The sequence below is a fragment of the Sturnira hondurensis genome, unplaced genomic scaffold, assembly GCF_014824575.4.
Source record: "Sturnira hondurensis isolate 20B ecotype Veracruz unplaced genomic scaffold, ASM1482457v3 Scaffold0008640, whole genome shotgun sequence".
Lineage (NCBI taxonomy): Eukaryota > Metazoa > Chordata > Mammalia > Chiroptera > Phyllostomidae > Sturnira > Sturnira hondurensis.
This window is the reverse complement of record NW_028081271.1, coordinates 3,065,882-3,137,970: the sequence shown is the minus strand read 5'-3', so window position 1 is coordinate 3,137,970 and position 72,089 is coordinate 3,065,882. Positions and strand designations below refer to the sequence as shown.

Genomic DNA, 72,089 nt, shown 5'->3' with positions numbered 1-72,089 from the left:
GGTACTTGGAAAAGTAATGGAACTGCTGTCAGAAACACCCAGGATGACGATGAAACTCGACTACATAGTAGGTGTTCTGGAGATGAGAGTAGGAGCTAATGTTTTTACTGTAAATGTCCCCCTCTTATTAGTGTTGAATGTGCAGTCATCATTGACACCCAGTTTCAAGTGTTAAAAAAGTACAACTGGTCTAATGGAGCCACCGACATTGAGAGGAAGGTGTAATCACTTAATAAGGCTTGTTCATAGCATGCTGGAAAATACATTTACTCCCTCATTCAAATATATTTATTGACTCCCTACTCAAGGAAATAGTATTACTTATTAAGAAAGATAAAACAAAGTATAGAGCACTATTTTCACTCAGAAACAGCTTTTGGTTAAGTTGAAGGATCTAGAGATATTCAGAGGAATATATATGCTTAATGTCTTGTTTCATACCACACGTCTGCTGAAACCTCAGTTTTTGGAATGCTCATTGAAGGCTTCTTGGAAGAGGTGCCATTTGAACTAGACCATGAGAGATATGCTATAATTCCAGCCATAGCATTCCAGATAGAATTGCATAAAATCAAGAACTTCAAAATGTTCTCAGAAGAAGAAATTTTCGGTTCTATTGGACTCTTGTGCAGAGTTGTCACAGAACAGAAGGACAGAAGTTAGGGTGATGACAAGGCAGAGAGGGACAAGGGAAGGATAAGAAATTTTGGTCACATTCAGTAAGTAACTACAAACCCCAAAAAGGCATGCGCTCAAAGAAGATTTTAGAAAGACAAGTCACAGGGTGAATGAGGCATTTCTGGTCTCAAGATTGTGAATTTGAAATACTTCTCTCTCATTTGGTCACATCCTAATCATTCCCTAATCTTGTGTAGACACATCTACGGTCTCTCTCTCTTCCCCAGTCCTGCATAAAGCACGTTGTTGCTTTGGAAAGGAGTCTATTATTACATGAGAGTTTGACATGCACCATTTTGAGCAAAATTTAAAAAGTTCTACCTTTTCATTCAAAGCTGACAGGACCAAGCATGGCACATTCACAGGCTTCCCAGAGGCCTCTGGGGGGTCCACAGCCAGTGCTCTGCCTCAGAGGGACCAGATGCATAACTTGTATTGTCTGTCCTAGTGGTTGCAACAGAAGATTTACAGATAATGGGCATCAGAGAGCAGAGAAGCCGAGGAGAGAGAAGAGGGCTCAGGAGATGTTAGGAAGAGGCAGAATATCTACACAAACAGAAATCACGAGATATAGAGAAAGAGAAGAGAGGAGAGACAGGAGGAGGAGGAGCAGAGTGTGTAGATGAGCGTTATGCAGTGGGCCTGACTACTGTCCTTTGCAAGAAAAGTCTGCTTAGAAGCCCAGCCCTCGGCTGGCCTCCGGAAACTGGGATACACAGATGAGTCCCACCACCCAAATTTATGAGTAGCTTTCTGTGCCTAAACTGTCCGTTCAAACAATATAGTTCGTGCTGAACACCTGCCTTCCTTCCGGAACTTTGGAATCCTGGGACATGCAGGCAGTGGCAGCTTCGGTGGGCAACTGCCAATAAAAACCATGCTCTTAGGTGTCTAGGGACTTCTCCAGCAGACATGGTTTCACATGTGTTGTTGTAACTCGTCGCTCAGAGAAGCACACAGGTCCTGTGTGATGCCACTGGGGTGGGGGACGCCTGGAAGCTTGTGTCTGGTTTCCTTCAGACTTCACCCCAGGTTCCCTTTCCTTGGCTGATTTTGCTTTTGGTCTTTTTTGCTGTAGTAAATTCAGCATGTGACTATAGGCCTAGTCCTGTGAGTCCCCGTGAAACACTGAACTTGGAGATGGTCTGGGGGACCTTGATTCACAGAGCTGTTATAAGAAGTTATAAGTCAGTATAGATGCCTTTTAATTTCCATAAGTCTGTAGCTGAGGGGGAAAAAGCATAAAAAATAGACTTGGATGTCAAGGATTGGGGCTGCATGCTAGGTGGTGCCAAAATATTGCTTGTTATTTGTGATAGCCTGAATATTTCTGAATGCCTTTCTGTTTTACTGTGTTCTTCAGGACGACTCACTGTGTGGGGATTCAACTGCCCTGTTCCTTTGTCCCCTGTTCATTGTAACAATATACCCTGTTCCTTCAGGTACGTCAAGCATGGCTTTAATTCTTTCCTAAAAGAGCCTAACTAACCATTGCCAAAGGTAAAGTGATTCTGCACCAGCACGGTTTCCAAACTCAACAGAGCCTGCAGTGGTGCCTGGAGATGTTCCCTTCCTCACTCAGCAGCCTTTCCCTTCATCGTGGTGTCTTCTGGCTTCAAGCTTCAACCCCATTCTTTCAGTTCTTTGCAAAGGGCCTTGATCTCTTGAAAGAAAATCAGATCCATTTGAGGAATGTCTCTCACCTCCAAACCTACCTGTAGGGACATTGTTCTAACTGTCACATGCCCAATGCCAGAGAAAAAAAATGTCCCTCTGTTTCTCTACATGGAATTGAGGACTTGGTTTCTACATTGAATTCTCTTGTTTTCTCTTGTCCAAGTCCTGATTTCCTCCATTAGCAGCTCCTCTTCCCTATTCTCTGTCGTTCACCTCTCTCCTCTACAGTGTGTTTCTTCTACGAACACAAAATGATGAAGATTCTTTCGCCGTAAAAGAACAAAACCATACGAACAAAAAGAAAACTCTGCGTTTGGCACAAGCTATCATTCTGCAGACATTTTGGGAACTTGTCCATGCTCAGTCTTCATGTACTTAAATCTTACTCATTTCTTGGCTTGCACCCCGCACCTTTATTCAGAGCCCCATTAACTGCCAAAGTTAATGGCTGGTTTCAGTCCTAGTCAAGCCTGTGATGATTCCAAGGGATTCTTAACTCATGAAATGTTCTGCTCCCAGTCTCCCTGATTCCCTGCGTTTTCTCTGCCTTCTCCCCTGTCCTCAGCAGCTTCCCCTGCCTCTTCCTCCTCCCCTTCCGGGCAGTCACTGAGGTCCCTGTGGGTCCTCCTCTCTGCTAACATGAGACATCTTCCTGTGTGCTCCCCATGTCCCCCCAGAGCTCCTTCCTCCACCTCCCATGACCCTCCAGACTGTGCCTCCCAGCTCCCCCCACCTCTCGTCCTCCACAGCCAGCCTCCCATCCACTCCCCGAATATGTCTACAGGGATGAAAATGTCCAGATAGCATGTCTTCAGTGAGAGCCAACATTTTGCTTCTTAGATATGTTTCTATGCTTATATTTTCTCAGATTTTATTTACTTGTTTGTTTATTTATCATCTATTTATTTATTTATTTATAGGGGAAGGAAAGAAGACAGGGAGAGGAACATCCATGTGTGGCTGCCTCTCAAACACCCCCTACCCGGGACCTGGTCCGAAACCCAGGCCTGTGCCCTGATGGGGGATCAAATCAGCGACCCTTTGGTTCACAGGCCAGCACTCGATCTACTAAGCCACAGCAGCCAGGGCTCTACACTTATATTTTTTGACCGGGTTAATCCTATAACATCTACATTCTTTTAAGACAAAGGAATATCACACATTTTCTCAATGCCTTTCTCTCCCACACAGCCACACAGCTCTCTCAGCAGCACTGCCCGGTGACGAAAGGCTCTCAGACCGGCCACTCTTCTCCATCACTGAGTATGTGTTCACATGCTTACCGTGTGTCCAAACTCTCTTCACCTGGCAAATTGTGAGATCTCGTTTCCCATTCTTCTTTCCACTCCCCACTATAACACACCCTCTAAGAAAGCATCAGAACTATCATTGTAAAAAAAAAAAAAAAGATCACAGGCTTGTTCTTTTGAACCAGATTGCTAAGGTTCGAATCATGACTCTGCTACGGTCTTGCTAGGTAGCTGTGGGCAGGTGACCTACCTACTTTGTGCCTGTCTTCACCGGTGGAGTAGAACACTAATAGCTATGAATGTTAAAAGAGTTAACATATGTAGAGAGCTTACAACTCTGTCTGACATTTAGTATGTGAAAAATAAATACTATATTGTAATCATATCGTATTGTCTTTCTTTATCTGAAACACTGTGACATCTCTTCTAATTCCAAACAAACATGCAACATCTGAGTGAAGCTTAGTGCTTATCCCTGACAGAATAATTGCTTCCCCAGTCTGGAGGAATACATGATTTCATAGGATTAAAATACATGATTTCACATTGTTTACATAGGATATTCTACACCATACAGAACAGCACAGATCTTCTCCAGGAGAATATGAGTTCTGGATCATATTTCTATCCGTATTCCCAGAATGAATAACTGACTGACTGAATAAGTGAATGAATAAATAAACAAATGTGTGAATGCTTTCATACAGGGCATTTTATCATAGTCCAAATGTGGTATCACATTGCTTATAAGAATTTGTGATAGACAAAAATACCAAAAGACAACATAGTGTTAAACAAACAAATATCAAATCAGAATTTAGAATCAACCGATGACTATTTAGAAAGAATACACAGACCTTTCCCTAAATCTTTCAGAATGTATACTGTTAAGTACATAAAATTCCAAATATTGTAAGAGCAACAACAGAAATACTAAAGTAATAAATATTTATTGGGCACCAACTGTGTGAAAGGTGAGGCATTCCGTTTTTCACACAGTACTGAAAATATAATTGGACTAAAAACAAGGAATAAACAAACCCAAACAAAAGACCAACAGTCAGTGATACAATAAATGTCTTAAAAATGTTCTTAGTCTAAGGAAAAGAATGGAAGGGCATGTTAATAATAAGAAGGGACATTGAGTTGCAATTCTTCGAAGAGCCTGATAATTGGCTGAAGGCTTAAAGGATGCGTATGGTTGGAAAGAGGCAGAAGGCAGAGGAATGGTGTGCCAGACAGAGGGAACCATGTGTGATAGATAGGTTAGCATGTTTACATGTGTGGCCTGGTGAGGTAGGACAGAGGGCTTCTGGGAACAGGCACGAAAGAGTGTAGAGGAAACGACGACGCTACGGTCAGATCGACGTGAGAAACAGTAGCAGGCCCCACACCTGGAGGATTACATAGGGCTCATTTCAGAGCCACCATAATTGGTGACTGGAAGAAAATCATGGAATGCAACCTTCAGTGACACTCCTTACATTTGGAGTCAAGAAGCAGATTGGCTAAGAAAAAAACAGCTGGGCTCTTTTTTGGGTTGTACCATAAAGTGCAAGATTGACAAGAGGCTATCTTATTCAAGGTGGATCGGGCCAAGATATTTAGCCGAAGCATTCAAAATAACCCCCCACTGACTGAGGAAAGCCAGGCATGGAAAGCACAAGCTTATTGCAGGAAATGCTCACAGGGACAGTTAGCATCACCCTCCACGGGCGCAGCTTCACTCACTTGGTCTCGAAAATTTACTGTCCGTGCTTCCAAGCAGTAAATTCATTAAAACCAGGAAATTGCTTAATGAGTTTAAAGTGACAAACACTTCTAAAAATAAATGTTTGAACCACAGGGATTCCAAACAAATTTATCACAATCAGAACTGTTATAGAATGCCTATCGTGACCGCAAAATTAATTCGCGGTAGTTAAGATGTTAAATCTCATGTTTCTTTTTCCCTTTTTCTTAAAAAGAATTTCCTTGATTTAAAGGCTGTGGAATTTCCACCTGTCCTTCCTTCCAATGGCTGCATCACATTGAGAGCAAGCTGACTAATCTCCAACCTACTTTGTCTTCTTCTTTATTGCCCCCAAATGTCTATCCGTGTGATTATGGGTCATTATGCAATAAGGATGCTCTTGTGTACCCTAGGAGCCTAATACAGAGTCGAGTCCAATTGAAATGTACTAACATTATGTCAGCTCAACATTTTAAACAATCTACACATTTACGCTTTACTCTGGGTTATTTTGCAAGAAAAAAATGATCCTCTATTAATATACTAAATAGAGGAGAGTTGTGTTATTCCAATGGAAACTTATTTTAGAAAATCAAAAGGCACACCAGTACTGAAATAGCTAAATGTCATTGCCACAGAGGATCCCCACTAAGGGCCTCTGATCTCTCTCCACACCTTTCAGAAGGGTGTGCCCCCCCCCCCCCCCGGAACTTTTCCAGTGACTCTGACATTACAAATACAGCGAGTGAGGTGCAGCTTCAAGCTGCTCCTGGCACACAAGTAGGGAATAAGGGAAATCTAGAGTAGGGGGGACTGGACTATTCCGCACGCCAAGAACAACAGAGCCTTGCACCCATACAACTAGTAGATTCAATGTAGTCATTCCCTTCTAGTTAAGAAAAAACAAGATCTCATAGTAGATTCCTTGGTTTTCTAGAATTTGAGATACCGTTTTTTACCTCCTTCCAGGATCATCACCGGGAGGGGAGGCGGGGATGGCCGCAGCACAGGGTGGGAAGCCATGACCTCAGAACAACCTGTTTCTCTTCCCATCCGCAGAAAGGTTTCCTGGGGAGGACACTAGGCCAGTCCCCTGCCCCCCGCCCCCCTTTGGGCCTCTGCACGGGCAGCACCACACAGTAGCCTCGCCAGAGCTTCCCACAACATAAATCCTGGATCGATGATCCCCCGCACCACGTGAATGCCTGGCCTTCGATTTTCAACCCTGACTCTGTCTAAGATTTCAAGTATTGAGATTTAATTGAGGAACATATTGAATGAACAGCAATTTTAATGATTCATTTCAACATAGCATATTTTTTGTTTAAAAAATATTGTTCTAATTGGGTTCTAAATAGTTATTTTAAAATGTACATTAGTTATCCTGGATTATAATAGTGTTCCTAAAAGGACATCTATTATCCCTATAAATGTCAAAGAAATTCCTTATGACCAGTATAATTTCAGTGAACACCAAGTGAATTAATGGCAATTGGCATGCAGATAAAAGAAGAAAATGTGCTTGCTATTTGAAGTTTCCAACTGGAAATCACTTAGTATTTAATTAGCTGTAATGGCATTCATAGGAATTATATTCTAACTGAAATATTTTTAGGAGCTTGGTTTTCACACCACTTTTACTTTTACAGGGTCACTTTCTTGACACACATATTCAAAGAGCACATGCATAAACCCATTTATAAAATTGCCAAGAAAGTCTCAGCAAATACAAATGATTGCTCAGAATAAAACAGTCCTCTTAGAATGATTTTTATGCCATGTGTATAAAAGTAAAAATAAACAAATGGAACATTTCAGCAGCTCTCACTTTTAGGAAAAAGTTATGTATTTACTTACAAGGAATCTAGAAGTCAACGGAATGAAAACCCATCACCAGCCTGCAAATTAACAACAACAAAACCAAAGACAGTATTATTTTACTCAGGCCACTTAATTGAACAAGACAGATAACACATGATTATATGATGTATGACTCAATAATATTCATTTATAGCATCGATGGTAGTAAATAATAATGGTGACAATAATCATGTTATAATCTTTTTTTCCAACATTAACCTGGGGCAACCTGTAACTCTACCCTTTTTAAAAGACACTATTCTTTCATATGTTAAGCATTTCAAACCATTCATTTGTTTACATGTGTGTTAACGAAGACAACCATAAAACAGTGGAGTTGCATTCTGAGCTAGCATCAACGTATACTCAGAAATTTAATTAAAATCACAGGGAAAATGCTTTACTACGTCATTGTGGTTTTCCTAGAAGTTTTTACACGTCATATCTGGATGCCCCCAAGAGCACCTACAGCCTTTAGACGAACACTGAGGCAGCATTTGTGTTCGGGCTGTGGTGTGGGCCACCGGGTGCCTCTTGATGTCCACGTGCTGCTCCGACACTCATCCCAGACGCTTCAGGGAATACAGAGCTGAATCTGAACGCCTCAAAACATGAGCAGAAGGAGTTTTGGTTCAGGCAAGTTGGGAGTTGCCATGAAGCAGCATCCTCAGCACTGAGTTGCGATCCTGGGACCGGCCAGTGTGAAAACCGCCTGGTGTCTTTACTGGACATTCACGTGGCTGAGGCCGATACGGACCGCACCCCACGGATTCAGAGGTTTCTCTCTCCCAAGCCCTCACCATCCTTCCCTTCCCATACTGTAATGTCTCGGTGCAGAATAATTTTATGATAAAAAATACATATTCTATGGAAGACTCCATATTTTCATAGCACACAATCTTTTATCGGGATGTCCGATAGGCACTTATTTGTGACTGTGTCCATGCCTACGCAGGTACAATGTTGACATCTTTATGCTGACCTACGTAGATTATCAGAAGATTTAACATGGAGTTTTGTTCAATTTTTTGTCTGCTTTTAACTCATGGGACTTAGGAGGAACACGAGGATACACAAAACCGCAGCTCCTTAGTGTCGGAGGAGCCTGCAGCAAGAAGATGCATTTTTAAGAGAGCAGCCATTGTGCGAGCTGCATGTCAAGATATCTGACAGAGTGAAGTACTACAACTGTAAAGTTAAATAGCAGGAGGGAGAGGAGTTAAGAGGTAAAGAAAAGACAGAAAATTCGTGTTTTCAGATGAGATCTGTGAGGGGGAGGAGCGTAATCTGTGCAGGGAGACATAAGAACCCTCCACAGTTAACAGAAGCTGAAGAGAAATTGATTTGGAAAGAATAGGGAATAATCATGGTGTAGAACAGTGCATCCCATAATGAGTCTGGTTCTTGGAAATGCTGATCCGAAGGCGGAGCCCATAACTCCCAGACTGACACATGCCATCATTTTCTCCGAAACAGAGCTACTCCTTACCCTGATGCAAATAGTCCATGAGGCAGTTTCAGCTCAGGTGAATCGAGGCAAGAGTTGAATTTAGAAGTCTGAGGGGTACACGAGAGTGAGGAAGTGGTGAGAGGCCCTGAAGGTGAGGGAAATATGCCACAGCTCAGCATCAGTAGCGTGCTAGAACGAGAGGGTAATAGGACCGGCCATCTTTGGTGGAAGGCAGCTTGATGTAAAAGCTCTCGGTTTTGCAAAGCCTTGAGACGGGGAAGACAAGTAAAAGAACTGGAAAGCGGAGACAACTTGAAACTCTTACAGACATAAGGAGATGGTGATGATTTAGGGATGGCATACATGCTGCCGAACATCAAGTGGAGAGTTAGTGAGTTTCAGTGCAATCACTTTGGGTACAAAAGGCTTTGCTTTCACAGTCTAACACGACAGGGATCTCAAATAGCAACGCAGCATAGGACACAGGTGACTGGTGCGGGGCTATGCGTGCCTGGCAGGAGGTGGGACAGCTGTGAACAGCCACAGGACTTCCCACTTCTCGTGCTGGAACACACCCTCATACCCCCTGCGATTCACGGAGAGTCTCCTGTTCTCACAAAGTGTACTCCTGACTTATGACCCGGCCTGCCAGTTCCTCTCCTTTTTCTGGCTCCTCTGTTCCATGCCTTCTCTACAGGTTCCTACAGGCCTGTCTATATGATTGGGCCCACCAGCCTCTTCAGGAAAAAAAAATTTAGCTCTATTCAGTGTATTCTATGCTTTTGTATGCCACAAACAGATAAATGCAGTTTTTTGACTCAGTTCATTCTTGCAGCTTTTCGCTGATTCAAATCCTCTAACCAACCCTCTCTACTACTCAGCTACACATGCACAGACCGCTTCTCTGGCCAGTTCACTGCACTGAAGGGCAGGGAAGAGGTGGACGAGGCTGTGTGTGGTGACTGGATGTAATTAAACCATTCTCAGCTGATACTGAAACAATGTGAGTCTAAAATACTCCAGGATTGCACTTTAAATTGTATCATTCCAGAATGAGGCCCTTGGAAATTGGCCTATTTAAGTTTATATTTCATTCCAGAATTGTAATGCCTAACCTTTTGGCATATGAGAATTAATTTCATGGGAACAGTAGTGACATAGAGAAAAGAACACATCTATATGGGGTCTGTTATTCGTCTCAACTGCTTAGGTTGTTTCCATTTTTTAAAAATTAGCAGAATGGTGTCTAGCATCTGCCAAATATAGCTCTGACGAACGAGAGGCTTGACTGAAGGAGCTGGCGTGTGGACCAAACACTGAACCCATGAGGGGAACTAGGTTCCATGTAGATTCCATGGAGGTGGCAGACTGTTCTTCTTTGCTTGACTCCCCATTTTAGGTGACAACAACTCCTATATCCTAATATCTGATTTTAAATTTTCCTTCTTAGATTTGTCTCCTATGCTACCCCTTCACCCTACTAGCCTCCACAATCCATCATTCATCAGTCTCACTGTCCCAACTGGTGCATTTCCCATTCATTCATTTACTCATTCATTTACTTATCCATTCACATGTGGGTGCCCCTCTGAACTAGGCAAGGGGAGAGTGTTGATAAGAAGACATCTTCAGTCTTACCTTTGATAAAATGAGTTTATAATCAAATGGGGAAACCTGAGATATTTTCTCATGAAAGGTTACAAAGGGGCAGACTATAATTAAATTTTAAATGAATCATATAGAGATAGAGAAGTTAGGAGAAAGAAGAGATCATTGAAATTTAGAGTCATTCATTCATTCATTCAATACAAGCTGTATCTGGCACAGGTCTAGAGGCTGGAAATACTGAAATAGTGAAAATATATATATAGCTTTCAGTTGGAGGGATACACACATAATGTTAGATAGCAATGGATGCAGGAAAAAATAATGCAAGTGAGGGTAATAAAAATAGTGGAGGAGAAGGTTCAGTTTTAGATGAACTGGCTGGTTGAGTCTTCCTCGAGAGTAGATTTGGATAAAGACCTGCATAAAATGAGAGAGTGGGTCATGTACACACTTGAGGTGGGAGCCCATACTGGCCTTAAGATTATTTTAAAAAGAAACCTAGAAACTTCATGAGTGAACAGGGGGCACAAGTAGAAGATAAGGTGGGATGGTGTAGGGACCAAGATCAAGAGGGGGCTTACAGGTCATAATAAGAATGTTGGCCTTTATTCAAAACCAGGTGTCTTTGGTGCTTTTTGAAGTAAAAAAAGTGACAGGATAGGATTATTCTGATGGCATGTTGATAATAATCTGACATGGGGGTGGGGGGGGTGGGCATTATCAGGAAGATGCCTGAGAGGCCATCTTGCTTGAGTCTAGGAAGGAGGAGGTGACGGCTTAGAGTGGGGTGGCAGTCATGAAGGGTTGGGCTGCTTTCAGATTTTGGAAGTATTGGGAAAATATAACCTAAATGTTTTGCTGACCAAGTGAATACTGAATGAGAGGAAACGTAGTATAAGGGACAAAGCCAAACTTTTTGGCCGAAGTAGTTAGACATCTCCTAGGGAGATGGAGACATATCTTGAGATGGAGAATGCTGGCCGCCCTCAGCAGGACCTGTAGATCATGCCAGCAATAACGTGGATGCACTGCCTCCCAGACAATCTGTGCTACTGACACACAATACACAGTTAGTCTCTCGTGAGTCTGAAAGGCGTAGTCTTGTTGAACTGTGCCTTTTATATACTTCCTCGATTCTTCCTCCTCTACGAGCGGGAAGAACACTGTTTTCAGTGACCAGATAGCTGGGCAGCCAGCAGGAAGGGCTTTACGTGTCGTGAGCCTCACTATTCTGACCTGAAAGTTGATGGTACTAGAATGTATTTTAATTGCTTTAGCAGTTCATGTTGAGAGAAATAATTGAACACGTATGGAAAAAAGTCATGGTGTTGTGTTGGTGGGTTCTGCCACTATACTCCACTGGAGCGACAGTGTAAAATCTAGTTTGATGTCGAGTGGACCACTTGGTCTTCATGCATTTTTTTTTTATTAACTGTCTGCAAATTAGCTTTATACATACAACCTGAGAGGGATTTTGTGAAGTTGATCAAAGTAATATTTATAAACTTCCCTGAAATCCCTAGCTGAAAAAGAAAATGTCATATAATATCACTTGTCTAAAAAACGAGACCTTTTGTAAGCTTTCATTATAATTTTAAATTTCCTTACATTAAGGAACATGAATCAATCAAATATAATGAGCAATGACTATTTGCACATTACAAGTTCTTCAGGGCCAAAAACTGACTCACTCGCTTTGTTTTCTTTTTCTACAGCATAGAGTTCTCAAAATTGTCAATGATGATGGTAGTAATATCAGCAGCACTAGTAATAGTAACACTACTACTACGATCACCTAGACCATGACCTACAGCACTCCTCCTTGTGGGAATTATTAAGTAGGGGGATGTCACTTATGGTTTGCCAATAGAGTTCATGGCACAGTTCAACATAAAAAAAAGCATTAAACTTGGCTATATTCAAAGACACCAGGATCCTAAGTGGGAACACAGAGCGTAGGGCAGAAATTCATTTATATCTATAGATTATTACATTTTTTATCAATAGGAGGTGCAGTGGATCTAGCTCGATGATCCTGCACTTTAGGTGTAATATCCATGAGGTTTATGTTTCCTGTCCATTTAATAAAGTATGTCCGATATAAAGTATAAGCTGATTATTCAACAGAATCCCCTTATTTGTTTAAGATCCAGTGATTCGTAGTTGTACATAGAGTTACATGCCCTGGTGTGACTGAAGTGTTCCGGGGAAATGTTCTGAAGTCATCGGGACATGACTCACGTTCTATGGACTGATGCCTGAATGTCCAGTGCCTAGAACAGTGTGTGGTGTGCGCAACATGCATCCGTGAGTCCTCCCCTACCACCTTTGTCTTCCTCTGGGGGGCCCAGGCCATGCAGAGAAGGATGTGTTTCCTCCCGTGCCTTCTTAGATTAACTTCTCCAGGTTTTCCCCACTTCGCTTAATAAATAATTAAAGCAACTGCGTTTAGTTTTTATATTTCCCCAGCTTTGTCAAGATTTGAATGACACATACCATTGCATAATTTACTGTGTACAACGTGTTGATTTGATACACATACATGTTGCAGAATGATGACCACAATCAGGTTAGTTAACACATACATCCTTCACCTTACATGATTATAATGTGTGTGTTTGTGTGTGAACACAAACTTTCAAGTGCATAAGCAACTTGAAAAGCAACTTTCAAGTGCATAACACAGGATTGTAGCTACAGTCACGATGCTGTACATTACATCCCAGAACTTACTCATCTCCCACGAGTAACTGGAAGTTGGTACCCTCTGACCAGCATCTTCCATCTGCTGCTCCCCTTCGCCCTTGGCAACCACTATTCTCTTCTCTGTCTCTGTGAGTCTGATGGTCTTAGAAGTTTTAAGAGTCCACAGATAAGTGAGACCAAAGGGCATTTGCATTTCTCTCTCTCTCTCTGACTTATTTCACTTAGCATAATGCCCTCAAGGTCCAACAGTGTTGTAACAAATGCCAGGATTTCCTTCCTTTTATGCCTAAATACTATAGCTGAATAATACTCAGAATAGTTTAATGGGATAATATTTTGGTTATATTCAGAACAGTATTACACACAGAATATTTTTTTAAAGAATTTGTTTATTTTTATTTATTTTATTTTATTTTTTCACACACAGAATATTATTCTAAATACACATCACCTTTTCTTTATCCATTCATCTCACACTGGACACTTAGATGGTTTCCATGTCTCGGATGTTGGGAATGATGTCACTATGTCCAAGGGGCACAGAAATCTCTTGGAGACGGTGATTTCCCTTCCTTCAGATGTATACCCAGAAGTGGGCTTGCTAGATCACACGGTTGTCCAATTTACAGCTTTGGAGGAGCATCCTTCCTGTTTTCCATAGTGTCTGCAGCAATATACATTCCCACCAAGAGTCCACGAGGGTTTCCTTTTCTCCAAATCCTGGCTAACACCCCGTCTGTGTGATAAAAGCCAGTCTAACAGAATCGAGGTCATATCTCATTGTAGTCTTGATTTGCATCTCCTTCATGGTTAATGATGTCGAGTAACTGTTCGTGTACCTGTTTTCTCTTTATATATCTGTTTTGGAAAAAACAATGCTTTTTCAGGCTGTTTGTCCATTTTTAAACTGATTTATTTTTTGCTTAAAGTTACTTTTATAATTTGGATATTAGCCAGTAACTGATTTAGGATTTTCAAATATGTTCTTCTATTCCGTAGGTCCCCTCTTTGTTTTGTTGATTATCTTCTTTGCTGTGTAGAAATGCCCAATATGTAGACTGTATTTAGAATGAGTATATCATGTACTGTCCAAATCAACAGACTTTTAAGAGGTCAAAGGCTGTCAGCTGTGCCAGGCAACAAGCATCCCTTCTTGGGACCCGGAATGATGATGGTTGTCCCAATGATACGCCCTACGCAGGGGACAGGGTGCCTTTTGTTAGTCTCCCCCAGTGTTTAACGAAACTACATTTACTTGTGTTCTGAGTAATTCATTGCAAGTGGATTTTATAATAATTGAATCACAATTTAACTGCACTAAAGAATCTTGCTGTCTAAAGAATTGTATGGTGATTCCAACTGTAAATTGGATAATGGTAATTCTCCCAATCCCGTATTTCTCTTTTGTAAGCATTGCTATAGGTTGAAATTGCTTAGTTCCCAGCACATCTGTACAATAATTAGTGCCTAATAGCTCTGTAAAGGATATGTATTAACTAATTTCCTGACAATATGTTTGGAGCCTTCCTGTACTCTGTCCTTTCCCCCAAACTGTATCTCCAATCCAACAGCAAATTCAGCTGGGTACTCCTTTAAGATGTATCCTGAATCTGCTACTGCTGAACACCCAAGGCCAAGGGACCACTGCGTCTCACCTGTGGACTCCCGTCACCTATTTCTGCCTTGTCTGCAGGCTATTCAACAGAGATTATTTTTATCACAGATCACATGGACATTCCTACTTGAAACTATTACATTCAGAGTAAAAGAAAAGGTCATTACGATTGTCTACAAAATTTTGTCTGTCCTGACCCTGATACCCTCCTCCCAAATGTCACTGCCTCGTCCTCCACTCTAGTCAAGCCGGGGTGACTCAGGCACACACAGCACATGGGAGTCTTGGTCCTGCACTTGATCATCCACCAAATATTCACACAGCTCATACCTTTGGCATTACTTTTTTCTCTGGTCAAATATCAGTTTTTGAGAGAGACTACCTTAGATCATTCTTTCTGAAAATTAAGCCTTTTACTTCCTCCCCTGCCTTATTTTTCTTCATAGCACTTATTCATTTCTGATGTTATATCATATGGATTTATTTTCTGTTTTTCTAAATAGGTCACAAACTCCATCAAGGTAAGGGCTTCTTCTATTATACCTGAAGCATTTAAATAAGTGCTGGTACATGGTAGGCATCCAATTCATGTTTTTAGAGGAATACACAAATAAATTTGTATCAGGGTACACAGATTAGGTCAACTCTCAGGTTGCAAACTTCAAAAACAAAAATCTTGCTTTAAGATCTCTTTCTTATTAAATCACTCACCCTCTCAATGAGAGGAGAGCCGGTTGGGGTAGGGGGCAGTAAAAGGTTACTCTCAAGCACCGAAGCATTAGAGCAGTCAGCCAGTGAATGCTGAAGACTTGACTAAGCAAGGAGAGCCTGTACTGTGGGTATTATTTTAATGTAGAGTGTTACGGAATCTGAGATAGTTCTCATTGGATACATCCTTCTTTTCAAGGAGTAGAAATGCCTGCTTCTTAACTCTGATTCAAAGACAGGCTTTCCACCATCTTTGAAGATCGCCAGAGTAGGTCTTCGCTAGCTGGTGGAAGGCGGGGTGGTCTGCACATGAGGGTCCTTCTAAGAAGATTCCCTGCCTCTGGTCCCCTGTGGGTGGAACTTGGGAAACACGAGCAGAGCAACAGCCGCCAGCAGATCTCAATCGCCCTGAAGTTGCCCAGGGAGGGAGGATGATCACTAGGCGGTGGAGACCCAGCCATTTAGGGCTTTATGGACCATAGACGATTGCACTCAGAAGCCAGTGGGCAGATGGTACTGACTGTGAAGCCCCATTGGGCTGTTCTCCCTGCAGCTCAGTCCACACAGTAGCGGACAGTGCTCTGTTCTGCCCTCGATCTGGTTTCTGGACACCTTCCAAGGGACAGAGGTGCTTAACCCGAAGGACGGTTCTGAAGTTGCACAATGCCTAGTGCCACCTTCTGAACTGGAAGTATATTTGGTTCAGAATCAGTCTTTTAATGGGAATCACAAAGTTTTATACTGTTTAAAGACTATTTGTAATCTGGATGCATTTCTGCCCAATGGTCAAGTTATTAATAATGCCATAAACCGTCGATATTTATTTTGACAAGTTTTTCTTTTGAAAAAGCAGGAAAAAGAAACCAGAAATGTGAGTGCCAATGTCTGAACTAAGCTTTCAAAGACCTTCACAGTTTTTACTAAGAACCCAGATGAAGTTTCTTTTTCAAAATTTCCACAAGTGTATCATTGTTTGCTAACTAATATGAACATTCTTATAGTATGCTTATATTTTTATCTTTATTATTTTGTACATGAATGGATACCACTCAGTGAGGTATAAGCCGATCATAACAGTTCACTAAAATACAACCACTTTTTCTTCCATCTTGGGAAAGTTCGAAAATGTGTAGATGAGAAGGACCTGCTATGAGCCAGGTCCTCGTGATCTGTGGCTCATGTTCAGAAATATTAGACTCTAAAGGTAGTAATGATGTCTTCCCCACGTTTTCTGTGTTCTGTTTATAAGCTGTTTCTGCATGCATTATCATACTTGATCTTCAGAAATACCCTTGGAAATCTTATCCTCAGGTTCGCAAAGGAGGATATTGAGACTTAAGTTTAAATAACTTGGCCACAGATACTAAATTAGTGAGAGAGCTGAGGCTGGATTGCAAATCGTCTGACTAGACTTCTCCCCGCTCCGTGTGGCCACCCTTCACTGGGGCTCTGCGTCAGCTTCCCCTAGTGCTGCTCTACGGTGCGTTGCCCCCTGTGTTTGTCGAAATTTCTGCACCTAGAGAAATAACCTAAGGACATGTGAATTAGTCACTGATTCTAGTTTTGGTTATGAAGTCGGTAAAAAAATCAATTTTTAAATTTAAATTAAAAAAAGGCATACCCAGAAGAGGTGTCACTGATAATCTGGCTTGTTTCAGTGAGAACATGTGCTGAAAACGTATGTCAAAGAGAACACCAGGCACACAGTCCATAAAAATGGTTTGTTTCTAAGTCTGGAATCAGAATGGTAGAGGGGAAGCTATGGGTTTTTTCGACTCTGAAATACTTGTCTAACTTAGAGGAAACACCAAAATAATGAAGTTTCTGGTTGCGTGTCTTCATCATCATATATTAACTCAAATAATACACCATTACCACCATCTTCTATTTAATTACTTTATGTATGTACCATTAAGTCCCGTTTTCATGACTTCTGGGGTGTAAAGAGGACAGACTGAGGGTGTTAGAGCGTGACTGTCACCCCATTCACAAAACTCAGAAGACCCTGTTCTTGGTGGAAGAGACAAGTGACAGTCCTTGATATTCTTTTAAAAAAATTCATTGAATTGATTGGTGTGACATTGGTTAATAAAACTGCCTGGGTTTCAGGTGTACAATTATACAGCGCATCATCTGTGTGTTGTATTGTGTACTCACCACCGCCAGTCAAGTCTCCTTCCATCACTGTTTGTTTCCCCTCTACCCTCTTCTGTCCGCCTCACTCGCTTTCCCTCTGGTAATCACCACACTGTTGACTGTGTTTATAAGTTTTTTTGTTTGTTTTTTTCTTTTGCTTAATCCCTTTACCTTTTTCACCTAGCCAACCCCCCCAACCCTCTTACCATCCAACAGCTGTCAGTCTGTTGTCTGTATTTATGAGTCTGATTCTATTTTATTTGTTCATTGAATTCTACATATGAGTGAAATCATATAGTGATTGTCTTTCTCTAACTGGCTTATTTCACTCAGTGTAATATTCCCCAGGTCCATCCATGCTTCTGCAAAAGGTAAGATTTCTTTCTTTTTTAGGGCTAAGTAGTATTCCATTGTGCAAATATACCACTACCTTGTTCTCTGTTCATGGACTGATGGGTGCTTGGGCTGCTTCCACATCTTAGCGATTGTGAATAATGGTGCAATGAATATAGGGGAGCTTGATTAGTAAGAAAGCTGCTTTAATGCCTTTTCATATTCTGCTACAATCCCTCGGTAGTCACAAAGACTCTCTCTGCAATATAGGCAAACCCAGGGGGGATTTCATGGCTACACCACTCATGTAAACTTGTAGTTGCTTGTTGCCATTGAATTTGCCCCCAGGGGTCCCAATTTAGGACACGGTGCTATTAGAAATGCAAAAACACTGTTGTTTATAATGACAGTAACTTTGCGCCAGTGGAAAACATTGCTAAATAGAGTAAGCAAACCAACTTCCAATGAAATACTGCATTTAATAGTAGATAAGTCCTAACCAGAAAAGGTCCAGTACTAAGTCAGCAAGTACTAAGTCTTCAGGATATGTGGAGTACTTAACACTCCACATATAGCACTATCTCATCCCTACAGGTTCCAAGCCAGGACAATTTGTACTTCTTTCTCTCTTTGCTTTCCTATAATTATTTGCATACTTGTTCTATTCTTTCTTCCTTTTTTCTTTCAGTTACTGACATAAAAACCACCTTAGAAATTCCTTAATTCCACAAATTCAAGAACATGAAAACAACAATTATATAATTACTCTACATTTAATGATTTGTACTTTATCTTGTTATTAAGCATTAATCATTGGCCATAATTATTGATTAGGGTAGAGTTCTATGTGCTTCTTCTTATGTTTTGCCATAAATCACAACAAAATATATGATTCATAAGATTTTATTACATTAATATTTGGGGAACTTTTTAAGCCCACACTCACCAAAATAATGTAAAATGCCCCTGTCTGGTTTTGTTCTAGTGGCCAATTCATGACATATTCCCTGAAGTTAGCTTGAAGATCAATTAATGAGATGTAATATGTAGATATTAAAAAATATATGGCTTTTGCTCCCTTAAACTAAGGTAGATTTAAATGTGTTTATTAATATAACAAAGGAATTGCCCAAATTAAGATAGTAGGATGCTAAGAAATGCTATTTGATACTTTTTACCTGTGCATTTTAAAAAGATCTTCCCAATTAGGTTGACGGTTTGGGGATGGACCAATGCTCTTTCTTATCCCTTCCTGCCCAGCGTCTGTGCCCTGAGCATCGTCTGTGATAGTGACGCATTTCCCGATTTCTATAGCACCAGTCATTTCCTGTCAATGTTACTTTTAAGCCACTTGGAAATACAAGCAGAAAAATCACAAAATTCTACTTTTTAAAGAATAGCAGATAGGTAGTCAGCAATAAATATTATTAAGGGGCCTCTAGAAGGTTTTGATTCTGTTCCGCTGCAGATGAAGAGAACACAGGGATTTTCAGACAGATCACGGCCTGAGACGTGACTCAAGCTCATCACGTGGTCCTGAGAGTCTTTGACAAGGAAGCAGCATGTCAGTAATCCTAACAAGGTTACCGAAGTACAGGAACACTCTCAGGGCTGGGGCACTGGGCCTCGGCTGGTCCTTTGGATACCCCAAATTTCCAGGGTATCAAGGACAGACTTTAAAAAGAAATCTCAAAATCAACTTCAGGGTGGATGATACAAGTCCTAGCCTGATGATGCCCTGGAACTTAGACAGAATGTAGCTTCTGACATTAAAGAAGACATAAGATACAGGCCCTATATAAAAGGGGGAGAAAGTAAGGGCCAAGTGACATTCATTTGGGTGATTCTGTCTACACTCACCAGATGGGAAGAAAACAAATCCTTAGATATAGGACGAAATCTCAAGCAAGCAAAGAGCTGGAGAAAGAGTTAAGTGTCATAGTTAAGCTTGGAGTTATATAATGTAAATAGCAAAGAAAAACAATTCACCAACAGCATTTATATACAAAACCCAGCGGGCTTTTCAACAAGCCATTCAAGAGGAGCAAATGTACGACAATATGTTTCTGTCGGCGAATGCTTGTTAAATCCCCTAAAGCAAGTTTTTGCTTTACCCCCCGCTTCCAGGGTACTCAGCTCAATCCTATAAATTGGTTGAGGCCGGGAAAAAAATAGTTCCTGAGGTCCTTGAAAACATTTCACTTTTATTTTTAGAAAAAAACCCGTATTTTTCAAGAACTGCAGGTGTGAGGAAACTGATACTGAAAGTCTCCCGTGAGCAGCTGCCTCGCGCCTCACTCCATCCGAGTGCCCTTGGACCAAAACAAACGGAATGAAATCCACAGACCTTGTAGCTTCAGACTCTCGGAAGCTCATTACAGCTGAAAACGAGTAAAAGATGACATCCACCAGGCCTCTTACAATACAGAACAGATCTACCTCGTGTTCAGGTGGAAAAGGAACCCATTAGAGCCGCCAGAGGCAAGCACGTTTCTGCCCCAGGCTCCATCGTGGGCTCCCTTTCACCCACCTACTAAAGTACAGATGGCCCCCATTTCGAAATTAAATTACTATGTAGAAGAGAACAATGGGAATGTTTACTTGTGAGAAAAAGATCTTAAAATAGAAGAGAAATTAATTTCATCTAGTAGTTCCCTCCATACATATGGATCATTGTCTCTTCCATACGCTGGTGAATTTTAGTTTAGACGTTCAACACCACCCCTCACCCTCAGCTCCCTTGAAGCGGGTACTGAGAACTGCTCTCAGTTTACCAGTAGAGTACAATACGGGACTATGCAGGGTTTGTATGGAGAAGTCGGGTGCCAACAATATTTTTTTTCAGATTATCTAAAGGGTAAAATGAAGTGGCATCTACATGCAAACATGAACTTGGGTATTTGGGACAGGCAAGGCTTCCAGCAAACTATAAGCTTAGCGTCCTATTTTGAGCTTGGGTCGAGAAGTCATCTCTGATCCACAAGGAGAGGTTCTGGGTTACAGGAGGCAATATCGCCCTTTGACATATTTCTTACACGCACATACCCACAGATCCACACACACAGTAAGTCTGCCAAATAAGCATACGAAGGATGATAAAAAGAGATCAGATCATTTGCTGTTCCGGATTACCAGGCCTCCTCCTGGTAGATGATATAAGAAAAATAAAAGCAGCAAAGAACCACGCTCAAGATCAGACCTTAAAAGGAAGGCCAAGGCTAGTCCCTAACTTTACTCTTGCTTTTTCATATTCACGAGCACCCTCCTCACCGAGTCCTCATGAAATTTAAGTGTGTGTTTTAATCTAGTCTAAAAAAATTCTCATAACAAAGCAAGATTGATTTTTAAGCCTCCTTTATAACGCTTATTTTCGAATAATCTTGTTTTTAGAGGATTCATTTTCTGGGCACTTTCAAGGTTTTTAGATCATTTTTGCACACGAACGTAAACTCAGTCCTTGGACAAATATGAACCATAGTGGAATGAATTCTCCTAACTGTGGCACGCTACCTCCCACATGTTACTAAAGATCAAAGAATGCTGGAATGGGGAGTAAATCCTAAATATGCCATGGTGAGAAGAGGAAACTGGGGTTTAAAGAGGCTAAATGATGTTCTTAAAGTTCTCAACGTAACTGAGAAGACCATACTATAGGAGTATTTTTGAATTACTACACAATAATTCTTCTGCAGTGTTGTACCCTCATTCATGGTAACATTTCACATAAATGCAGTATATATATTAATATTATATATATATATACACATTATATATATATATGATTAATACTGGGTAATCTGTTGATGAAATCATATTTTCATTAAGCAGATGGTCTTCCCACATGCCAGGGTAAATGTTACATGCCCCTAAGCCGCTCCTCTGGTAGATCTGAATGTGACCAAGGAGAAAGTAAATGTGTACCTTTAGCACACCTGGAAAGTCAGAAAGAAGATATTATAATCATTGTGCATAATTTCTTACCAATTTTAGTATATTGACATCCTCTACTAACTTCCTTAGCACTATATCTCACTCGCATCTTTGACAATGGTGTTAAGAGCCAAATCCTGAGAAAACCCTGGAGTTTTACCTCCTGTTGTTGTCTGACAAGGAAATGAGAACTTTTTGACCCCTTTGGCTATTTACCCATCACCTAATAAATCATTTGTATAATCTAATACATTTCCCTACTTATTTAACAAAGATTTGCTTAGGACCAATATTTACTTGTATTAAGTTCCTGATTTGCTTCCAGGAATCCGAGAAGAGGGGTAACCGGGAGGGTGGTAGGAGCTCTCAGTACTGACAAGAATCTCAGGGGGATGGCCAAGGCTTGGAAAAGCGGGACAGTGCCCTTTCAGGTCACAGCCCGAGATCTGTGTCACCCCTCTCATAAAGGCAAGGAAGGCTCCTCATGCAACAGGGATACTGACTGAGGAGCCAGGGGAAGACTGGCTTGTCATTCAACAGAGGGATAGCTGAGCAAACGCTTTAACAAATGACCCTGTGGGCAGCCTTTTTCCTATTCCTGGGGCGGTTGGAGGAACATTGGTTCCATTTGAAGGCTCAGCATGAGCCACTAGAGAGACAACCACGAATAAGACACTGACCACTGTTTAGTGGCCAAGGGAAGAATACGTGGGGGACAAGCCGCAGATAAATAACGCGAAACACGGAGGGAAGTGCTAGGTGTAGGTGCAATCGTATGGACGCACAGGAGTGAAAAACTGTGCCAAGAGGTCTGTATCGGTTCCCTTCTGCTTCTGTAACAAATTACCACAGTTTCATAGGCTTAAAACGATACCATTTTATTATCTTACAATTCTGGGGATTAGACCACAGAAATAGGGCTCACGGTACCAAAATCAAGAGGTAATCCATCTCCATTTCCATGCCTTTTCCATCTTCTAGAAGCTGGTTCAGGGCCCTTGGTCTGTGCCCCCACCCCATCCTCCAAGCCCAGGATGGCTGTGTGAGTCTCTCATATCTTATCACCTGGACTGAGATGCTCCTGCCTCCGTCATTCACCTACGGGGACCCCTCTGATTGCACTGGGCCCAAGCAGGTAATCCAGGATGATTGCCCCACCTCAAGATTCCTAACTTAACCACACCTGCAAGGTCCCTTGGACACATGGCACACCACAGGTACAAGTTCTAAAAATTAGGATGTGGACCTCTTTGGGATAGGAGCACTTGTCTGCCCCTGTGGTGCCAGAGAAAATTGGGGCGATGAGAAGGTTCCACATGAGATGAGGTTGGTGGAGTCTCCCAGGGAGTAGATTTCCAAAGAGGGAGTGAGCACGCGGGGGAAGGAGGGAAGATGGGCCCAGGCAGGGAGCCCTGTCAAAGAATGGAGTCAAAAGCCGTTCATTCACTGCTTCCCTGTCAAATACACCACTTGCCATGTAAGCAAACTGCTCTGACATTCCTGATCATTGTGCTCACACCAGCATCTGTTCCTCTCCTGGAGATTTGTACAGATTAGTATCGCATTTCTATAATTACCTAAAATAATAAGGTTAAGCTAGCCAATCCAGTCAAAAGGTCCATTCTTTTCTCCCTCTTTGAAAACGGATACAACGCTTTCTTTTGTTTAGAGTTCAAACTTCTTTTCAGCGGTGAAGAGGACTGAAACCTGTAATTACAAATAGCACTGAAACCCAATCTGCCTCCTCCTTAAGTCAACAAGGGTTTCCATCATCTGCTCCTGCTGATTTACATACACTATTTACAAAGTAATCACCTCCTTCAATGTGCCCTGAATTCTAAAGCTTCTATTGTGTTTGCTTTTCACCCAAAGGGTCAACATTCTTCAGTCTGGGTGAGGAGTATGTGAAAGTGATTCAAATGCAGGATTAAATCTAGGAGAAGTAGGAAGCAAGACTTCAAATGTCCATGATTATCCTTCCAGATGGTCAGCAAGGAACTGTCGATGAACAGCTTCCTCTGGAACCACAGCCCAGATGCGGGGACATTCCAGCCACCCCACACACCAGCACCAGGAACCCGGCGCCAAGGACCATCCTGAAGTGGAGACAGCTTGGGGCTGGGGAATGCAATCAAACTGCTCTCACCCAAAATCCACTTGAGATGTCTAGATGGTCCCAGGTTGGGTGGGTCTAATTTTTCTAGTCATGTTCAACAGGCTGTGTATGCCAGAGAGCTACACAGAGGTTTCTTACCCTTTAGAGGTCTCAGATCAAGCTAGATAATTGCATGCTCCCCTAAGGGAGATGCTGTTTCAGACATCAAGCTTTCTATTCTTAAATATCCCTCAGGTATGAACAAGCCACACATCTAACCAAACCTCCAAGACAAAGAGACAAAACTTAAGGGAGGAGTGATGGCAGGAGGAGGTTGGGGGTGGTAGCCAAATCCTTCCTCTTCGACACTGGTCCGTGCAGACTGCCCTTTTATTGTTGCAGAAAAGAAAATTACTGACATAGATTCATTAAGAAGTTTTTGCATCGCCTTTCTATAATAACATTTCCCTTTCTTCTGTTTTGTCCCTCTAAACATGTCCCTACATTCTTGTACTATTTCTTCGGATCTTTCCTCGGTGACCTAGCCTAATTTCCAAGGATAGTTGCATTCCCAGTTGCTTTTCAGATTTCTTATTGCCCTGATTTTTGCAAAGTTTGTATTTTCTATTGTTTTAGTCTTTCCTATGCGTTGGGGATTTTGGCTATAGAGGTTTCCCTGAAAAAGCAATAAGGCCTTGAGGATTTATTTAACAATTCACCCGAAAAGATCATAAAATATACCCTAGAAATGAGTGCATCTCACCATTCAGGGTACCGTCCATGGGTGTTTGGCAAACCTTAGACATCTAAGCAATGGCTAATATTTAAATAGTGCCTGTCCCACGCCAAAAACTGTGCTGAGAGCCAGGGCTGTAAGTGTGAGAGGAGGGTAAGGAATTTAGGTAGCAGTAAGTGATGGTCCCTGCCACAAAAAAAAAAAAAAAAAAAACAGTCCGGAAGGACACAGATATGCAAATAGTCATGCTGCAACGTGATAAGTGCTTCTGCAAATGTATGAAGTAACTCCCTTGGGACCACAGATAAAGGAGCAATTAATTCAGCTTGAAGGAATTCAGGGAAGCTTCGGATAAAAGGTCACATTTCAGTTGGGCCTTGAAAGAAGAGTAGGACTTCACCAGGGACTCTGGGTGGCGAAGCGAGAGAAGGGAACAAGTAAAAGTCTATGACGAGTAGAAGCAGCAGCATGAACAGAGGTTCATGGAATTTCCCGGCTGAGGCCCTGGCCCGGGTTCAGCTCCAATGAATATTTTTGAGTGAATGAGCGTAAGAATGAATACATGCTTGAAGAATTGGCTACCACCTCAGCACCCTCTGCTGTCTCAAAATCTGGGTCTTCGGGGGTAAGTGGAGGTCAGGCCTGGGTGGACTGCATGCTATTCCCGAAAGGAATAACGGGAATAAAGGGAATAACGGGAAAGATGCCATTCCTCTGCCCTAGATGCTGTGCTTGTGTGTGCAAATGGAGGCCCTCCAATAATCTCTCTCTTTTGCTTTTTTGTTCTTTGTTTATTTTTGACAAGTAACGAGCAGAGGCAAGGCAATGCACAGGAATCGCCACCTTAGGATTCCTTCACTGAGCAAAGCAACCTCTTTACTAACAGGCTGCTCGGGTGTAGTGATGTAAGCAGGCGCTGGACCTAGAGCCTCAAAGTTGATAAGCAGCTAGAGAGAAAGGAGGTGCCTGGCAGGCCAGGGGGCCAGGACAGCAAGTAAAAAGTCCTCTGAGAAAGGGAACTTGTGACATGGTCAGCGTCGCTGGACTCCTATAATGGGGCACAACACAGCCACAGGGGGCCGAACAAGATAGGTGAAGGCCAGACTTTGAAAGACCCTGCAGGACAAGTTGAGAACACAGGTCTAAGAGGGATGAGAAAATCCGATGTGGTTTAGGTAGTCGTTCCATGTAAGATGGTTTGCGTTTCAAAAGAAAGATAACTCTGCCTCAGGAAGGTCTGTGGATTGGGAACATCTGTGCAGTTTGGTACTTGGGCGACGTGAAAGCAGGAGCCTGGGGCACTTGTTCCAGCAAGATGTGGTAGCTTGGAGTGGGGAGCGGTGCTGGAGTTGAAGAGAAATGGACGGGTTTGAGAGGTAATTAGAAGATAAAATAGAAATTGTGAAATACCTGTTACAAAGTTAAATATTTAAAGAACACTTGTAGAAATATTTAAATCCTTCCAGTTAGGGTATTCATGGATTCCTTTGCCTTTCGACAAATATTACTGAGTATGAATTATGAGTCAAGAAAATTTGTCCAAGGCACCAAGGACACAGCTAAAGCCAGACATATGAGATCTCAGCTCAAATGGGACTTGTATTTTGGTGGGGAGACAGACAATCAAATAACTGAATGGAAAAACATCATTTCATATAGTGCTCTGACGTGAGTGGCAGGACCCTGCTTTCGATAGTGCGGTTGGGACAGGTGGATTGCAGGAGAAGACATCTGAGGTCACTTGAATCTGAGAAGCCCACCATCTGAGAATGGGCCTTACATATTCTTCTCTTTGAGTTAGGTTCCCTCTCGTCTCTTTATCTCTTTATCACTTTGCTGAGCTCTCCTTTTCTTCCCCATTTTATAGATTCAAAAGTTTCCTTTTGCACATTTGCCTATGTTCTCAAGAGTCTTTGTCTATGTGAAACCCTTTGGTAACATAGTGGTGAAACCACCAGGGTTAGAAATCACTCATAGAGGATTTTGCTACCTTCTGCCTCATGGAGAGAAGGGACTCCTGCTAGTCTTACAAACAAACAAACAAACAAACAAACAAACCATGAACTACATAATTTACCATCACACCACACAAATGCCTCCCAAAATTAAAAAAAAAAGATTCATGTTTTAAAAATTGTTTGTTTCATTAACTATTTCCTTTTTTTGAAAAAGATTGAATAGTCCAGCATACATTTCCTTGGTGACTAATATAGTGATTTGAACACTTGAAATTAATAATACTAGAGTTGTTATTTATGAAAATACCAGATGCCTGAAGAAGTTGATCTCTAAGGAATATAGCTTTTATAGCTGTCACTTTTTAGTAATTTGTTTTTAGTTATTCATTTATTTGTTATTCTACATTGAAATCTTGAGGACATGTTGCATGTTCAGGGTTAATAATAATTAGAATTTTATAAGTTTGAAATCTGCAAAATATGGACGCAGAAGCCTTTCTATATACCTATATCTGCATAGAAATATCTTTATATTTAAGTAAGACATTCGTATTTAGTGATACTACATACAGTATCTGAGAATGCAATTACATTGCTGGAGCTACTTCTATTACAGTATCTGTGATGTTCATTCTAATTTTCCATGTTCTTGTAGAGAAAGAATCTGAAACCTTGAGGGAAAAAGAAAACATACAAATGCTATTACAGTTCACATTTTCGAGCAGCAGGAAGCCAGGAGTAAGTGTCAGAGATTGATCAGGGTAGTGTGCTATATATAAACAATCGCCATCAGGTGAGCCCAGTACGAGGCCATCCGTGCACCCAAGCAGTAATTCTGGCACTATAGAATTTCAGGCAGCCTGGAGAGGGAATAAATTATTGAAAAGTTTAACTTCAAGTGCAAAATGTATCTTTATGGCAGATTTCTCAGAGAAACAGATTCTGTCCTTTCATATTAAATTAGAGTTGTTTGTTGAATCAAAAATGGTTAATAATTCATTTAGAAACACACACACAAATATGTTGGCACACTGTTGGTTTTGCAGAAGGGCGAGGCAACCCAAACATGGAAAATAGAAATACATGCATATTTGACGTTTTCAACCTATGAATGTCCACAAAATAAAAAAGGAAAGCTTTATTACTAAGGAGAGGTTGATCTTTACCCAAATGTTGCTGTTAGTTTTTACTTTAAAAAAACCCCGAAGGTAATAAATAGAGAGAGAGAGGTACTGACTAAAAATATGGGGACTGAACTCATTTCTACACTGCTTCTCTAAATCATACTTACTCTATTATTTAAAAATTAGTTAAGAATTCATCCTAGAGTCCAGAATTTCAGACAGATTCTATGTGCATTTCCAAACTCCCCGTGAAAATGTGGGGCACGCAGTGAAGTTGTGGTTACTAGGACATGTGTACAAGTTATGTGCGCCACTCAAAGGCTGGGTCCCACTGGCTGGGATGCAGAGGCTGTGTCCAGAGCTATGGCAACCATCTTGAAACAAGGAGCCACAAGCCTTGTGTTCCTATTGGCCCTTTGCTGTTACATGAAAAATTCATGTACACAATCTTGTTTAAAAACTTTATTTTGGGATAACCTAGAACATATCTCCATGTACTCATCCATGTAATTCTTGCTGGTGTTCCCCCACTTCACAAACCCCACTATTTTGTAACTTATGACACGATCATTCGGATAAGAAATTAATTTTGAAGCACTTATATGAATTATTAAATTTGTTATATTTTAGAGGCTCATGCACCTCAAATGCCAATGAATGCTCTATTGATTTAAAATTCCAATGCACTCTCTCTCGGTAAAGTTTTGGGTGAATGAAATTTAGCTTTTGAAGACAGTGTTTTTGACATTTTGTTTGCCAGTCTCTCATAAGCTAGTTACAAAACTACAAGACCTCCCAGAGGACTCTGCTGGTAACTAGACAGCCATGACTGAAAGTTAGAGCTAATCAGGGAAGAAGCAAGAGTGAGCAAAAAAGGTGTAATCATGATCCAAAAGTAAAGGCAAATAATCCACATGGAAAAGTGCTGCAGTACCATCCACAGCTTTTGGAAATAGAAATGTGTGTGATCTAGAGAATAAAACCTCACTCCCCTTATTTGCTTTTAAGATCAAAACCTCTACAAGGGTAGGAAGTGTATCTATTTCATTTACCTCCATATCTGCAGTGCTTCACACAGAGTCAGCTCAAAGGGACTTAGTGATGTTTGCTGAATGACCGAATTAATACCACATTTTTGATGCAATATTCCACGTTGGAATCCATCCTGTCCCTCTTTGTTCTGCAGGTTGGCATCAAAATAGAACGTGAGAACAGAGAGGCACAGCCATAACATTCTGAGGCTTAAAAAGTGATACCTAAAGTAAATTCTACATCTCCAGTTGAAGAGATGGAAAAGAGACAATTTAATGGACAAAATAGCTGAGAAAATCACTCTGTATGGGATGAGGCCCCGTAAGGATCATACTAGTTGACCCCAGGAAGATACAGGACTGACTGGTTAAGTAAAAAGATAATCGAATGACTCCCACAATTTTGTCCCCCAAATTGGAAACAATTCCCCCCAAATTGAAAACAGGTACTTAAGCCTACTGATGTGTTCTTAACAGCATTACTCATAATAGTCAAAAGGTAGAAACAAACCATTCGTCCTTGACTAGATGGATAAATAAACAAATAGTGGTATAAACATGTTGTATAGCCCATATATGTATACAAGGGAATATTATTTAGCCACAGAAAGGAATAAAGTGACTGTAGATGCTCCATTATCAATGAACTTTGAAAGTATTATGTTAAGTGAAATAACTTAGACATAACAGGTCATATAGTGTATGTTTCCACTTACATAAAAGACTCAGACTAGGAAAGTACTGCAGGTTGGTAGTGGCCAGGGCCTTCAAGGAATGGGGAGAAACCACTTAACAAGTGGGGGCTTTATTTTCCAGCGCTGGACGTGTTTCAGATCTGGAAGGCACGGTGGCCATTCAACACCGTGACTGCAATAAACGCAACTCCATCGTTTATTGCAAATGAGTAATGATACGATATGTGAATTGCACCTCAATAATTTTACTTTTTATTTTTGAATTTTTATTCTATTTTCCCATTACCATTTGACCTCTTTAGAACCCCTGCTCCGGCAATCACCGCATTGTCGTCTGTGTCCATGAGCCCTTCTTCCTTTTCGCTTGATCCCTGGGCCCCCCACCCTCTCCCCCACCCACAGCTGTCATCCTCTTCTCTATGGGCCTGTCTGTATTTTGCTCTTTAGTTCATTTTGTCCATTAGATTCACATATGAGTAAAATTATACCACATTTGTTTTTCTCCGACTGGCTTAAATATTTTCCTATGTTAGGAAAAACATAGGCAGTAAAGTCTTGGATGCTGTTCATAAGGGAAACATCAACAAAATAAAAAAGAACCCACGGGATGGGAGGACACAGTCGCTGATACACCTGATAAGGGTTTCATATCCAAAATTCATAGAGAACTTACAAAACTCAACACCCAAAACACTAGCAAACCAAACTGAAAAAAATGGGCAAAGGACCTGAATAGACACTTCTCCAAAAAAGACATACAGAGAGCCGATAGACATATGAAAAGATGTTCAATGTCACTAATCATCAGGAAATGCAAATTAAGGCCACAAAGTAATATCACCTCACACCTGTCAGAATGGCTATCGTCAATAAATCAATAAACAGCAAGTGCTAGTGAGGACGTGGAGAAAGGGGACCCGTGTGCAGTGTTGGTGGGAATGCAGCCTGGGGCAGCCGCTGTGGAAAGCAGTCTGGAGATGCCTCAAAAAATTAAAAATGGATCTGCCTTTTGACCCACTTCTGGGAATATATCTGAAGGAACCCAAAACACCATTTCGAAAGAACATAAGCACCCCTCTGTTCATTGCAGCGTTATTTACCCTCTCCAAGATTTGGAAGCAGCCCCAGTGTCTATCAGTAGATGAGTAGATAAAACTGTGGGGCATTTACACAATGGACTACTACTTGACCATAAAAAATACCCTTTGTGACAGGAGGGATGGACCTGGAGAACATTTCACCTGCTAAGTGAAATAAGCAGTTCATAGTTGTAAAAAGACAACCTCAACGTTTCATCAACTGCTTTGCATTTTTGTATCAGGAATATAGCATCTCCACCATTATTTGTATGTTATTTTATTTCCTTAATAAAATAATAAGATTTTCATTCCAAAGTCTAGTTATAGATTTTCTCCATTAAAATACTAAGTTTAAAAGTATGAGACAGAAAAAAATCTTGTCAGGTACCACCGATGAGAGGTAGCTGACTAAGGTAGAGTAATGAACACCTGTGGTCCCTCTCCTGGAGATGGTGCTGAGGGGACAGGGGACCAGCACTTGGAACAGGGCCCGAGTGGAACCTGCTGCAGGCTAGGTGCCACCCCACATGTGCAGAGCCACCCCGATTTCCCTCTGCATTTCACAGGTGACAGTGTCCTCCTTCCCCGGGGCTGGATGGAAGGCTTCCTCTCATGGTTATTCACTTAAAGGAACTGGAAGACCCTGCTCCCTTTCAAAGAAAGAGGCAGCTCTTGAGTTTCCATCACATGCACAGATGCAGATTCGGGTCAAGGGGAGTTTTGCTGAGTGTCTCCCCATCACCTAGTCCCTGAGGGGCAGAGTCAGAAAGGGGGGCACTTGTAAGTTTTACATTTCCAGCACAGCTGTCAAAGTGAATTCATCATAGTGGGAAAGGGGATTGATGATTTTGAGTTGAAGCTTAGAAATAAACAACTCTCTGTGTCATTAGTACAATTACACAATGACAAATATTTTTACTACATAACAATATGCATGAGAAAAGGTAAGTTAGTTATTAAAGAAATTGTCTCTATGATTTATCTCTAAATCATCTGCAGTTGAAGAGAATGGTTTCTGGTGGGGTGCTCAGATTACCAAAGCTCTGTGTATACTGCTCGAATTATCTGAATAACTGCTTTATGAGAGCGTTGACTGTAAAATCCATACAAATACCATGACGATAACAACAACTTGAATGCTCACTATGTCAGAGGCTTTAACTTCATCACAGTGAAATAAATAACTCTTATTTTCTTGGGTAATAGTGTGGTTAAGCCTATAAACTCTGGAACCAGACGGTTTGTTGTGTTCCAATTCCAGCTCCAACCTCGCTTTCTCTCTCTGCCTCAACTTCCTCATCGGCAAAATAGGAGTAAGGATTACACCTGCCTCAAGAGATCTTGTGAGGATTAAACAAGTTACCATCTGCAAAGTACTTAGACGGGACCCTGGTACCCAGCAAGCCCCACTGAAGAGATAGCTATTACCATCATCCCTTACCTGCAGTGCTACAGGAGATCTGCTAAACCTTGCTCTGCATAAAATAAGGAAATCACGTTACGCATGTGGTGTTTACAGACCCCACTGATGCTTTGTCCTGGATGGTGGTGGTAGCAGTGAACTTGCCTTTGTGGGTGGTGTCCCTGAAATGGCCGGCCGTTGGCTTGCCTCTCTGCTACAGGGAGCCAGGCCCCTCACCAGAAGAGCGATAAAGTAGTCATTTCAGATTAAAAGGGCGCTGACCAGAACAACTCCCAGGAAGACGGAACCCCCCGCAGTTTTGATGAGGCGTATTTTTTTTTCAATTGCAGATGCCATTTCCACAAATTTTCATTCTGGCGTTTGGCACAGGCCCGAGATTCAAAAGCAATATTGCACATGTGCTGGCTGTTACCATGACATTCTTTGGGGACTGCTTCACACAAATGAGGTGAGAACTTATCTTTGTAAAAGAATGCATGTCACTCACAATTACGGTGATGCCCAGCCAGTGGCCGCAGTGCGAATACAGAACGTCAACATGGATTTCTCAAGTTTTATGATTCAAGGAGGAAACACCAGGCTTGAGTGGAAAACACCAGCCCGGTCTTCCAACGGCCACACTTGCGCCCCCATGGAAAATGGTGGGGCCGGCTCCTCATTAGTTATGTAAGTCACATTCAAATAAAGACAGGAACAAGCTACAATCTACCACCCTAATATGGGTCACTCTAATGAAAGAGGCCCCGGTTCTTAATGTACGTGGAGCCCAAATTGAATTATGTAGTATGAGAGAGGGTATTTTTGGTTTTTGTGGGGTTTTGTTTGTTTGTTTGTTTTTTGGACTTCACAGTTTGGAAGTCTTTTTGGGTGCTTTGGAAAGGTTTGCCTTTGTGCAGAGCTGCCCAACTGAATTTCTTTATTAAGAAGATAACCAGACCATTGAGGTGTACACACCAGCTTTTTGTAAAGTTTTCTGTGGAATATTGTAACATACATAAATAACCTTGAACGGTCTGCTTAAGGTTTTGAGTTTAATAGGAGAGCCAAAACTCGGAGTCATATTTAGTTCATTGTTATTCACAGTGACAATTTTTGTGTGTTTTTTGAAACTTGATATGAACCTTGATCTTTCAAATTTAAGGTTAATATTTTTAAGTCATAACCCTGGTAGCAAATATTTTAAATAATGCCACCAGCATCCCATTAAATTTGACATTTCCCTTGTAATTTCTCATACAATTTCGAGGCTATAATGTGACATATGTAATGCACCGAATTAATGTTTACTTACTGTAAAACTAGGATGATATCTGCAGAAAATATTTGGAGAGACATTCTGAAATTTTAAAAGATTATTTTTAACCTTCACTGATGCAAGCCTGTGAAAGTGGCTGAAGAAGAGGGTGGGAAGAGCATTTGGCAGGAAACCACGCTTATTAAGATCCAGACAGTGCAAAATGCAGGGTCTGGCCCTCTTTTCTCCTGCTGGTTCTGGTCAGTGTCACAGTCAGCTCTGTGGAGCGAAGAGAAAAGGAGCAACTCACCCCCTTTTCCCTCTCCCAGCCCTGAGCTCTCGGCCAGGACAAGGTTCATGCCACTAGCTTGGTTCATTGCAGGAGAAACTAGGATATGCTACGGCTCTGTTTATTGAGCATTTACTATGGGCCAAGTGTGTTATTGTCACTATCTTATTTAATCTCTGCACCAACTCTATGGTCTTGTGACCACAGACTTTTTTAGTTCTTTGTGATTTACTGGGAGATTGTGATTGCTTGTGTTCCCCCGCCCCCCATGTAAATCTGATGTATTCTGTGATGCAATTTGAAAATGAGAGAACGAAAGAGATGAATGAGAAATACAAGAAGAAGGAAAGGTGACAAGAACAAAGGAAAATATAATTTACTGAGTTGCTTACTACATGTTAAGTATCCTGGTTTAAATTTTTTTTAAATTCTCACTGTACCATTTAAGGGAGGTGTGTTTATTCTTCCCATGTTAAACAATGAGAAACACAAGGCTTGTCGAGGTTAAGTAATTCTGGCAAGTCAGTGTTACCTGAAGGGGAGTTGTCAAACATTAGAACCCCATGTTCAAACCCCCAAGTTCACAGGTCCGGCAGACCTTCGCTGCCACTGCCCAATACCTGGTGCGGCCGGCTGAGCCATGGACACTTCTGGAGGACAGGGAGTGGGGCTGGCCACACAGGGCCCTGTGCTGGGAAAAGATGAACTTTCCATGCAGAAACCTCATTTGCCTAGTGGGGTCCAACACCCCTGGGAGTGGAGCCCTGCACAGGAGAATGCAACTCGTTGCACGAGAACCACCCTTTGGCTCAGCACAGAGAGCTCATGCAGCCAGCTCTATTCTGCAGACTTAAGAGAGGGTGGGTACCAGGCAGACTCTAAGCGTGATGTAACCACAGTCCCCCTTTCCTTGGTCTCCGCTAGGGCTGTGCTGCTTTGAACGGCTATTTTTGTACCCACCTTAATATTTAAGATGCCTCTATTTCCTTTAAGGTAAACAGGGGTGCTCAGAGCCACCTGAAGAGAGTCATGGAAGATAAGTAGCTCCCATTGTCCTTGGCTATTTAGCTTACAGCTCTCCCTGAACTTTGAATATCTTGAGGGCAGGGAGTTCCTCTGTTCATTGATAAATCCCCTGGCCTCTTCCTGGGGCTTGGCTGAGCTCTAACAAACGCTTATTAGTTTGTCTAATTTATACTGTTCAAGTTTAATGCAGATACTGTACATGAAAAGATAGAGAACAGCTATTCAAATGAGAAATGTAATATACCGGGGAAAAAACTACAATTTCTTTATAGGTTTTGGTTCACGCCTTGGGCTGAACTTTCAGCCCACTTTTCTCCCCACTGCTCTGATGCTGCCTGGCTTTGTCAAACTCTGACTGGAAAAGGGTGACCCCTGAATCAGATCTGGCCTTGACCCTTGGGCACGGGGGATTGCAGTCACTAGCCTGGCTCATTCTAGTCTTTGTATTTGAAGGCAAAGTTGTTAGCCATTTAAACCCAGGCATCATTTAATAAAAATAAATTACCCCCAAATTATGAAAGACTGTCTAACTCTGAAGAAGTGTGTCGTGCTGTCTATATAATCATCTCAGAATATTTACAGCACCATGGGAAGCTGATAAATTGTTTTTAAAGCTAAGCACGGGCATGGTCTAATGTAGACTGGATCGATTCAGTTAAAACGTCCACCATGAAACACTTGAAAAGGCGATTGCTTTCTGCGCCTATGCCCTGAGTAGCTGCCCTCAGTAGGAAGTTAAAATTAGAAATTGTTAAAAGTAGGCAGTTTGTTTATGAAGGCAAAAAAGATTTGAATGCAATATTTAAATATTTAAAAATACGTCTGATGCAGAAGATTGCACTTTCTCCTTCAAGTTACTCAGGCGCAAGATAAAACTAGGAAAGTTTACCCAGTCGTGTATATTTTACTGCAAACATGTCATTTTAGACATCTTTCAAAATGTATTCAGAATATGGAAAACAGTCCATCCGACTGAGTTATTGTTTGGCAGGGTTCACGGACATGTTTATGTTTGTAAAATCAGCCAGATCAGGGCAGCATGAGGACTGTTTGGTTTTCTGTTTTCTCCTTGTTCAAGTGAAAAGTCAAAAAAATGTAGTAAAAACAAAGAAAGGGACATACAATGCATTTTGCCTATCATTTTTCCCTTAAAAGAAATATATATATATATATATATATATATATATATATATAGAGAGAGAGAGAGAGAGAGAGAGAGAGAGAGAGAGAGAAAGAGAGAGGGGGGCGAGATCTGGAGATGATTTAAGGTATCTTGTTCAAAAAACTGGAATGGCCAACGTGAACTTTCAGCAAGTCAAGAGCCAGGAGAACCTCACAGTGTGTCTTCTGAAACACAGAAAACAAACAAACAAAGCTCTTTGCTTCCCAGAATGGTCACGAGGATCAAATATCACAAATAGCATACACAAAACACCTTTAAAAAGGAGTGCTTCATAGATAACTTATTTGGTAACAACACAAGTTATTATTTAATTAGGACAAGCAATTGTCTTGGAAATTCTAATATAATTTTAATTTGCTTTATCTATGATATTCCCTACATTGTGAGGAAAAGAGAAATATGTGTTTGAAATGATCTTTCTTGGGAAAATGTTTCTGGAATTAAACGCATCATGCATTTAATACTCCACTTGGGGCAGAAATGGGTGAATGCTAAGCTTACCAAGAGCAGGCTTTCTTTTAAAGTTAGAATCTCAAAGGAATAGATTTTTTTTACAATAGCTATGATTCTTAGCCAAGATATACATTTAATAATGTAGGGGACAAGAGAGAGAAAGGAATTTGAATAACTGCGACAGAGAAGGAGCAGCAGGTTTTGTTGTAAAACTAGGATAAAGTGGAGAAGTGTCCCCAGGAAGGAAGGAGTTAATACGAAACTCTTCCTCGGGGAAGGTTTCCAAAGTTCGGTTCCTCTACTTTCATAAACATCTTTTGGTAGATCCATTCCAGCAATATTTTGGCAGCCTAAAATTACACCGTGCTGACCTTGGCATTAGTATTCAACAGCACTGATGGGAGAATGACAGCTTCCCCATCCTAGTGGGGATCGTGCTAGCTTTCACCTCCACGACTACGGAGTTTCTGTCAGATGTGCTTCCGGCTGATTGATCACACGCTCTTGAATCACGAAGTGGCTGCAAACCGTGCTAATTGGGTCCACACTGATGCCACTGATACGGATTAAACCACCTGGATTCTCTTCGGGTCACAAATCGATGCGATTTTGGTGTACATGCATACCCCACGTAGCCTAATCCATAGCTCTAGCCAGGCAGACTTGTTTTATGGAATTAAAGTCCTCATTAAAGACATTCGATGAATGAGAAGCAAATTGCGTTCACCTCTCAATGAACGTAAGAGCTAAGAGCAACTCTCGTGAAAGGTTAAGTGCCGTGGGTTTTTTTAAATTATTTATGAAGGGGGAAGAGTGTGCTTGGGGGTGCAGATAATACTGAAGAAGGTTCCATCTTTGCCCAGAAGAACTCAGCCGTAAAAGCAAGAGAACAAAACACGCACGTTGAGGCACAGAAATGACAAGAAACTAGGTCTTGAACTCAAAGAGCTGTTTTCCTGCTTTGCATTGTAAAGAGTTTGCTACATCTGAAGTCTCTCTAAATGCTAAGTTCCTCCAGGGCAGGGACGGGACTGGAAGAGTGTGGTTCTAACACCAGTACAGTGTCCCATGTGATACGGCAGCAGGGACTTAATCGCAGTCTGATGTAACAGCCAGCGTGTGGGCCTGGAGGAGAGTGATGGATTTCCACTTCTCAGTTCAGACTACCCTGACAGCGTACACTGGTGGATTTTGAATAGAATCGTTAAAATTAGTAAGTTACTAAAATAAGGTCCTCAGTTACCGAAAAATCAAAGTATAATAAATTATCCTGTGCCATCCAGAAAAAGAGGTGTCTGCCGAGCTGCTGTGTGCGTTTAGTACAGGGGTGTTGAGCAGTTCATGGAATAATTTTTGGATTAGGAAATAATTCACAGAAAGACAGTATGGAAATTGCTATTTTAAAAATTCAGGTTAAAATGTAATAGCCAGGCTTTAACAATGCTAACTGTTCTCCATGGTGGCTTAAAAAGAAAAAAAAAAAAGGAAAACAAACAAAATGGAAAGTAATACAGATGAGATTACAGACGCCTCTATGTTCTCTGGTCCCTGAATCTCTCCCCACACGGGGTATCCACTTTGCTAAATTTTCCTCTTTCTTGTCCATGTTTTGATCCTTGTATATTTTTTTCTCCAAAAATGATATGCAATACTTGATGTTTTATAATTCATATAGATTATTTTATAGTTTACATTTATATAAATGATTTAAAAAACATACTTCTGTTTTGCAAAGTTATTTTATCTTAATATAACGCTATTTACCGAGCTCGTTTGTTATGGGCCTGGGCTGTTTCTCTGTTTTGAAGTGACTTGCCCTGTGCCGTAAAGACATCCTGTTGTATTTCCTAAGGAAATGCTTTAAGGTATCTTTGTCACATCTCTGTGTTCAGTTCCTCTAGAACGCATGTCTGCCTTGGAAGGCAGGGGCTGTGCTCCATATCTGCAGCTCTGGGGGACACTGCAGGGGTGCCCGGAGTCCCATCTCCTCATTCCGGGCCCACAGGAGCAGTGTCGTCCCCTGATCTCTTTGCTGGCCGGCACGCCCATCACTTGCCTTGGCCAATGGACTATGAGCAGAAGGATGCCTATTTGCATCGAACACATGACACTAGTTCCAAAGATAAGTAAGAAATTGGCCTTTGGCCAGGGTTCCCTCTCAGCCAAATCGTACCATGGGAAAGCTTTTGGGGGCCTATTTTCATCTTTCTCCAACCCCCCTCAGCCAAGCTTTGATCCGTGCTTTCAGGGGTCTGAAAAGTCCTTGCAAGACTACCCTAGGCAGATGGATGTTTTCCTCTGGATTTACCACGTAGCCCTCCACCCACACAGAAAGCAAACAAAACAAATCTATCCCGGAGCCTATTCTCCAAAGCACACTGAACCTTCCCGGCTCTCAGCGCTGGATGGAAAGATGGTTGTAAATTAACCGCTACTATTTTTTCCAGCAGCGTACTCATGGCGATAGGATATTTGCATTGGGATAGGGCATAATAAAATAAAGAAGCCTTCAAATGCCCTGGAATATACATTTCTAGGATTCTGAATTTAAGCAGGCTTGCTTTTTAAACCAGTCTGCCACGCACTGGCTGTGTGACTTCTGACAAGTTGCTTCAACACCCTATACTTCAGTGCCCTCATCTGTACAATGAAAATAGTGATACTTGTGTGCCAGTGTTGATAGGGGACCTACGGGCAACAATGTCTGCACCAAAGGGCAGTGCCCAGAAACACTGGCCAATGAGACTACTAATGTCGTTATTATATCTCTTATTAATATTTGTAAAAGTGACAGTGGCATGCTTAGGTGTTAGTTCAAAAAATATTTGAGGAGAGGGTGCTGTCCTGATACCCCTGACCTCACGAGTTGGGCAGTCACAGGCTCTGGCTTCTGGGAGAAATGACCCTTTGAACATTATCATGTTTGAGGCACCAGAATAAATAATACCGATAGTTCAGGAACTGGTTATTTGTTAAAAGCAGTTATTGCTAATTAAGCTGGCAAGAGTATCTGATTTGTGAAAAAATGGAAATCTATAAACAGGTACTATTTTTATGATGTTGTCTACCTTAATCTTTATTGCTGGCTAATTCAGAAAGAATCTGCAAGCTTTCTGGAAAACTCACAGCAAATTCTAGCATTGTGCCTTGGAATACGTTTCCATTCATAGATTTAGTTCACATCAACCAGAACAGAATGCTAAACCTAGTGAGAGTTTTACACAGTGGGACGTGTTAATAAAAGTTATTAAAATACTTTAGATTCCAGTTTTATGTCATGTAAAGGGTATTTTTAAATTTTTTTATTTTAATTGTTCAAGTACAGTTTTCTGCCTTTTACCCCCACCCCAGCCCACCCCCCAGCCCTTCTCACCTCCCTCCCATTTTATCTTTCTCTTGAGTTTTTATCAATAAATCTTTCCATTTTAAAATACATAAAATAATTTTTTGTTTACGTGATTGCTCGTGGAATGAAAGATGCTATATCTAAACTGCTCTTTTAATTCATAGGTTCCTAGCAGTTAGATTATTTTTAAAGCTTATAAGTTGTGAAATAATAAGCAAGATGCACTTATTAGAAATTAAAATGAGGACAGTTGGAATGCAAGTAAAAAATGATGAAAGAATTTGAGTGATTAAATTAGAAGACTCAGGGATTAAACTCACCCTAAGAACCAACTAATGGTGATGATTGCGCAGGTCTCATTATTCCAGGAATTATTAATTCATTTTTAAATAAGGGAAGTATGTGACAATTAATTTTTACAAAATGTTTGATGATATTATTAGAGGAAGCATGGATCAATATTATTATTATCACTTTAATTATTCAATGTGATTATAGCTTTCCCTACAACCTACTTAGTCTGACATAATTTTAAAAGTAACTTTCAAAGTTGCGATATATTAATCTGTGTTCAATAAGAAATAAGCATGAGTTCAGAAAATAATCAATGTTTCTATAAGAAGGCCTAGTAAAATTGATTTCACTACAAATACATTGGCCTGACCTTGACTTGCATGTGGTGCTGTGCTACTGCCTCACCTTTGCAGTAGCTCAGCTGACGTGTAGAAGAAACCTAGGAATAGTGTGTTACACTGCTGGATTAGTTATAGTTTTCCAAAGTGTTTCCTCAGGCATTGCTGTACTTAACCGTGGCCACGTCTTTTGAAGTAGGGAGGGAGGTAGAGCACGCCTACCTTAGAAATGGAAAACTAAGGTTCTGTGAACTGTCCTGAGATTCAGAGCTGAGGAGTGACGTCAGGATGAGAACACATTTCCCTGGTTCCTGCCCAGTGCTTATGCCTGGACGTAGGCCTCGAGATTCCTCGAGCAGCTTCTCCTTGGAGCTCAGATCGCTGTGTCTATTGCTAGGACAACTTGACATAAGAATATACAAACATGTGCGTGGAGGGTATTTGTGTATGTATGTATGCATGTAAATGCCTACATATGTGTGTATGTATATGTATATATATTCCCTTTGCCTATGAAAGCTGTGACCAAGAAGGAGCACCACATTAAATATGTATAGCATAATTTTGCAGTCATCACTAAGACTTTAATTGGGAGTCACCAGCAAATACCAAAAAAGCTAATAGGATGCATTGCTAAACTGGAAGAAAGTTGGGGTTAAAAGTTACAGTTTCCTTCTGGTCCCGACTTGCCTACACTTTTCTGTCATCTTGAACTGTGAATTGGACAGAGGCTGGTACCTGGGTCCTTTTATTCTGCAATCAAAAGTTTATACTTTGAGACATGCAACAATTAACCTTTATTCACCAACAGGGTAAAACTGAATCTAAGAATCTTCATGTTGAGCTGAAGTCCCTTGGAGTTAATAATTGTTTGTGTTTTACCAAAGCAAGATAAAATTTTTTAAAAAGTCTAACTCTGAAAGATCAGAGAAGCTTAATATAGCACCAAATCTTCCCTTGCTAAGAGATTCCAGATGGTAGGGGACCGGGGGCCGCAGGAGAAGCTGGGGAAAGTGCCTTGCCCTGAAAGTAGCCACAGTTAATACTAACAGCATGACATTGACATTGCTTTCACTCAAAATGCTAATAACCTGAGAGGTATGCGTGCCTCTGTCAACTGGGGGCTTTCTTAAACACAACTTCCACTGGTGCTGGAATCATTTCGATCATGAAAAACATGAGTTCCATGGCTTCTTGTTCCCTTTCATTTATGTTACATGACTAAAAACAGAACTTATTATATTCAATATCTAAGGGCCTATTGCCACAAATCTTCTATTTATAAGATTCATTTAAATTACCGAAACAGATGCCACATAATATTAATTCTTGCCCTAAAAAAATAAGCAGCCCTGAGTTTTCCTCCTCAGTATCTCGGCAAGTCAACTTGAGAACTGGATAATTTGCTGATGACCGAATTGCACCTTTAACGATTTCAATCATATCTTAAATCAGCAAATGCTGCTTTTAATACATGACTTACAGCCTTGACCCCTTCCGAGGTGGTATCGATGTGGGAAGTGTGCCAGGTGAACCTGGGGTTGGAACTGCACAGGGAAGACTATGTCTCTGCCCGGATGGAAAGGCAGACACCTTAAGAACCAGAAGAGATCTCCAATTGGTACATATATTTCTTTAAGTCTATGTGTACCTGAAATTCTTCAAAATCCCTTTTACATCCTAGTTATCAAAAAAATGTCAGCTTTCTAAGAACAGAAAACAAACCAAATACATGAAATTCAAAGAAAGAGCAGTTGTGATCAGTGTAAGTAATAACCTTTATGGGTGTCTTACCCTACGAAACCTCCGGGATTTGAGGTTTCAGGAGTAGGGCAAGCTTCCAGGAGTGATGTGGGTCCGTTCGTTTGGTGACCGCTCGGGCCCATCCGAAGGGCTGCCCACTCTGACAGTGGCTGCCTCCCACCCACTCCACCCAGGCAGGCTGGGTGCTGGGAGCACCTTCCTTTAGCCTTTCAGAGACTGTTAATGACTCTCCATACTCGGCTTTCCCCCTCCTGCCGTACACATGTTGGTAATCCCACCACCATTGTCATTTGCTCTTCGTAAGATGGTAACTGTCACAAAGGTTTGGTGAAAACCCTTCTGCTCAGTGCAGTTTTTAAGGTCACACTTCGCTAAGTGGGTAGAAGAGTTTGGGTCTGCCCAAACACTGTGGAGAGGCCTGCCGCCCTCGGAGGCACCACTCTTTAGGGTCCCGCTCCTGCTACTGCCTCACAGGGACACAAGAACACTCCTTAAAATACGTCTCTAGTTTTTGTTGTTTGATAAAACACAGGGCTCAGGTGCTGAGAAGCATGCTGTCCAAGCATCAGGCCAGGGGGAGGGAAGACTGAACCCTGAAGAAGACGGAAAAGAGGGACTCCACCGGTACTGTGGAATGAGCAAAGGTGGGCAGGATTCCTGGGAAGTTTTACACCAGCAGAGATGATTCGAGGCCACGTCAAAAAAGTGACAAGGGATGAAGAGATTCAAGGAGGTGGAAAGGCGCCACCAGAGAAGTAAGGAAGAAAAATTGTGCCAGGAGCCACATCCTGGAGACAGACGCTGAAAGGGGAAACCGGGGAGCCCACAGGCTCTGTACCCACGGCCATTCCATCATCTTTATCGGAAGAGGCCGAGGTGGCTCAGGCAGAGCCTGGCACTCCCACGATTCCTGTTTATTTAAAGGGCCTTGCAAATCCCGTCCGGATGAACACCAGTGTTATCATGAGCTTTGGCAGTAAGTTTAACCCGCACAGTGACTGGATGGCAAATTCATGACAGCGTATTTCAAAGAAACACTCTACAAGCTTTGGAACTATGAAAACGAAACAAAACAAAACAAAACAGACCAGAGGAATAGATTTTTCTTTTAGTGTTTTGGGGCAAATCATTTTTATAAAACATTTCACAAGAAAGCTCTGACTAAAAGAGAAAACAAAAGAAAGCCCATGCCCCAGCTATGTAAGGCCAGATTTAAGTTACGATTTGTGGAGGCAAGATCACAACAGTGCAGTTTAGGGTTTATGTCACAGGCCCCTTGGAGGCAGAGTCAAGCCTTGGCCTTGTGAATGTCCTGCTCTACGACAGTCAAACCACCTGCTGTTTCAGACACTCCCATGTGAAACAAGGATAATATGCATCATTCGGTGAGAATTAAACAATACCAGTGAATCGCTTGGAACAACTCTTGGCCCTTCGTAACCCATAATAATACCTACTAGACATTAATAATCTTACAATCCAAGCCATGTGACTTAGCATCAACTGTTTCCCACCAGCGCCAATAATGGACAAACTCAGTGCACACATATGTATATATATGTAATAAAATGTGTAATGACGCCTCATAAAACTTTCGCTATGACTGTTATTCTGAAAATTCCCTTGCTTTGAGTGAGACTTGTGCTTGGGTTTTCGTGTCGGCATTGAACGGGTCACCCTTGTCCTGTAATTACTAGCGGATTGAAAAGCCTTTGCTCATGTCCTTCACTACCAGTTTTCAGGCCGATCTTAAAGGCCACAGTCCAGGTTGCTGAGCAAGTTCTTGGGGTAAGAATAGTACATTTAAATAGCACAGTACGGAGAGGACGGGTAAAAGGGAGAACGTTGTCACAGGCCATCCTGATTCGCTTTACCTTTGAATTAAACCCTGAGTCAGGGAGCAGAGGAATGAACGATTAACAAACTCGTGGTTATAATGCCGACCAGTTACAACGCCCTCATGGAGAATTTCTGCATGAGATGGTAGAAATCTTACAGTGCTCCCTAAAACCGCTAATGGGAATTCTGATTAACATCAGTTCGCACGCTGAGGTGGCCGGCACTTGACAGAATGCAGGGGCTTCTGCTGGGTAGCATCAGTTCCGCTGGGCACGTGATACATTCCCCCGTGACCTTGTACAGTCTGTTCAGCTGAATGGGCAGTCACTGTGTTTTTTCTGAATCTACTGTATCTCACATTGGTGATGGGCACACAATTTAGGGTTGATGCTTCCGTGACACTAAGCTACACTATTGGCAGGACCCCAAGGGAAAGAGCTCCTCCTGGGGTCTTGGTCAATTTTGAATGACTCGGTGGGCTTTGCTCTCAGTCCATAATGAAGTAAGATGAGAAAACCCAGTGTGAATTATAACGGAGCTTGTAAATCTTGAGTGAGACAGGAAGCATATTGCCACAATCCAGAAGAGAGCCCAAGGAGAGAGTGGAAAGGCAAACAAAACCTTTGGAGGACGAGATAAAGGAATTTAGACAAATGATATCTAGTCCTGTGGTCCAGAGTTAACTAGAGCTGCTTGGCAGTTAGTCAGTGGGTCTATGAAGAGCATTGCCAACAACCCCAAACGGAATGTTCCTATTTTACATCCTTAAGATATAAAACAGAGCCACCAAGGTTAGTACAAATCAGAAAGAAGAACATGGGGGACGCTTGACCGCAGATTTCAGAGGTTGGCGGACCGAGCCCTCGACCGAACAACAGAGCGCAGCCGCCCGCCCCGCCCAGTGCGGGTGGGGGCCCTGGCTGCGCTGACTCCTGTCCCATTCTGTCCCAGGTTCTCTTTATAAGCCAGGCATGTCAGCGCCACCCGAGGATGAGGTAAGTAGTGATTAAGGCTAAGTGGGTCTTGTTAATTCAGCAACACTTTAAAATAATTGAACATGAATAAAATGGCAAATTATAATCAAAGTCCTTTGGGAATACATTTGAAAGCTACATAATGCAACATTAGTTCATCGTGACTAATACTATTATAATTAATATTAAATGATAAAATAATGACTGTCTTCTTAGTCTTAGCTGGAGTTTTTATGCCAGCTGAGAGGTGTTCTGGCACGTGACCCGGGAGTGAGGCCTGGGGGCAAGGAAGAGGGAGAACAAAAGCAATCATTTTGCCCTGTTGTTTTTTTTAACTCAGTATTTTTTCCCACTGAATCTCTTTGTTGGCTTTTTTTTTTTCAGTATTTGCACCAGGAGATTTTCCACTCTGCGATGGTGTTCAGAAAGAACAGAGACCCTGGTAATAGTCTCCTGAAATGAATTCCAAGGTTCTAAAGCCCAAAGTATACAGGAGACAATAACATGTTTGCTTTAAGAGCTTTTGAGTTGTAAGTAGTGACCCCTGTGTTTGCAATAATGCCTGATAATTGAATGTAGACATTGCATATTGGAAAAGAAGGCACTTGTAAGGCGAGGCTCATATTCAACCGGCCCTTGTAATTGAGGGGCACAGTTTATCTGAGATTGTGAGCCCTGCCTCAAAGAACCTCAATAATCATAAGCAGTGGGGGATTAACACTTTCCATAGTGAGGGCAGAGCGGTTCTTGCAGCAGGTCACCCAGAACAGAAATAAAGAAACAAACGGAAGTAGAGGGTGTTTACATAACATTATCCCGGGGAGCACGGCGGGCAACGCCGAATTCCTGAGCATGGAGTAAAAGCATATTGTGCTATTTTTACTGTGCTTTGGAGACTGGTTATAATCTAGCAAATAGCTGGTAGAAAGAATAAAAGGCAAAATGTAAAAAAAAAAAATCAAATGCAAAGCCAAGCCGAGTAGAGAGGGTAGGCATTGTATGACATCAATGAAGGATGCCGCCTGCTCGGTTCTGCTCCTTCGAAGGAAATGATGTTTTCCGGCCACATAACAGTGAAGATGGCTCACTTTCTGCCAAGCAGAACCTGACAGTCCACGATGATTTGTTTGTTTAATGACTGTGATTTACCATTTCCCCACGAGTCATTTATTACGATGACACATTTAGGTCAAGAGAAGTGAGCCGTCAGTTCAAACGCAGGTCGCTGTCCCCTAGTGACCCTGGCAACGGATCTCACTCACTCAGCGATTTCAAACCTCGAGATCCCGACGGGAGTTTCAGCCCTTGTCTCCTATTCCAGCCCCATCCTTCCTGCTGAATGCACTTTGTACTGTCCCTTTCCACGGTGTGACAGATGGTTCAGTTTTCATTTAAACAGAAGGCTCAAAGTTGAATGCGGGTTCACTTTAAGACAGCTGGAAAATAGCTATGGTCTCTATTTTCCAACTTCCTAAAACAATCAATGGAGGCATGCCATGTACAAGCCCATTTACCTGGCTTCTGACAAAAATTTTTTCCCCAAAGATGAAGAAGGAAATGCCATGGTAGGTTTTGTAAGAGTGTACGTGCGACTGTGTAGCCCGACTGGGCGAAAAGCTTTATAAACGGCAATCTGAACTTTGGCTTGCACCGTCTGTCCTTGTCTGCTCTCTGGGTGTCACCCCGGAGTGTTCCTCCAGATTCTCCCGATTGGCTAAACGCCAGGGATCTGTACCAGTTTGGGGGACCTTTGACCTCCTCACTAGTGTCCTCCTTTAATTGGACCATAGTTCTGAGCTGTTAGCTTGACACCATAGGTAGCTGTGCTTTTAAGAAACACAATGTCACGCTCCTTTCAGGTTCAGGTGAGTTCATATCGTGCCTTAGGAAAACCTCAGGAGAAACCCACCTGAGCCAACACCGGGCACAGAATGGCTAGTTTAAAGTAATAAACTTTTTGTGGTCACAGGCAAAAAAGCGCAACCCTACATAAAAACACAACTGAAATAAAATAAAACGTCACATACGTGGCATTGACAAGCATATCTTTGTATTAAATTTCAAAAGGCAATAATGAGAAATAAAGACTTGCAATTTTTAGCATGTTACAATGCCTCAGCAGATTAGAAAATGTCCCAAGGCATGGGTGTGTGTTTTTTAAATTAATTTTGTTAAATAATTACTAAATAAGAACCATCCTACATAGTGGTATAAGATGAATAGATATTGTTTAGGTAAAATAGTTAAAGGTTTAAAGGAGAGAGAAGCGTATTAAAATTTTTTTCAAGAAAAATCAGACCAGTTTATATTTGTCATTATCTATAATGAATAATTGCATTCTATACAGTGTACGAAGGGCCCAGACTCTACCTGTGATCCCAGAAAGCAGGAGCTCTGGCCTGGGGCAAAAGGTATAGGCACCAGTCATGAATAATAACATCAGAAAACGTGAAACTTAGTATAAATCAGGTGTTATTTCCAAAGTGCTTAGCTAACTGGGTATGTCAGACAGGCTATTGGGCAGATGACATCGGGGTCCCAGAGGACATTTTAGACCATAGATGTAAAGGTGGGAGTCCTCAACTTTAAAGGTGACTTAAAGCCAGTCACCTGAATGCTGTTACCTGGAAAGACTCAACAGAAGGTTTCAGGTACACAGTTGCTCGGCACTCCCTTGGAGCCTTGCTCTCTCCCATGGAAGGCTACATTCACCATGTGTGAATGAGAGTCAGGCTGAAGTGCTTATCACAGAAAGTGCATCCTCACTGGGTTTGGAGGTCTGGCGGCCTCCTGGCTTCTCACTTTCCAATCCCTTTGAATCCATGCCAGATCTTTCGGCCAACTCTAGTGGGGGACACTTCTTGGAGGCATGATGCCTGGAACCAGGTGAGTGCCCAACAGACCTGTGTGGCCCCCTGGCCAGATAGCTCGGAGGGGATGGATGCTGAGATGAGAGAAATTTGCTATTTCCTCATATCCTTCTTGTAGGAAGCTGGATGTAAATGAACCAAACAGCAAAAGCAAATAGCCATGGACAACTCCCTACTTCCACATGTAATGCTTTTTGGAAAATTTCTGTGAAAGACAGAAAATAGGACAAGAGATTCCCAGACTACCACAAGAATTATTTTTTAGTAAAACGACGCGCACTTACATGTTAATTTTACAATTTTATCTCACATTTAGATAAAATTTTATATCAATGTAGTTACTCTGTGTATCCTTCCTAATGCTGCTTTCTGTTGCTCCTTTTTTCCCTGGTATCGCTCACGTTCAGGTCCAAAGAAAGGTCGAGGCCAAGAGTTGACCTTCTAGCACATTCCTGTCTTTGTTTGCACTACATTGTGCTGATAAAAAGGACTACTCCTCATTTTCATATCTATCTTTTCTTCTTTCTGCTTCTCACCCCTACTTCTAAACGAGGGCAAATGTAAGTGGACAGTCAAATAACACAGGGGAACTGCCACCCCGGTGAGGAGGGAGGTGCTGGGGCAGCAAGACTGGTGGCTGGAGGGAGTCAATGCTGACACCGGAATGACTGCTCACCAGTCCCTGAACCAATTCCCCAATGTCCACAAGAAATGCGGCTTTTGGCAATAGGGTGGGGGGCGGTGCAGAGCGTGATGTGCACCAGTGTTTCTAAAGGTAAAAGATGAAAGTTTAGGTTTATTTGTGAAATATATTTGAACTTTATGAGTCACTGTGTGGTTGTAAGAATGAGGCAAGGTACCAACATTTGTTGCCAACCTAATTGCATAGTGGGTATGGCATGCAGTGGGGATTATACACACACACACACACACAAGATCTGTCTAGAAAAATGGCCAGCCATTGTTAATATAACAAGAATGGTTTGTGCGACACCCACGCAACCTGGTAGCCAAGCAGAGTGGACTGGAATGTACATGCATGAATAATGATGACCTCACTGTACTAGTCAGTGGGGGTGGTAGACACCCTTGAGTGAGCATGTGCACTGTGTGGACATTGCATTCAAAATCACTGAGTGAGAAGAGCAATGAATCTGCACCAACTTTTGCATTAAGCTTGAACATTCCTCCTTGGAAACTATTCTGATGACTCAGAAGGCTCTAACTTTGGGCAACTGGGGACTGGCCACGTCATCGTGGCAACACACCCACTCACGCATCGCATCTCAGGCAGAGGTTTTTGGTACAACAGCAAATCACCGAGGGGACTCGGCCCTCCTACAGCCCAGATTTGGTGCCCTGCGACTTCTGGCTTTTCCCCAAACTAAAATCACCTTTGAAAGAGAAGAGACTTCAGATCACTGATGAGACTCAGGAAAACACAACGGGGCAGCTGATGGCGATTGGGAGAACTGTGTGAGGTCCCAAAGGTGCCTACTTTGGAGGGGACTGAGGCATCATTGTCCTATGTACAGTGTTTCTTGTATCTTGTGTTTTTTTCAATAAATGTCTCTATTTTTCATATTGCATGGCTGGATGCCTCTGGACAGATCTCGTATACATATCTACATATCTACACACACACACACACACACACACACACACACACACATATATATATATATGTAGGTATAGTGGGATGTATATATAAAATGTCACTGATTCTCTTCACTCATTTTGTGCTGATGTATTATAATTTCTACTTTGAAAATGAGAAACCTGAGGTTCAAAGGCATTAGTAACTTGCCCAAGGTCCCAGACTATCTCTGGTAAATGTGCGCATTAGAACTCCGTCAGAGGCACAGCCGACCTCGGGGTATTTGGGATGATCTATAACATAACCCAAAAGCAATCTGAGTTCACTCCAGGAGTTCTTTTCTTCAGGCACTTTGATCCTTGGGATTTTGTCCGGCTGTAGCCATGTCCTGGCAGCGAAGAGCAATCAGGCTCCCTCGAACCACTCTGGCGTCCGTACATCCTCCAGGAATGAGGCATGACACGGCCCCTCCATAGCCGTCACTGAAGGTATCGGACTTTAAGGCTAGTATGATATTTTCATCGTTAATTCTGGAAGCCCACCGAGAGCAGCCATCATTTGAATTGGCATGATTTCACTGATGCGTGTTGCTCATACTTTCATTACTCTCCAGATGTTAACATATTTTTCTGTGACGCAAATTTTTTTTTTGCCAATTATCTCTGTCAGAATTGTAAGGCGATTATCTTTTGGGTGACTTATCTGTACATTTTGTCTATTAAACTGTGAGCTCTGATTGGGTAAAGATCTGTATTTGTTTGGCTCAAGGACGGTATCCTCACAGTCCCGAAACAGGGCCTGGTATCCAGTACGGGCCAATCTCTACCTATGACAGGAATAAATAAGTAAACATCGTGCCCACAATTATTCAGTTGTGTGGGAGCTATTAAAGTGGAATGCTGAAAAGACCTTTTGAACGATTGGAGGGTTGGGAAAAAAAGGGAGTTCTGGTGTTTCTACGTGAAGACCCTCTAGCGGAGACCTGGAATCCCAGAGTGACCACGGCCAGTGTCTCGTGCCTGGGCAGCTCCAGGGATTGTCCCATGTGCTGGGTGCCAAGAAAGGAAACTGTTCTTTAAAGCAACGATGTTAGTACAAAACGACTGAGGCTAAACATTGTTCTCTGTATTTTCAATTAAAAATAGTGCTCTGAATAATCCACTCCTTATTATCTATATCACTTCTCCAGTCTGGGTGCTTCATTAACTGACAGTTTATCTCTATTTTTAATCACCCCACAAGAAATTGAATTAATTTTTGCTAAGCCCTCTTTCATTTTCTTGGCTAAACACATACATTTTTAATGATTTCAAAATACGCTCCCTGTTAGACATCAGTCTGTCTTAGGAGCTGAATTTTAGGTGAGCGTTCCGGAGGCCTAGGAGGCATATTTGTTCTTCTTGCTCAAGACTGAAACTATCCTTTTGCTCTCCATGCGAGTGGCTGCAACCCACCTGACATTCGGCATGAAGTGCTTAAGAAGTACTGTCCAGAATTCCTGCCGCCTAGGGGACCATCCAGGATAGGAGGCGTTGCGTCATGGTGCTTTGCAAACAGGGAATTCCTTTTCTCTTTAGACTCCAAGCAGAAAGAGACTCTTTTTCCTGTCAAAGGGTGTTCGTTCCATCCCCCCTAGTCAACAGAGTGTGTGAGCGACTCAGCCAACAGAGGGCGCCAGAACAGACCCCAGAGGGAGCATTGCAGAGCCCATGCTTGCCACCCAGATGGCAGGACTGGGCCACTGAGCAAAGCAGTTGCTGGTGAGGTCAACACGTCTGTTTCAGCCCTCACGGGGATTTGGGAAATGCTCATGTCAGCACACTGCTCACACTGGAGCCGGGGGGGGGGGGGGGGGGGAAGAATGGGAAACCTTTGGCGAGGCCTTGCTGAGGAGGAAGAGGAAGCCAAGGCAGAGGAAGGAACCCAATGCGCACCCTTCCCAGTCCCACATGCGCTGGTCCCTAGAGTGCAGGTTCTGGGGTCAGTTGTCATTGACTCAAATCTATTTACAGCGTAAAGCTTGCGACCTCTGGGAGCATGAAGAGCCCTCCTTCATTCATGGCCCCAAGACTATTTGCCCAGGGAGTCAAAGCTACCCAGCCAAACAGTACTTAGAGCCTCCCCATCAGAATGCATGCAGCTCAGACTTTGGTGTGCATGGAGACCACCTGCTGAAATGCAGCTTCTGATGCAGCAATTTTTGGGTGGGGCTTTGGATTCTGCATTGCCAATAAGCCCCCAGGCTGCCGCTCTGGACCGCACCTTGAGTGACAGGGCTCAGGACTATGCACCCTAACACACAGGTACCAATATGATGCCGCGGATCATACCTTTATACAGATTGTCACTGTACCAGGACATGCTTTCTCCCAAGCCACCCGTGATGTGGTTTTGGTTTTTGTTTTGGGATGGGAGGTCTCCCCTCCTGTATGCTAAGGTGGACTCTTAGCCCAGTAACCTTCAAGAAGGTGTTGGTTCACAGTGAGTGCCTGTTTCCTCTCAAAACGAATTTTGAAATCTTGATCTTGAGGAGACAAAGGAAGTTGCATGCCTGGAGCTCCTGGTTGGATCTTGAAGATGGCTGTTCTGTTTCTCCGGCGAGGGGGAGAGGAACATATGGGTGTATTGCTGGGCGGCTGGTCCCGTCTCCTGGACTGCCAGACCACGCCGTCAGGGGCAGCAGATGGCCACAGCAGCGGGCGTGCCAGAGGATGCCCTCCGGAGCCGGCCTCGCGGTGCGCGCCCGCGGTGCAGTGCGGAGCTCAGGGCTCTGCGCCCGGCCCTTCACAAAGACAAATGATCTGCGAGCTCCTCCCGTGGAAATCAGCGCGTGGGGCGGCGAGTCGCCTCTGCTACGCACTGGCGATTCAACATTGTGTGTGTGTGTGTGTGTGTGTGGTGGGGGAAAGATTTTAAAGCAAGTGTTCAAGGGATGAACTTTCTTTCCTGAACTTGGGCAAAAACTGCTATGGTGTCATTATGTCGTCCCTTCCAACAGAGAAAATGAGCTCTATCAGCCAGCATCTGTGAAGCCACCACCGCCTACTCCAGCCTCATCTTCCTTGCAGGTTTTCTGCTCGGGAAGGCAGGCAGCCCTGCTCGCCCGACCCACCTGGTCCGGCTGCCATGCTGGTCCTCCAGTTTCTGTACTTTCCCATTATGCTCTGCCCTGCCTCGGTAACTATTCAATCCTACCCATTCTACCCATTGAATCCTACCCATTCAGTCCTAAGACACATCTCATACATCAACCCTCCTTAAGGATGTTGCTTTATCTTTCCAACCTAAAGTAACATTGCCTTCCTCCACATTTCTTGTAATGGTCAATCACTTGGTGGGGCAAGGGTCTTTCTGTAGAATATTTACTATTATTTTTTGTATTTAATGTTTCACACGGGTGTGATTTCTTTCCACATGTACCTTATAAGTGTCTCAAAAACATCAGATATTCAATTCATTGTAAAACCTTTAACAGTGGACAGATACATTCTTACTTAAAAGTAGTCCTGAGTCAGGTTGAGACGGTGGTCACCCACCCAGAGGCCCAGGCCACTGAACCCTCAGGAATACACCCCCAAAGACAGGAACGTGAATCCCCGCGTTCTCTGACCTTCAGTAGTAGAGCAGGTTCACATCTACTTTCTCCCCTCTGCTCTAGGAATGTCACCTGTTGTCTTCTCCTTGCTCTGTGCAGTGGAGTGTTCGGGGCCCGCTGTCATCCCCTGTGAGGGAAGGTGCCTCTGCTCCCTCCCCACTGGGTCACCCCAGAGAGTCCTCCTTCTCCTGGGAGTTCCACTACCTGGGTCTTGATTTGTGCATTTGGTTAAAAAATTTACTGTTACTTGTCAGAGTAATGCCACAGAAAGTCATTATTTTGTTTTGAATCAAATTTGAAACTCTTTCTTGGAATAAGCCCCCTCTCGGTTCATGCCAACTGGCGTCATGTCTCCGTCACCCAGTCGTTCCATGCAAGCCATTTCCAAGCGGCACCATATTCCTGGAATGCGTCCTCTCTCCGTCAGCCAAGTTCTCCCTCTCCCACCGTCCAAGCAGCTCACGCGATCCCACCTCCTCTCCACGGTCTTCCAGAGCTTTTTGGAAAAAGTCTTAAAGCTTCTCTCTACACCATCCTGTGTCAGCATTAGCCACTTCGGGCTCTCCCACTCCTCACTGCTCCACGAAGCTACTGACTCTTGCAATGGACACCAAGTACATACTGTTTTGAATTGTTCAGGCGTCTTCGTTTTGTGCTCTCGTCCGTGCTGTCTGCAAAGTCAGATATCTTTGTCTCGTAATCTGCTTTGGGCAGATCCTGCACCAGCAAGACGACCGTTAAAGCCTTCTGTACAGTGCCAAGTGCAATCTCATGTAGAAACACGCACTCAACACATAGGGGGAGTTCCCAGGTTTGATTTTTAATGCACCAAGAATAAGAAACATATTTAATGTTTCACAAATCCACCAGGACTTGCCAAAAGAACGTTTTCCATCTTGGGCAAGGATGGAGATTGGCACGGGGGTTCGTTTCTCAGGTGGCCGTGCAAGAGCGGCCATCGGGGGTGATGCGGGCAGCACAAGGGGACTTGAGAGGATGCCTTCTGGACCGAGGGACACGATTATGAAAGATCACCCATGAAAGGGGAACATCACCCGGCTCAGAGTCGCAAGCTCTCCAACCTTCCCTTCTTTTAGATAAAGAGGATGGAAAGCTGTTGGAAAGAACGAGAAAATCTCTTGGACTTGGCAAAGCATCTCGCACAGAGTGGGTGCTCCGGGCGGGTTTATCCAATGAGAGAAGGCACCCGTTTAAAGCACCAAAAGATGAGCGGCAATCCAGCCAATCACTGCGAGGAGCTCACGTGCCGCTGAGCTTTCTGTGGGCGGGGCCCAGGGAGGAGGAACAGGCGAGACTGCGTTTAACCAGCAATGGTCGAAAGAGAAAAAAAACAGCTATCAGAACGACGGGCTACAGAACGCGCAGGACCCAGAACACAAGGGAAACGCAGAACCCTTTGTCCATAAATGAGCAGAGCATAAGCTGAGCCCAGGCTCCCTCTGTGCACGAGGCCCAGAGGGACGTGTCTTAAACAAGATACATTTTGATGAACAGTTCAGTTTTCTAAACCCAAGAAAGGGCGATCTCTGGGCAAATGGAGCACAATGTTATTCACTGTGGTACTTCGTTTGGTTTCTCTACAAGACACATGAAATTTAATTAGCAGAAAAACTTTGTCTCTGCTTTGTTCTCTTTGCCGTTGGAAGATCTTGTGCAAAACCCTCCAACTTTTTGTCTCTCCCTGTTTTCCGCATGTAAAGGGGGGTGGTAACCATCTCCTGGGTTAATCGGTCTTTACTGGGGTCATGCAGGTGAAGTTTCTTGAACATATGAGTCACTTTGTTTCCTTATTTCCTCCCCCTTGCACCGCCTCACCATTCCCCAAACTCACGGCCCTGCCTGTGACCCTGTCATACGGGGCCGGGTGTGTCACCAACTTCCTGGGCATGCAGTGTGTCATCTGGGAGGGACATGCCGGGCCAGTCAGCAGGCCCACTTTCTCCTCCGTCACCCGTGCCTACACCAGCCCCTGCCGTGAAGTCCATAGACCTTGAAGCTGGGCAAGAAGCGGATGGGAGAGCAAAACACGGGCCCAAGATATGTCCGTCTCATTATACAGCGCTATAGACTTCAGTGGCTGACAGCCTTTTTCATCCCAGGGAGGGGTCCCGAATGAGAGATGGGTGGGGCCGGGTGAGGGTGGGAATCAGGAGAGACGGAAAACAGACTCCCCACTTTGACAAGCTGGCTGCAAAGATGTTCTGGTCTATTTGATCAAAGTGGGGGAAAGCACTTTTGTCAGACTGTCTGCTTTGTTTACGAGCCACGCCGCTCTCCCACAGCATTGGCCTCTTTGCGTTAATGCAACGTCTACATTTTTTATTCACTGTTGGAGGGCCGGTGTCCAAAGCATTTTTTCTGCTACCGATTTATTTAAATTTGCTGAACTCTTAAGCAGTCAGCTTACAGCAAGCTACAATAGCCTCTTCTTCTTTACTCAAAACCAAAGACACACATCACACAAAGAATAAGAGGAGTGTGAAGAGGATTAGGAGAATTGGGTGTCGCAGTGAACAAAGCACAGGAGCACCATGCTTTAAAAATAATGGCTTTTCTGTCTCGTGGGCAAGAAGAAATAACTTTTCCACCACATAATAAATTTATTAGCCTTTACGACCTCATCATTCCTACCTTAACTTAGATACGCATCAAAGACAAGACCATGTTTGATAGCGGTATTTTCCAATTCACCGCTGCCTGGTTGCTCCAAAGTTACTGCATGCGCGCCACCTGGTGGGCAATTTGTGAGTTGCTCAATGTAACTGCTTGCAGGTGAAGGAATTTTCACTAGGGGAGGACTTGGTAACCGGAAAATATGTTTTGAAAGTCCCCATAGGAACAGAGGACACACAAAAATTGGGTCCTTTGAGGAAAGTTTACTTTAAAGCCCATTACAAAGGTCTGGGCAAGGTATAGGGAACCACAAACGATGGTGCAGAGTCCCGATAAATAATAACAGAGAGTTCTATTACCCTAGTTCTGAAGGTGCAAGGTGACATCGGGCTGCTGAGAGGGCCGATGACACCCGCGTGACCTCTGAGGAGGGATTGCAACAGGTGCATCCCATTGGTGAATCCCAACAGCCAATCAGAGAGTGAGGGAAGCCACCCACCTTCACCTCGAGGGGCTCAGAAAGGGAAGGAAATGTGTTGATAAGATATGAACCCACCACCTGCAGACGTCTGCATCTTTTCACAAGGTCCCCAGCACCTACTTGACAAGAATACATAAATAGGTATAAGACTGAAAGATTAAATGTGGAGAAATAACCAGTTACGTTGAAGGACTTGCCACGAGTTATAACTTGCTCTTGACTCTCAGACTGCCCGCCGGAAGCTGCCTCTACAACCTGCACTGGCTGTTGCTACCTTTCTGCATGTTTCCGGTCTACAGGTGTGTGCTGCGTGTCTCAATGGCAGCCCTGCTTCTGGTTCTGCTAGTAGTGACCTGTGGTCACTCAGCACTTGCAGCGGGTAAGAGGTTTGAAAATTCAGTCTGACAAATTCATGTAAATTAACGAATGCTATATCTCGCCTCCCAGTTTTTGAGGGGCATCTCGGAATTTACTGAGTTCTTTCCCTCCCTCCCTCCTTTCTTTCTTTTCTTTCTTTCTTTTTCCCCCCTAACTGCCTGCCTACCTACCTACCTATCTGGATAGCTTTTGAAATTAACATACTGTTGGAAGCTTCACAGGGCAGTTAGGAGACAGTATCAATAGTTTTAAGTTCCAAGTAATAAACGAAGGCTTGGTCTCCTGGAAAGGCTTCACTTGTGCTTTGGTATAGATGTTCCAAGGAGAGGGGGGGCCTGCGAGATTAATGTGTGGGTCCCAGATATGCTGGAGTGGATCCGTGGGGCCTGGATGGCCCAGTAGGAAGAAAGAGTTACACCAAAGCTTTCGAGAAAGGCATTGTTGACATTAAGGAAGGCGTTTTGTAGAATATTTAATTCATGTCTTTCTGTTTATAAATAAAGAAAATAAGATCAGGTTTCCAGCCACGTACTCAAAGGCAGGAGCAAATTCATCACGATCCTCATCTCATGAGTCCTCTGCCAACTCTGAGAATGTTGACATAAAATAGCACTTTCCTGGGTGGTACGGTCATTTCATAAACACAAAACAAAACATTTTCTTTTCTTCAGCAGTAGAATAACTGGAAAGACTGAGATCATCTGCCCTCACCCTTTCTTCTCACCCTCACGCCTCCCAACCGCAGGGAGAAAGGGAAACACACCCAGTGGTTTTGTGGTTTAGAGTCAGAGAATTCTAGACTAAACGTGTGCACTCCAAAACAGGCATCTACTGAGAGAGTATTGATCCCTGACGGGCTGGAAATTGGGTAAAGGGGGGCTTGGCAGATGGGGCATCGGCAGAGGTGAAGGGGGGGATACCTGAGGGTCAAGAGATCAAAGAGCCACCGGGTCACCATCTCGGGCCCAGTCCTCCGTGTCTACATTCCACAAGCCCTGATTTCTAGTACACTGGCAGTGCGGGAGTGGGCACCCCTAGTTGACTGATATTGGACTTCTTGTCAACCTGGATGACAGAAGCCTCCCTGTGGATTTAATCTGACTTAGAAAAATAAAGAAAGGTGACATTTGTTGTGCTGTAAGCTCAGAGAGCAAGATGCACCTGCGATCAGTATAGATTCTCTGTTGCTATCATCTCTTAGTTATTTTGATGGGTACAGGGTGAGGGCTGAGTACCAAGTGGATCGCTTAATGCACCAACTTTTATTTTTAGAAAGTGTGTTTTTGAGAAGATAATGTTTCTTGTGGTGCCATTTTTCTGGCCCTCCTAAAAAGAGAAAAATGGATTTCTACAATTCTTTTTGTAGTAACATAAACTCTTTGGGGCATAGGGCTTGTGTGCTGAATTGCGGCCCAGCGTGAAATGTTACAGCTGAGCTATGAACCCCTGCCAATAAAAGTTTACAACAGAGCGGCCTGGCTTTCCTGGCATTAGGAGCACAGTGGAGAAACGACACAGGCTCTAACAGATACTACTGTCCTGGAAATACCATACTAAAGGCTGCACACTCTGAGCATAAAGAGTTAAAATGTGAGAGTGAAGTTAATTAGAGGTACTTGAGAGATATGTCATATGTTATCCAAGTCGCGCGCACCTTATTTACTTTATACAAATGTAAACCCAAAATGATTTGATGTCTCTTTCAATTCCATAATTAAATTAGAAGATTTGAGAATTCACAGGTTTTAAAATTAGGCTACTATTGACTTTAAATTATCTCTGTTAACAGGGAAAGTAATCGCGTGAATAAATTAAATTCACTTTACATACCATGATGCTGTCATTGGTGTCCTTCCCAAAGACACCCTGTTGCCTGTTGAATACCCTCACACGGCAATTGCCCCTATCATCAATGTTGCAAAGAACAAAAGGTGTGTCACTGTATTTTTTTTTAACCAGGAAGATATAACTGCCTATAAACTGTTAGAGGGGAGAGGGAAGGCCATTGCTTAGAGCCATTAAGTAAAGTAGATAAAAATACAGTAATCTCTTTGTTAAGTAATTGACAACACACAGAAAGGCCCTAAAGAAAAATCTTCATGAATATGCCAGATTTGACACAAGAATTACCTAAATAGGACTGAACTTGAATCTGCCCACCTTCCTTGTTCTGTTTTTGTTTGTTGGTTTGGTTTGGTTTGGTCTGGTTTGGTTTTAACCTGATGGCAGTGGACTGAGCCTAAGAGCCCACTAATGATCTGGTCTGTAGGGAAGCCTTCATCCTATCCAATAGTTAAGTTTCATTTAGCATCCCAGGCACTTAGGAACTGTGACTCAGCCAATAGGCAGGGAGGATGCAGGGATGGAGAGGTTGTGAACTGCAGAGCACCTGTGGTCCTCTCCTCCCCTGGGGTTAGGGAGTCACCCAAAGGCTGTGAGGTCAGCCTCCTCTCAGAAACACAAAACACACCACTCACCGAGGCACAGAAGGCTCAGGGTCTCAGCTAAAGTGCAGGTCTCCAAAGGGATGCTGGGAGGGTTTGGACGAAATGCTGTAGGGTGACACTTTGTAGACACTGGGTAGGGAGGGCTCTACCACCATTGTTTTCCCTTGGGAGGGGGGTCCGCCACTACTGCAAACTATAACAAACAGAATGACTTATTTTGCAGACAAAATGGAACTAACAGCCACTATGGATAGAGCATATAGTTTCCCTANAACACACCACTCACCGAGGCACAGAAGGCTCAGGGTCTCAGCTAAAGTGCAGGTCACCAAAGGGATGCTGGGAGGGTTTGGACGAAATGCTGTAGGATGACACTTTGTAGACACTGGGTAGGGAGGGCTCTACCACCATTGTTTTCCCTTGGGAGGGGGGTCCGCCACTACTGCAAACTATAACAAACAGAATGACTTATTTTGCAGACAAAATGGAACTAACAGCCACTATGGATAGAGCATATAGTTTCCCTACATTCCACTGGACAAAGTCTTGGCTCCTTAGGCCTGTGAGGGTCACGCATGCAGCAAACCTGTTTAGTCGGAAGAGGAACTTTCCTTTCCTCTCCACCTTCGCTGTGATTATTGGTCCCTGTGTCTTGAAAACTATGCATTTAGTCTCAAGTGCATTTATTTCCTTTAACCCTCATGGTTCTGGTGGATCCTCACTCCCAAATGCCCCTAACAAAGCTGCTGGACTCACCTTCCTTTGGTTTCTACTTTTAGGTCGGACAGTTCCCCAGAGTTTTACACTTGACACGTACTTCCCAATCTCCATTTTTATTTTTGTAAATGGTTCCCTAGGACTTTATCCTCACCCCTACCCGTTTGCCTTTTCTTCTTTTTATTATAATTCACTTTTTTTAAAACCAAAAGAAAGCCTCAAAATAAATTATTTCTATTTAGACTCCTATACTGTGGAACAAAGTTGCTAAAATGAACTCAGGCATGCTGTTTCCAATGAATCAGCTGGATTCAGGCAACCTGAGCCTGCTTTTGGCTTTGCATTTCCTTCGGCATGAGGTCAAGTACACCTGTGAACTTCAACCAGTGTGTCTGCTCCTCTCCTAGCCACTGTCAGGAAAGACATCGCACGTATTTTTAGGTTGCTCCACACATCAGCCCCTGTGTAGATTCACACACTGTGAGAGGAGCTTCATAACAATGCCTCTGTGTTCTTCTCTCTTATCACACCCACGCGGGCACACACACACACACACACACACAGACACAAGCAAACTGTAGAGTGTCATGGGAAAGAGGGCCAGTCACTCTCTTTCTTCCTAACCTGGACCGTCAGAAAAGCAAGACCTCCAACAGGAGGAAAGTGGTATGACTGCAGATGCAATATTTTTGGGTGCTCAGGTTTTGTTACTTTGGAGATAGATCTGTGCATATATTAGAGAAACAGGTAAAAGGCTGCGAGGTCTGAAGAAATCAGTGAGGCCAAGAGGGAGATGTTTTTCGAACTGTGTCTCCACCGAGGAAGGACAAATGATGATGATTTCTGAGTCACTTTCCATAGTACTGAGTTCCTCTCCGGCGGTACTCGGTCTAAAAATTTGGTTAACATGCCCCTCTGGCTTGGTAAGAGGTAAGGCCTCCATTCCCAAATTCTCTCACATGCTCCTGAATGCAAGCACCCCAGCAGGTGATGTGGTGGACAAGCTTGCAGGGCATATCAGGCTCCACGAGGGAGAATAATGGGGCAATACCATTGAGAACTGAATGCTTGTTCCCCCCAAATTCACACCCTGAAACCCTACCACCATCACCAACCCATTGGGCAGTGCTAGGAGATGGGCTTTCTGGGGGTGATCAGGGGCAGATAATGTTCTGAGGACGGAGCTCTCGTGAATGAGATCAAGCCCTTCGAAGGGCCAGGAGAGAGCTTCCTCCTCTCTGTGCCGCACCAGGCTAGGCTGCAGGGGAGGCGGGCGGTCTGCAGCCAGGAAGAGCGCTCTCATCTGAGCCTGAGCCGCCAGCCCCCTGATCTCACACTCCCAGCCTCCAGAACTGTGCGAAAAGCCCCGCATGCTGTTGTTAAGCGCCCCCGCCCTGTCTATGATAGTTTGTTAGAGCAGCCAGGCTGACGAAGACAGAATTTGTGGTTCCCATTAGCTATGCAGAAAGAATCCACAGAGGACAGAGGTGACTGCGGGCTACCTAACCATTGGGGTGCCTTGCAGGTAGATTCGGAGAGGTGGGGGGACAGCAGGAGAGTTGTCCAGCAGCGTGAGTGTGCGGGGGTGGGGGTGGTGCGGGGCAGTGAGAAAGGATGGCAGGGATGAGTGGAATGTGGACCATGGGAGCACATGGGGAGGTAGCTTGAGAGAAGCACGCCAATCTGGATGCCATGCGAAATTCTGCCTCAGCTCTAGGAAGAGAGGAGACCGTAAATGAGTAACATCATTTAATATTATTAAGCAGTAGGTAAGAAAATAAAAGTTACGGCTGGTTATATTGAATTAATTACATCACAGACCAATAAACCCTATGGAAAGGAAACAAACAAAAATTGACCAGGGTGAGGGAGAATGGAAATTGTCCATCGAGTGGGCAGGTTGGAGCTCTCCAACGTGAAAGCACGTGAGTAAGGATTTGCAGGAGGGGAAGAAGTTAGTTACCCAGGAGTCTGGGAGACCGGGTAGGTGGCTGGGCAGTGGACACAGTGCCTGACGCATGCCTGGCTTTTGAAGGCTTGGACGGTTCCTGACAAGGACAACAGCTGGGTGAAAGGAAGTTCAGTCTCTCCACAAGTATGCCGCCTTACTCACCCCACGGCGTGTTCCTCTCCCTCCTGCATCCCCAGCCTCTTCTGTCAACCACGTTCTTTCCATCCACATTGAAACTGGTCTTTTGAAGGTTCAGAAAAGTGCCCCTTACTCCTAGACTCCCTCCCAGTTTCTGACATAATTTCTTCCACCTGCTTCTCGCTGAGTTTCTCAAAGGTTTATCAGCCCATGCTGCCTGCTCTTCCCCAGCCATGGGCCTCCCGTCCAGTCCCTGTTTGATTCTTGCAAATATCACCCAAGCACTTCCGGCGTCTAAATCCTGTGACTACGCCTGCTTTCGGTTTACTTGACCTGGCAGAAGAGCCTGGAATTGTCCCTTGGTTTCATGCCCCGTGTTCTTGTTCTCCACCCTCCTTTCATCTGCCTTTCTCCTCCTGTATTCAATCACCAGGAAATAAGAGTTCTCAGAGTGGAACTTGGATTGTCTTCTCTTTTGACTCTCCACACCTGTCGTCGGTCCCAGTGGCTTTGACACCACCTACAAGCACATCACCCACATCACAGATGCACTTACACCTCAGACCTCTCCACCAAGCCACAGGGAAGTACCTCCCAGCGTCATCTTGACACGCTCAGTGCTCCCTCGCAGGTCCCTCAGACAGATCCAACGGGGAAGCATCTCAGCTCTGAATCACGCCCCTGTGAACACCTACCCCAAATCTATTTTACTCCAGGGCCCTGCCGTTCAACACACAGTACCGTCACGGAGCTACGTGCGCACGGCAGGAACCAAGGAGTCGTCATCCACTCGGGTCTCTCCCTCACCATCCACAGTCAGTCCATAAAACCACAATTTGGACAGCTTCTCACAACATCTGTTTCGTATTTGTCTACCTCACCCACCTTCACAGCTACACCCCTCGTCCAACTCCTTGTCATCTCTCACCTGAAATATGGCAACATCCATTTAATACCTCTCTCTACTTTTACCCTTGGCCCTCTTCCATCCATCCTCCACACAGTCGCTAAAGTCGTATTTTTAAATCACAAAATGTTTTCTATTCCTTCTTCTGCTTAAAGCCCTTCAGTTGCTTTTGAATTCACCATCCTTAACATGGTCTACGGAACCCTGCATCATCTACAGGGTCTGTCTATTTTCCTAGTGTCATCTTCAGCCGTTCTCCCTGTCACTGAATTCAAGTCGTGCTAGCTACTTGCTCGCTCATGCTCTCAATCTCTCTTTCCTCCCCCCCAGCATGTCCCCCCTTTTTCTTTCTTCCTTCCCCCACAACCCCGTCTCAGGAACTGTCCCCCCCCCCCCTGAGCAGTGACTATGCATGTTTGAGTGAAATGAGTCCCTCTGTCCTCAGTCACCACGATTCAGCCAATTTCTGCCCATCCATCAGGTCTTAATACTTCTCCCACTGTCTGTAGATGCATAATCGACCAGCCTCAAACTCCGTGACTTAAGACAATAGCAAAGGCCATTTCCTTTGATTACACATCATCGGTCTGGGCTGAGCTCAGCCAGGTGGTTTTTCCGAGGCTCTTCACTCATGTGGTGACACTTAGCTGGGGAGGGCTCAGGTGGCTGCGACTTTTCTTTCTCTCCTGTCCCTCCATGTGTGGTTGCTCCCCACAGTGTCGCCACATGGTTTCCCCAATAAAACATGGTACCTCTGGGAGGCCAGGAGGGCAAAGGCGGATGCGTCAGGCCTTTGTAAGTGGCACAGTGGCACTTCTGGCAAACTGCATGCTAAGTTCTAGGCACTGGACAAGGATGTAGGTACCTGGAAATGTGGTTCATGAATGCCAGCCATGTACCAGATAATGACAGCACACTCCAATGGACTTTAACAGGGAGCAGCTAGCCTGATAATGCAGAGAAGAAAGGAGCAAATCCATAATTAATGTATCGACTTATTACAGCTTTGATATAAGAGGCAAAAGATAAGGAAATTCAATGATAACAGCATGCATTTGGGTCTTGGGGACTAAAGATTTTACTTCAAGAGACAGAAATGGAGTGACTCCCTGGTTTTGTCCACCAGCCTTTGTACAAAATCTCTAAAGTAGAGAAACGGACACTGGCCACATAAGATTTTCACTGACAAAGGAAGGTTCATTTAACCACTTACAGGTACAGTGCAACCAAGCACAACAATGTTCGATTAAAGGGTCTCTTAAATATTTTCATCGGCATCTATTGTGATTTTCCTTGTAAGACTGGAGGGTGGTAAGACTGTACCTCTGGTGAAGAGACCATGGTATCAGTGTTGGTATCGTTGTTACAACTGTGCCACTAAACAGCCATTTGGCACCAGAAGCACGAATGGTCCTTGATGCTAGTTCTCTGCCAGGCACGGTGAGAGGCACCAGATCACACAGGTGCGTCCATCTCCTCTGCGGTCAACTGTATCTGCTCATTCTACTGTAATCCAGCGCCATACGATAAATGAAGCTATCAGGGAGGCATGGAGGATAAAAATGCAGAGGGCTACAACCTAGCAAGAGAGGTGTGCCTTTTTAACAGCTGCATTCACGCGTTAAGTATTGCAAGTCATAAAACTTTCACTGTAGACAGTCGGAGCCATTTCTGGGAATTCTCGCAGGAGTTGTGGGTTCTTGGGGAAGTGCTCAGAGACTGCAAATGCTGCTTGTAACTAACTCCAGGGCTTTCTGTTTCAATTTCCCAAAGTCTGGCTGGCTCCCTGAAGTGTGCCCACGATTCAGGAAGAGGCGGCGGTGTTTAGAGAATCGACATTCTACTTTCAACTGGAAAACTTCTCAAGGTTTGTCACTAGAAAACGTAGAGGTTCATAAAATTATCTTTGTGAAGAAAAGATTACACTGGTTTTGAAACAAAGGTCACATCAGTGGTCTGAACCGAATGGTTTGTCCAAAGTGGTAAAGCAAGACACACAAAAGAGGAATACAACGATTTTCTCTTATCTCAACTTGAATGTTGTGGTGTTAACATTTCATTAGCCGTTTGTATTATGTACATATGTATGTGTGTGTGTGTGTATGTGTACATCTGTGTAAGGATATTTTCTTTGAGAATATTTTCCTCTTCGTTGGAGAGAAAATACCCATCATGAAAAAATAGATATATTTGTAGTTTTCTTTATTAACTGACACTCATTAAATACTTCCTGTCTAAAAGAAATTCTAACTTCAGTATATCATTAAAAAAAATAGACTGGACAGGAGAAAAACTGCTAGTGGGAAATTCCATTGAAACTTGACCTTGGGTTTCAGTAAACGCCTCTAAATATCTACAGATACTCTCTTTAATCAAACATTTTTATCTGTAAAATTGAGTTGGGAGATTGCTTGTTAATACCTAGTTAATAGCCCCCTTCTTCCCCAAAAGGGAAGGAAAACCTCATTTCAGAACTGAATCAACTAGAAAATGCCAATCCTTAGAATTTATGGTTCCTCTCCTAGTTTGTATCCACACGCCTCTAAGCTCTTCCCGATCAAATTGAATAAAAGCACCGTTCAATTTCAAGTCAATCTAACCTCACTCCAGTCGTGTATTCAGGCCACTTTGTGTTTTGTTTAAACAGCTATTTTCTTGTCTTTTCTATTCTCTTAATTATGGAAATTGGGTTTCCCTTGATTCCATCAGGACATAATGCTGCTTTTTCAATGCATCAGCTAGAGACATTATATTAAAGTAACGTTCACTCTTATAAAAAATAAATATTTACAAATCCTGGGGTTCTTTATTTCACTTTTTAGGTTTTGTATTTCATTTAGCTACATTTTGCAATGAATCCTTACCTAGCAGTTCAAGGAGAGTCCACAGAATGTTTGCACGCTGTACAATGGCGTGCAGTCCTAAGGAGAGGGTTAGAGCTAGGACAAGGAATAGAAGGCAAACTGTAACTACGAGACCCACACCTGCAGATCTTCCTGCTTATAAAACACATGTCATCATTCACAGAGTATAAAAAGACAAGTATATTTCTTTCAGTGTATTAACTCTGCTCCTAGCCAAAAGATACTTATTTTTCTCTCTCTACCTCAACCCTATAAATCTCTCATTGTTCTGCCTTATAGCAATCAATAAATCACATCCCAGATATTAGGGCTCAAGGTCCATTCTAAAATGACCAGTGGGGCTCTGTCCCTTTGCAGAGTTTGCTGTGTGATATATTAAGTGCACAGGAGCTGCTGATGGAATATAATGAATGTGTTTTAGAAAGTTTCCTGTGCACATTCCATCATGAATCTGTTCCTGGTCTTTGTCACATCAGGGTTTTATGAAGGTTTGCCAAACGTAAGTCCACCAGTTTTATTTTATCTTATAAATGAAAGTCTGAAAAAGTTTGTAATAGATTGCAAATTCCTAATAAAGGGATCACGTTAACATATGCCTGTGTGTTAACTCAGTGAGGCCTCGTGACAAAATGACAAGAAAGTAAGAGTTTGGAACAAACCACTCTAGTTGGGAATGTTAGGTAAATCGTCGGGGGAAGGAGTCACTTTCCTTCTTTGAACATCTGTTCCCTCGTTTGTCAAGCTGGGGTGATAGTACAAGATTCAGGAGCAGGTGCCACATGGCTCCCTAGGTCGCTCTTTGCAGAGCACCCCCCCCCCCGGCTACTTCCCACATGTCTACTGATTTGTCATGAACTGTTCACACTGCACCTTAAACATTACTCTCCTGATAAAAATTTCATGGACCCCTTCTTGCCCATTCTGAAACAAGTTCACATGTTGTTTTTGTATGGGCTAGGACTCTTTTCTGCGGAGGAGCAGGGGCAGGCTGCAACCCCTGAGCCAAATTCAGACTGTCCCTCATTTGTGAACGGAGGNTTCTTTGAACATCTGTTCCCTCGTTTGTCAAGCTGGGGTGATAGTACAAGATTCGGGAGCAGGTGCCACATGGCTCCCTAGGTCACTCTTTGCAGAGCCCCCCCCCCCCCCCCCCGGCTACTTCCCACATGTCTACTGATTTGTCATGAACTGTTCACACTGCACCTTAAATATTACTCTCCTGATAAAAATTTCATGGACCCCTTCTTGCCCATTCTGAAACAAGTTCACATGTTGTTTTTGTATGGGCTAGGACTCTTTTCTGCGGAGGAGCAGGGGCAGGCTGCAACCCCTGAGCCAAATTCAGACTGTCCCTCATTTGTGAACGGAGGCTTATTGGAACACAACCTAGTCATGTGTGTATGCGGCCTGTGGTTGACTCTGAGTTGAGCAGATGCAACAGACACTGGCTGGCTGGCAAAGACTAAAACTTTCCTATCTGGTCCTTCACAGAAAAGGTTTGCTGTCCACCCTCCCACCTGTTAAGGAATGTATTTATTCCCAATGGTGTGTGTACTCTTAGTGAGGCTGTTTATAAAGTGATCCTCTTTCCTATTAGGATATAAACTACAAACTCCATAATAAGGTAGGTCATTTAGCTTCTTAATTCTCCCTGGTTCCTTACTACCAACCAAAGATAATATCTAGAATATATAGTTACCACTCAATAACTGTTGAATGAATGGAATGAACACACAAATAAATGAATGTATGAACCGATAGTAAATTCATTTGATAAAAAAATCACCCCATTTATATATGATGAGCATACCACACACTAAAGTGCACAACCTTTTCACGTTATCTGTATATTAAGATAAAATCCTCTGTGGATATAATTGGTTTAAATGTTGTTATAAATTGCACTGTTGTAGATCCAATGTGATCTATTCTATACACCAACAGTTTGAAAGAGGACCTGGTTATGAATGAGCAATTCCTGAAGCTCATACATTATGGACTTTATAAAACATGCGTAAGTTAAATAACCATTTGTTCCATATTAAAATGCTTTAGCGACATATCGATACTATGTAGGCAAAGGCTAGAGAACTAATTACGATGAGATTACTTTTTAGTCAATTACTTCTGGCACCATGTCTGTTGCATTTCCGCTTTGTTGTGTACTATCGCTCTCCCTCTCATACCCCTTTCTCGTAAACAACATATCAGAAAGCATTTCACAGTGAATGCCCAGCAGCTCCTGGCCTTGAATAGCTTATTCGCCTAATTGTGCATCCCTTGTGGATTTTTCATAATACTTTACAGTTCTAATTTAAATACTTTTACAAATTCATCAAATACATTCTCCGAGGCACATTTACTCAGCTTACTTTTGAAACTTCTAATGAATTCTCTCGATATGTAATTTTATACTCAGCATCATGATTTGAATTAAATATTATTGAACAAGGTGTTCATTATTGGATGTGAATTATAATTAGAATGATAAGGCAACCTTAACTATGATAATAGTTTTAGTCAATTTCCTGTGGGACTGACAGTGTTCAATCCAGTACAAAGACCAATACCCTCTGCTAAAAGTCTGTTTGTTATAAGGGTTACAAGTAAATTAAGCGGTGCCAGTTCCGGCTGCGTAAAAGCTGGAATTAGCAGCTATGTTTTAACTCTTACGGGGCAAACAGCAGGCTGCCATGGTGCTCCAACCCGCTAGCGGCGCAGACGGCTGACCTGCTTTATACACAACTGAGCCTCCGATATGGAGAGATGACCTACATTTTCCAAGAACACACGTGAACCTGCACACAAGGGCTGTATGCATCCATTTCACATACGCATGGACAGCAGGGACACTCTATGAAAATGTGTTCATGTCCCTAAATTACCAAGGGACACCTTGTTTAGATAGTTAACAAATGCTTCTCTCATAGTAGCTGTGATAGGTAGAATTATGGCCTTTTTAAAAAAATATTTTCAAATGTAGTCATTACACGTACTATGGAAAATGCATTTATAAATGAAGAGTAAAATCTACCTTAATCAGGCACCATTGATTTATTTTTATTCAATGGACATTCTAACAATATGTGATATGACTCTCCAAGAGCATAGAGATTTTCAGTTCCCTGAGGCTGGATTGTGAGGGCAGACTCTCATTATCTTTGCAAGTTCCTATTGTCTCATTATCAATGACCTAGAACGATGCCTTACTCATAATAGGTGTTCATTAAATGGCACTTCCTTACCCCCTTTGTGGACAATTGTTCATGGGTCATGGTTGGTGAACATACTAGTTCCTTCTTTCTGTAACTCTGTGTCATCATTTACAATTAAATGACCTGGTGGTGGATGTGTCTTTAACTGCACATCGCCTACAAGTCATGTTCAGAGAAGTCAAGAAGAAAAACAGAACTCCTGTCAGCATGTTACTGTAACCCCTTTTCCTTCGTCATTTTTCCCATTAGGATTCCCTGCGTGGGAGGGAACCACGCAGGGAATGGCATGTTTAAGACAAAGCCTGTCGGCTGGTTTTAAAAACTACAGGTGGGTGAGCGGACTTGTATTTCCTATCACCCGTGCCCCGCAATGTGTGGATCAGCTCCATTTCCTTTCACCGTAATTCTTCTTTCTAAAGAACGGTCCAGCCTCCAGCATGGCTGCCCCTTCCTCTCTTTCATCCCAGCGAGTGTTCTTTCCTCTATCTCTAGTGATCTCAGGTTCAAACCAGAATGCAGGTGAAAATGAAATCCCTCCTCCCATCTTACAATAATAATCCCGCCGCTCCACCTTTCCGATTTGCTTGTTTGTGTGTCCAGGAAGGTGTCCCTGTGTGTGCGTGCGTGCATGTGTGTGTGTGTGTGTTTGACTTCTTGCTGCTGTCTGTGGGAAGAGATGACACAAGTTGCTGGAAGGAAGGCAAATTTATGATAAGGCACAAAACTGTCCCAATCCCCAGCAAGTTGAATAAGTGAGAAATAGTTGTCTTCTAAGGTAGTGATGATTAATGCATGCATCTCTTATTGCTAGATCAGATTCATTGTTGTTCCTCACAGCGTAACTTTTTTTCCCATTTCAAAGATGGAGGTTGATTAGCGCAGAACGTATAAAAAGATTTATTTTTAGCTCATATCCTATTAGCTATGACTCCTCTGTTTATTGCCGTGCACCTGTGTTTGTTGAAGCAAGAGAAGGGGACTCCCTCTGTGACCAGACCAACACGACCCGCGTCGTAACCTGCGTCTCACAGTGACAATTGGATTTATGGGTCTCCCTCGGAAGGCACATGAAAGAGGATCCCGACCTCACTGTTTCTTTTAAAAACTCTTTAAGGAGAGAAAACGACTTCTGAAAATTCAAGCACTACTTCTGTTGCCTGAGTTACCAGAAAAAAATAAAGTGCCCCTTTTCTTCCCTGCAGGGCCCCCAGATGTGTGGCAGACATTCCTAAACAAAACAGAGTTTTAGAATTTACAGCAAGGTAACCAACGGGGCTGAGGCCAACTCCCCTCACGGCACTGAAAAAATGTTGGGTAAAGTATAATAAATACTCATTTTATTGTATTTTAAAACATATATTCTATTATAGATACAATAAACATTTGTTATATCTATTAAAGAGAAAGAAAGACAAAAAAAGATCTCAGTGCTAGCAATGAAGGGGAAACTCTAAGCCAGAGCTCAGTGCATGTGAGAGTGTGTCCAGCTGCCTCGGGGACTACACAGGGAACAGACTGAGAGACAAGCCCCTGAGGCCAGGAGCAGGTGTTCTGTCCACCAGCTGTACAGTCGGTCTCTCTGCACTTGACCGATTGCTGGGAGAGACGTCTCTGCAGGAAGCTGAAATCCCAGGGGCTTCTCCTTGAAGGAGAAAGCAGGACGCTCCACCTACAGACTCCAGGAAACAGTAAAGACATTTTCATCCACTCTGGCTCTGGCTGGACGTTGAAACCTCAGCTACATGCAGATCGAAAGCCACATTATACAAACTACAGAGGGGTAGGTGCTAAAATGGGAAATTAACATAAAATTGCTCTAGATTGGTAACATCGCCGGGCCCTTGAGAGAGACAAATACAGAACTTCTCCACAGGGATAGGTCAATAACTCAGGAAGCAGAGTACTTCTACATACATAGAAATTGACTGGCAATAAGGTCACACAAAAACATTTTGAACATATGAATAAAAAATTATCAAAGGGCATGGTGCACTGACAGTCACAATTATTAGACCTACATGAAGTTGAGATGAGAGAAGCTTTAAATCATCTAAACTACCTGTGTTTAAACCGATTGCATATACAAGATAATAGATTCAATAGAGACAACTGTAAGTTTAAATTGGTAAATTTGTAAAACAAATAATTTATAAACATGAGGAATATAATCACTTAAATTCACAACCCAATGGATGAGTTCATAACATATTAAACCCACATTAAACACATAGGAATATACAAAACCCTGGAGATGTGGCTGGTGTAGCTCAGTGGATTGAGCGCAGGCTTGGGAACCAAAGGATCGTGGTTCGATTCCCAGTCAGGGCACATGCCTGGGTTGCAGGCCAGTTCCCAGCAGGGGACACACGAGAGGCAACCACATATTGGTATTTCTCTCCCTCTCTCCTTCCCTTCCCCTCTAAAGATAAATAGATAAATAAATAAGATATTTTTTAAAAAACCTGGGAGAGTCATGAATTTGCTAATAGCTTTGTGAGATTACTCAGAATGAAACTTTGGGGGATACAAAGAAAAGAAATATGAACTAGGGACACATAGATGAGAAGGAAAGCCCAATATATGTCTAGTAGGTGTTCTAGACACAGACTATTTTTCTTTTAACTAAGAAAAACCTGGACTGTTTGGTTTGAAGAAGTACACCAATCCTGATTAAGATTTATTCTTAGACCCAGCTGATAGGGGTGAACATCATCATTCTGGATGAAGAGAAAATGTTTAAAGCAACCAGGAGTTTAAAGAGTGTACTCAGAGCAGTGAGAATGTTCACTGGCGGCAGGCCTCTTGACAGTGACTGTAGAGGCCAGAAGACAAAGATGTTCTATTTCACATAAAAAGATGAGATATCAGCAAAAACCAACATAAGATAGCGGGATATAATCAAATTGTAACAATTTAAGATCTTTGCTTTTTGGGGTTAAAGAATAAAAATGATTAACTTTCTACTATGTTAAGAGAAATATTGCATTTTTAAGAGAAAAATACCAAAGATTCATAATAATATTTACAACTTCCAGAATAAAATAAGAAGAGAATTGAATAAAGAAAATTCAATCTAGGAAATATTTATACAAGACAGAAAAGATGAAAAAAAGCATGATCAATAAAAATATGTAATGGAATGGTAAAAGTAAAGCCTAATACTGGTAACAGAAATAAGAGGTCATCAAGAACAAAATTAAGCTTTATGTTATCTATAAAAGATACGCTACAAATAAAAGATGTGCCAAAGAGATACAAGAAGATACTGCTAAGAAAATACCAGCTAAAAGAATAAAATGCCACAGTATTAGTCACTGACAAATGATTTAAAACATTTTTTAGACTAAAGAGAATCACTACTGATTATAAAAATAAATCAATTCACGTGGAAAATTATAACAATCCAGTTGTAAGAGCAGTGCCTCAAAGTCAATAGTGCAAAAACAGGGAAATTAACTAAGCATAAACATTTGTGCATGTCTGGTTGATAGATGCAGCAGATAGAATGAAAAGCTCACAAGCTACAGAGGATGTAAACAGCACTGTTAACACGTTGGCTTACTCGGCAGACAGTCTTTCAAATAATACTTAGGCTACTACCTAATGGCAGTGGAATATAATTTAAAATTGGTAAGAACCAATAATCACCAAATAAGCATTAATTTGGAAATTTAAAAATCCCAAACCAAATAATTCACGGTTCAAAGAAGCAATCATAATTGAGTGTAAGG

General features: G+C 42.7%; 1 long non-coding RNA gene across 1 annotated transcript; it reads left to right on the top strand.

The window, feature by feature from the left end:
- Positions 1 to 24,908: 24,908 nt before the first annotated feature.
- LOC118992989 (uncharacterized) lies at positions 24,909 to 49,441 on the top strand. The gene is made up of 3 exons (XR_005067754.1): positions 24,909 to 25,139; positions 32,154 to 32,465; positions 49,379 to 49,441. It is a non-coding gene; the product is annotated as an uncharacterized LOC118992989 (long non-coding RNA).
- Positions 49,442 to 72,089: the final 22,648 nt, after the last annotated feature.